This window comes from Triticum dicoccoides, chromosome 6B (assembly GCF_002162155.2).
Source record: "Triticum dicoccoides isolate Atlit2015 ecotype Zavitan chromosome 6B, WEW_v2.0, whole genome shotgun sequence".
NCBI lineage: Eukaryota > Viridiplantae > Streptophyta > Magnoliopsida > Poales > Poaceae > Triticum > Triticum dicoccoides.
The window spans coordinates 187845984-187917716 of record NC_041391.1 but is presented as its reverse complement, the minus strand read 5'-3'; the positions used below and the strand labels follow the sequence as shown (position 1 = coordinate 187917716).

Here is a 71733-nt window from a genome sequence, read left to right as displayed (position 1 = left end):
ACTTGACATTGGCAAAGCTCTAGCAAACGAACTACACGATCTTTGTGCTATGCTTAGGATTGGGTCTTGTCCATCACATCATTCTCCTAATGATGTGATCCCGTTATCAACGACATCCAATGTCCATAGCCAGGAAACCATGACTATCTGTTGATCACAACGAGCTAGTCAACTAGAGGCTCACTAGGGACATATTGTGGTCTATGTATTCACACGTGTATTACGATTTCCGGATAATACAGTTATAGCATGAATAAAAGACAATTATCATGAACAATGAAATATAATAATAATACTTTTATTATTGCCTCTAGGGCATATTTCCAACAGTCTCCCACTTGCACTAGAGTCAATAATCTAGTTCACATCGCCATGTGATTAACACTCACAGGTCACATCGCCATGTGACTAATACCCAAGAGTTTACTAGAGTCAGTAGTCTAGTTCACATCACTATGTGATTAACACTCAATGAGTTTTATGTTTGATCATGTTGCTTGTGAGAGAGGTTTTAGTCAACGGGTCTGAACCTTTCAGATCCGTGTGTGCTTTACAAATCTCTATGTCATCTCCTAGATGCAGCTACCACGCTCTATTTGGAGCTATTCCAAACAATTGTTCTACTTGGAGCTATTCTAAATTATTGCTCCATTATATGTATCCGGTCTCTCTACTCAGAGCTATCCGGATAGGTGTCAAGCTTGCATCGACATAACCCTTTACGACGAACTCTTTTACCACCTCCATAATCGAGAAAATTCCTTAGTCCACTAGTTACTAAGGATAACTTTGACCGCTGTCCTGTGAGCCATTCTTGGATCACTCTTGTACCCCTTGACTGACTCATGGCAAGGCACACTTCAGGTGCGGTACACAGCATAGCATACTGAAGAGCCTACGTCTTAAGCATAGGGGACGACCTTCGTCCTTTCTCTCTATTCTGCCGTGGTCGAGCTTTAAGTCTTAACTTCGTACCTTACAACTCAGGTAAGAACTCCTTCTTTGACTGGTCCATCTTGAACACCTTCAAGATCATGTCAAGGTATGTGCTCATTTGAAAGTACCATTAAGTGTTTTGATCCATCCTCATAGATCTTGATGCTCAATGTTCAAGTAGCTTAATCCAGGTTTTCTATTGAAAAACTCCTTTCAAATAACCCTATATGCTTTCTAGAAATTCTACATCATTTCTGATCATCAATATGTCAACAACATATACTCATCAGAAATTCTATAGTGCTCCCACTCACTTCTTTGGAAATACAAGTTTCTCATAAACTTTGTATATACCAAAATCTTTGATCATCATCAAAGCATACATTCCAACTCCAAGATGCTCACTCCAGTCCTTAGAAGGTTTGCTGGAGTTTTGCATACTTATTAGCATCTTTCGGGATTGACAAAACCTTCCGGTTGTATCACATACAACCTTTCCTCAAGAAAATCGTCGAGGAAACAATGTTTTGACATCCTATCTGCAAGATTTCATAAATAATGCAGTAATCACTAATATAATTCCAACAGACTCTTAGCCTCGCTACGAGTGAGAAAGTCTCACCATAGTCAACTCCTTGAACTTGTCAGAAAACATCTTAACGACAAGTTGAGCTTTCTTAATGGTGACATTTACCATTATCGTCCGCCTTCCTTTTAAAATCCATATGTACCTAACAGCCTTACGACCATCAAGTAGTTCTTCCAAAGTCTACACTTCGTTTTCGTACATGGATCCTCTCTCGGATTTTATAGCCTTGAGCCATTTATCGGAATCCAGGCCCACCATCGCTTCTCCATAGCTCGTAGGTTCATTGTTGTCTAGCAACATGACTTCCAAGACAGGATTACGTACCACTCTGAAGTAGTACGCATCCTTGTCATCCCACGAGGTTTGGGAGTGACTTGATCCGAAGTCTCATGATCAATATCATAAGCTTCCACTTCAATTGGTGTAGGTGACACATGAACAATTTCATGTGCCCTGAAACACACTGGTTGAAGTGATGGTTCAATAACCATATCAAGTCTCCACCATCCTCCCACTCAATTCTTTCGAGAGAAACTTTTCCTCGAGAAAGGACCTGATTCTAGAAACAATCCCTTATTGCTTTCGGATCTGAGACAGGAGGTATACCCAACTGTTTTGGGTGTCCTATGAAGATGCATTTTATCCGCTTTGGGTTCGAGCTTATCAATCCTGAAACTTTTTCACATAAGCGTCGCAGCCCCAAACCTTTAAGAAACGACAACTTAGGTTTCTCTAAACCATAATTCACACGGTGTCATCTCAACGGAATTACGTGGTGCCCTATTTAAAGTGAATGTGGTTGTCTCTAATGCCTAACCCATGGACAATAGTGGTAATTCGATAAGAGACATCATGGTACGCACCATATCCAATAGGGTGCAATTATGATGTTCGGACACACCATCACACTATGGTGTTCCAGGCGGTATTAATTGCGAAACAATTTCCACAATGTCTTAATTGTGTGCCAAAACTCGTAACTCAGATATTCATCTCTATGATCATATCATAGACATTTTATCCTCTTGTCACAATGATCTTCTACTTCACTCTGAAATTACTTGAACCATTCAATAATTCAGACTTGTGTTTCATCAAGTAAATATTCTCAACATCTACTCGAATCATCTGTGAAGTAAGATCATAACGATATTCACTGCATGCCTCAGCACTCATTGGATTGGACACATCAAAACGTGTTACTTCCAACAAGTTGCTATCTTGTTCCATCTTACTGAAAACGAGGCTTTTCAGTCATCTTGCCCATGTGGTATGATTTGCATATCTCAAGTGATTCAAAATCAAGTGAGTCCAAACGGTCCATTTGCATGGAGTTTCTTCATGCATATACACCAATAGACATGGTTCGCATGTCTCAAACTTTTCAAAACGAGTGAGTCCAAAGATCCATCAACATGGAGCTTCTTCATGCGTTTTATACCATTATGACTTACATGGCAGTGCCACAAGTAAGTGGTACTATCATTACTATCTTATATCTTTTGGCATGAAAATGTGTATCACTACGATCGAGATTCAATAAACCATTCAGGTTTAATACTAATCTTGATGGTAGAGGGAGCGTGCGATGTTTGATCACATCAAACTTGGAAACACTTCCAACACATATCGTCAGCTCTCCTTTAGCTAGTCTCCGTTTATTCCGTAGCCTTTTATTTCGAGTTACTAACACTTAGCAACCGAACCGGTATCTAATACCCTGGTGCTACTAGGAGTACTAGTAAAGTACACATTAACATAATGTATATCCAATATACTTCTATCGACTTTGCCAGCCTTCTCATCTACCAAGTATCTAGGGTAATTGTGCTCCAGTGGTTGTTCCCTTATTACAGAAGCACTTAGTCTCGGGTTTGGGTTCAACCTTGGGTTTCTTCACTAGAGCAGCAGCTGATTTGCCATTTCATGAAGCATCCCTTCTTGCCCTTGCCCTTCTTGAAACTAGTGGTTTCACCAACCATCAACAATTGATGCTCCTTCTTGATTTCTACTTTCGCGGTGTCAAACATCGTGAATACCTCAAGGATCATCATATCTATCCCTGATGAGTTATAGTTCATCACGAAGCTCTAGCAGCTTGGTGGCAATGACTTTGGAGAAACATCACTATCTCATCTGGAAGATCAACTCCCACTCGATTCAAATGATTGTTGTACTCAGACAATCTGAGCACAAGCTCAACAATTGAGCTTTTCTCCCTTAGTTTGCAGGCTAAGAAAATCGTCGGAGGTCTTATACCTCTTGACATGGGCACGAGCCTGAAATCCCAATTTCAGCCCTCGAAGCATCTCATATGTTTCGCGATGTTTCGAAAACGTCTTTAGTGCCTCAACTCTAAACCGTTTAACTGAACTATCATGTAGTTATCAAAACGTGTATGTCCGATGTTCGCAACATCCACAAACGACGTTTGGGGTTCAGCACACTGAGCAGTGCATTAAGGACATAAGCTTTCTACTGTCCGCATAAACGCTACTTACAACTTTCAACTATATTTTCTCTAGGAACATATCTAAAACAGTAGAACTAAAGCGCGAGCTACGACATAATTTGCAAAATCTTTTTGACTATGTTCAAGATAATTAAGTTCATCTTATGAACTCCCACTCAGATAGACATCCCTCTGGTCATCTAAGTGATCACATGATCCAAGTCAACTAGGCCGTGTCCGATCATCACGTGAGACGGACTAGTCATCATCGGTGAACATCTTCATGTTGATCGTATCTACTATACGACTCATGCTCGACCTTTCGGTCTCCGTGTTCCGAGGCCATGTCTGCACATGCTAGGCTCGTCAAGTTAACCCTAAGTGTTTTCGCTGTGTAAAACTGTCTTACACCCGTTGTATGTGAACGTAAGAATCCATCACACCCGATCATCACGTGGTGCTTAGAAGCGACGAACTGTAGCAACGGTGCACGGTTAGGGGAGAACACTTCTTGAAATTTTGTAAGGGATCATCTTATTTACTACCGTCGTCCTAAGTAAACAAGATGCATAAACATGATAAACATCACATGCAATCAAATAGAGTAGTGACATGATATGGCCAATATCATATAGCTCCTTTGATCTTCATCTTCGGGGCTCCATGATCATCTTGTCACCGGCATGACACCATGATCTCCATCATCATGATCTCCATCATCGTGTCTTCATGAAGTTGTCACGCCAACGACTACTTCTACTTCTATGGCTAACGCGTTTAGCAATAAAGTAAAGTAAGTTACATGGCGTTCTTCAATGACACGCAGGTCATACAATAAATAAAGACAACTCCTATGGCTCCTGCCGGTTGTCATACTCATCGACATGCAAGTCGTGATTCCTATTACAAGAACATGATCAATCTCATACATCACATATATCATTCATCACATCCTTTTGGCCATATCACATCACATAGCATACCCTGCAAAAACAAGTTAGACGTCCTCTAATTGTTGTTTGCATGTTTTACGTGGCTGCTATGGGTTTCTAGCAAGAACGTTTCTTACCTACGCAAGACCACAACGTGATATGCCAATTGCTATTTACCCTTCATAAGGACCCTTTTCATCGAATCCGTTCCGACTAAAGTGGGAGAGACTGGCACCCGCTAGCCACCTTATGCACCAAGTGCATGTCAATCGGTGGAACATGTCTCACGTAAGAGTACGTGTAAGGTCGGTCCGGGCCGCTTCATCCCACAATACCGTCGAAACAAGATTGGACTAGTAACGGTAAGCATATTGAACAACATCAACGCCCACAACTACTTTGTGTTCTACTCGTGCAAAGAATCTACGCAATAGACCTAGCTCTGATACCACTGTTGGGGAACGTAGCAGAAATTCAAAATTTTCCTACGCGTCACCAAGATCTATCTATGGAGAAACCAGCTACGAGTAGAAGGAGAGTGCATCTACATACCCTTGTAGATCGCTAAGCGGAAGCGTTCAAGTGAACGGGGTTGATGGAGTCGTACTCGTCGTGATTCAGATCACCGATGATCTTAGTGCCGAACGGACGGCACCTCCGCGTTCAACACACGTACAGCCCGGTGACGTCTCCCACGCCTTGATCCAGCAAGGAGAGAGGGAGAGGTTGAGGAAGACTCCATCCAGCAGCAGCACAACGGCGTGGTGGTGATGGAGGAGCGTGGCAATCCTGCAGGGCTTCGCCAAGCACCTACGGGAGAGGAGGAGGTGTCACGGGAGGGAGGGAGGCGCCAAGGGCTCAGGTATGGATGCCCTCCCTCCCCTCCACTATATATAGGGGCAAGGGAGAGGGGGGAGGCGCAGCCTTGCCCCTTACTCCAAGAAAGGGGTGCGGCCAAGAGGGGGGGAGGAGTCCATCCTCCCCAAGGCACCTCGGAGGTGCCTTCCCCCTTGAGGACTCTTCCCTCTAGGGTTCCCTAGGCGCATGGGCCTCTTGGGGCTGGTGCCCTTGGCCCATGTAGGCCAAGGCGCACCCCCTACAGCCCATGTGGCCCCCCGGGGCAGGTGGCCCCACCCGGTGGGCCCCCGGGACCCTTCCGATGGTCCCGGTACAATACCGATGACCCCGAAACTTGTCCCGATGGCCGAAACAGGACTTCCTATATATAAATCTTTACCTCTGGACCATTCCGGAACTCCCCGTGACGTCCGGGATCTCATCCGGGACTCCGAACAACATTCGGTAACCACATACAAGCTTCCTTTATAACCCTAGCGTCATCGAACCTTAAGTGTGTAGACCCTACGGGTTCGGGAGACATGCAGACATGACCGAGACGTTCTCCGGTCAATAACCAACAGCGGGATCTGGATACCCATGTTGGCTCCCACATGTTCCACGATGATCTCATCGGATGAACCACGATGTCAAGGACTCAATCGATCCCGTATACAATTCCCTTTGTCTAGCGGTATTTTACTTGCCCGAGATTCGATCGTCGGTATACCGATACCTTGTTCAATCTCGTTACCGGCAAGTCACTTTACTCGTTCCGTAACACATCATCCCGTGATCAACTCCTTGGTCACATTGCGCATATGATGATGTCCTACTGAGTGGGCCCAGAGATACCTCTCCGTTTACACGGAGTGACAAATCCCAGTCTCGATCCGCATAAAACAATAGATACTTTCGGAGATACCTGTAGTGCACCTTTATAGTCACCCAGTTACGTTGTGACGTTTGATACACCCAAAGCACTCCTACGGTATCCAGGAGTTACACGCTCTCATGGTCAAAGGAAGAGATACTTGACATTGGCAAAGCTCTAGCAAACGAACTACACGATCTTTGTGCTATGCTTAGGATTGGGTCTTGTCCATCACATCATTCTCCTAATGATGTGATCCTGTTATCAACGACATCCAATGTCCATAGCCAGGAAACCATGACTATCTGTTGATCACAACGAGCTAGTCAACTAGAGGCTCACTAGGGACATATTGTGGTCTATGTATTCACACGTGTATTACGATTTCCGGATAATACAGTTATAGCATGAATAAAAGACAATTATCATGAACAAGGAAACATAATAATAATACTTTTATTATTGCCTCTAGGGCATATTTCCAACATCTCTCTCCCTCTCTCTGTTCCCACACTGCAGGACACCATGGCCATCGGAGGCCGGGGCACACGGCCGCGATGGCCCCTAGCTCGGTTGCGTAGAAGCCATTGGAGGCGCCGGCGAGGCCGAGGTTGAAGTCGATGAGCCTGGCGGCGGCGGTCGGGTGCGCGTCGAGCACCAACATGGCATCTTCCGACGAGCAGTACACTTGGAGAGGTCGAGCGCGGTGAGTGCGAGGCAGGCCTGGAGCAGTGCCTCGAGATCCGCTCCGCTGGGGAGATTGACACTTCGGAGGTTGGCACGCCAGCAGGGCGCGAGGCTGGCGAGCGTGGAGGGGTCGCGCCAGTAGATGGCGAGGTCGGACACGACGGGGAAATAGGCGGCGAGGTCGGACACATCGGGAAAGTAGGCGACGAGGCGCACCAAAAAGAAGGCGTTGCGCTCGGTGATCTCTTCCCGGTGGAGCGGGAGGTGGTTGGAGGAGGAGGAGGTGGGCGCCCCTGTGATTCATGAGGCCGAGGAGAGTAGCGGGTGGCCCCACAGCGAGGCCAGCGAGAATTCGAGTCGCTCGAGCGGCAGAGCAGCATGAAATCGGGCGTCATCAGGTCCCAGTGCATTGCCATCGCACCCCACGTCGCCCGCTCCGCCACCAGCAGCCTGCTGCATGTCATCGAGGCCCAGTGCCACGATCGAGGGTCGCCCAGGAAGCCCAGGATGATCCATAAACTAAACAGCAAGGAGTGGACAACCAGGAGGCGACGTGACGGCGAAGGCGAAGAGAACTGTGTCGCGGGTGAGTTCCACCACTATTGAAACTTTCTTTCTCAATGTTCAGTTGCATATCTTATATCTGCATGTACACCCACCTGCAGCAACTCCTCTCATTTTTTCATGTTCAGTTGCACATCTTATCTCTGTCCTTCCTTTTTTTGTATGTCTACTACGTACAGTCCATGTACTGTTTTTTTCTACCATTCACTGTTGTATAATCTTTGTTAGTAAATACCCCAACTTTTGTTATGCAACATGTGTAGAATGGAGAAAAGGATACTCAAGCATGGATGAGGAGGCTAAGTAGCAATTTTGCATTCCGTGCAGAATTACAGAACAACAGAGGATCCTCACCCATGGTGCTTTTATTGGTTAACTATTGACCATTGTGAATGCAGAGTGTTAATTTTTTTAGAATTTGTTTTACGAAATTACTATGCACACGACCCTTTGCAGGAAAATTTTCACACGACCTTGTGATTGATGGCTGCAGCCCACGTGACCTGAGGTGATCGATGGCTGCTATATATTGCCGTGTAGAAATTAGGCACAAGCCATCATTTGTGTAACCGTTTTCTTTGTTTAATCCATTTTTTAGCAGATGAGTTGTTATGCTTTTGTACTATTTAACTTCCATCCCCAAAATATTTGGTAGATGACTATTGTATTGACCATGTTAGTCAGGGTAATGTGCATAAGACCTTGCTGAAGTCAATATGATCTATGCCCATACAGTAGGTTATAACTTGTACCCTAGCCTTGTTTGCTGAATCTGATTATTTTAGTAGTTCTGCATTACAAGTTATGCGTTGTTGATGCAATCTACACTTCATGACTATTCAACGGACTCTGCTTTGCAAACTAAACATTGTTGTTTGATTCGGTAGTGTTTTGTTTCATGAGTTACTTGTGGTAGTACTGCGGTAGGTTGATGTGAAATCCTCCAATCTTGTTATCTAGGCAGATGTATTTGCTACTATATATTATGAGTTGATGTGAAATCCCACAATTTTTGTTATGTATGTAGTCAAAATATTTTCAGTCTGCATACTTGTACAAGCATTTTTTTACCTGAAACTTGTATAAGCATCAGATCTAGGATATTTTGATTCTCCTCTGCTTAAAAACAGTACATATGGCAATAGTTAGTTTGATGTTGCTGATGTACCAATTTGAGTATCAGGTGATACAAGCGGCACTATGAAGTGTAAATACTAAAGTAACCGTCCCTCCTCTTTTTTAGTATTCTGTTAGCTTAAGCTTACACTTTGTGACTGAGCTCAATTACATTTCTTCTGATTTTTTGTATTTTCTTTTCTCCAATGAGGACCTTTTGGGAAATCCCCAAGGATTCTGAATTCAGATACGCGGGCACGGACTGGCTACAAATGCTGCTGCTCTCTCAGTCTGAAAATTTCAGAAACAATATGTTGTTCAGTCTATGGCAGGCGTGGAGCTTGAGGAACAATACTGTCCACGGTGATGGAAAAGACACTATCACTAGATTAGTGCAGTTTCTGCTCAGACTCCATGATGAGCTTCTGCTGGCTGCACGAGACCCTTTGCAAGAAGGGTGTAAGAATAAACAATCTCTTGTTTTCAGCCAAGGCATGCATACCGGCGACCCCAGTGCCCAACCATTGGACTGCTCCACCTCCAGGCAAGGCAAAATTAAATACCGATGCCTCATACTTGGAGGAATCGGGAGATACATGGGGAGGTGATAACCCACAAGTATAGGGGATCGCAACAGTTTTCGAGGATAGAGTATTCAACCCAAATTTATTGATTCGACACAAGGGGAGCCAAAGAATATTCTCAAGTATTAGCAGCTGAGTTGTTAATTCACACACCTGGAAACTTAGTATCTGCAGCAAAGTATTTAGTAGCAAAGTAATATGATGGTGGTGGTAACGGTAACAAAAGTAAAGACAGTAAAAGTAATGTTTTTGGTATTTTGTAGTAATTGTAACAGTAGCAACGGAAAAGTAAATAAGTGTAAACCAGTATATGGAAAACTCCTAGGCACCAGATTAGCGATGGATAATTATGCCGGATGTGGTTCATCATGTAGCAGTCATAACATAGGATGACACAGAACTAGCTCCAGTTCATCAATGTAATGTAGGCATGTATTCCGTATATAGTCATACGTGCTTATGGAAAAGAACTTGCATGACATCTTTTGTCGTACCCTCCCGTGGCAGCAGGGTCCTATTGGAAACTAAGGGATATTAAGGCCTACTTTTAATAGAGAACCGGGACAAAGCATTAGCACATAGTGAATACATGAACTCCTCAAACTATGGTCATCACCGGGAGTGGTCCCGATTATTGTCACTTCGGGGTTGCCGGATCATAACACATAGTAGGTGACTATAGACTTGCAAGATAGGATCTAGAACACACATATATTCATGAAAACATAATAGATTCAGATCTGAAATCATGGCACTCGGGCCCTAGTGACAAGCATTAAGCATAGCAAAGTTATAGCAACATCAATCTCAGAACATAATGGATACTAGGGATCAAACCCTAACAAAACTAACTCGATTACATGATAAATCTCATCCAACCCATCACCGTCCAGCAAGCCTACGATGCAATTACTCACGCACGGCGGTGAGCATCATGAAATTGGTGATGGAGGATGGTTGATGTTGACGACGGCGACGAATCCCCCTCTCCGGAGCCCCGAACGGACTCCAGATCAGCCCTCCCGAGAGAGATTAGGACTTGGCGGCGGCTCCGTATCGTAAAACGCGATGATTTCTTCTCCCTGATTTTTTCTCCCCGAAAGCCAATATATGGAGTTGGAGTTCGCGTCGGAGGGCCACCAGGGGGGCCATGAGGTAGGGGGCGCGCCCAGGGGGGGCCACCCTCGTGACCAGGGTGTGGGCCCCCTGGTCTTCATCTTTTGCGAGGATTTTTCTTTCTTTTTTCTAAGGTGTTTCGTGAAGTTTCAGGACATTCCGAGAATCTTTATTTTCTGCACAAAAAACAACACCATGACAGTTCTGCTGAAAACAGCGTCAGCCCGGGTTAGTTCCATTCAAATCATACAAGTTAGAGTCCAAAACAAGGGCAAAAATGTTTGAAAAAGTAGATACGACGGAGACGTATCAGGAGGCGCTGTAGCTCGTGACTACAAGGGGCATGTCCGCGTGTCTGTCGTTTGTCAACTTGGCCGCTGTAGTTCGACAGAAGAAGCAGAGGGTGCGACTGCTGTGATGATGGGAGTGACTGAATTTGCCAAGGTTTTCAATGGCCAGTTGATTCTGGAGACAGACTACTCGGGCTTGGGACGTGGTCTGCAGTCCAAGGAGATGTGCAGATCAGCCTATCATGCGGTGCTGACTGACACAAAGAAGCTCCTCTCAGCCTTCTCTTCTGCGGAGATCAGTGTTGTTACTAGGGACAAAAACAAGCTGGCCCATGAGCTCGCAGCCCTGGCAAGAAGAGAAGGCGTTTTTGTAGTGATAACTGATGTCCCATCTGATACCAGATGTGTAATGAGGAACGATTTTGTATTTACCATGGTTTAAGTATTTCCGTTGTCCTAAAAAAGGAGGGTCTGATGCATGACCAATTCATTTCTCCCTTCTATCTGATTGCCAGTTTGGTGATGACTTTCTGGTAATTTGTATGTCTTTTTGAACTGGTCATTTGTTTCTAAAATTAAGACAGTGTGATTTGGGAGGAATAGATGTGTACGCACTGTTGTTACATTCCAGGAGATAATTGCGATCATTTTCCTATTGTGTATTACTCTGTTCTAGGTAATCAGATTCTGAAAAGTGTGTTGCCATCAAAGGTGAAGACTAGATGTCCTACTCTTGTGTCTGAACTGTAGTTGGCAGCAAGTTTTTTCCTACAATTTCCATTGCTTCAATGTTTTTTTGTTATAAAAATATATTGGCTCATGGTCACTAAATAAACTCATGTTGGTTACTGTCGGCGGAGGTGAAGATGTCGTGATATCGAGGTACATAAAAATGGGATTGAAGAACAAAAGAAGAGTTTGTGCTGGTGTTGATGCTTGTGTGAATTGTATTATGGTGCGCGCATTCTGTCCAACATGATTTGATTGTAAATCTTTGCTCATTACTTCAGGTGTGCATTGAGCGTACTCGGCAAGTTTGGATTATATCTAATTAGAACATGACATGGATACTCCTCCATTGACGAGTTTTGATTTTTATTTCTAGCTAGAAAATGATACCTACACGAGCGCTCAAGATGATAAATGTGTTCATCTACATTTTGGGTGCAAGTCACACCGATTATTTTTTGGGTACATTAGTAGACCTTCCAGACTATCGCATAGATTTTATCCTGCAAAGTTGTGTGAGCCGTTTCATAGATTTTTTCCTATGTATGTGTGTGTCAGTTAGGTGCCAATCTGTGGGGCCAAATTAACTAAGGTATGTAATGTGTTTTTGTTAAGTCTGTATGGTTGAGAAGTCCATTGAGACATGGTGCGCATGAAAAAACTATATTTGCAAAACCTATATGTAGACAAATTATTATTTGAAATAACTGTGTCCTAACTAGGATGATGGAGGAAATCCCTTTCTATGATCATGTGCATACTTACTCGTAAGGCCTCGTTTGTTTCGCGTGGAATGGGGGGGGGGGTTTCGAGCAGGTATTCCTCGCGTGGCCCATAATCCTTGCAGATACTCGTTGGCCCATTTGGTACCCGGGGTTTCGACGGCCCAACCCTCTCGATTCCCCGTTGATCCATCAGTTTTCACGCGCTTCAGAACCCTCAAGGCCCCCCTCGAGGATTTGCTAGCCCCGACTCGCGCCGCCACCCGACCTGAGACGCCGTCGCCGACTCCTCCAAGACGCCGCCGCCGACTCCTCCCCAAGACGCCGCGCCGCCTCGACGCCGGTGATCTCCTCCGGCATACTGGACTTCTCCCAGGTGGTTAATAACCGCAGTCCCTCCCCTCCCCTCCCCATCCTCTCCATGGCTGCCACCTCCCGCACGCCCTCCGTCCGCCTCGTCCTCACTGGCAAGCGCGCCAAGAACGGTGTCTCCTACCCAGCTAGCTTGCCAAGAACGCCGTCCTCTTCTAGCTCCTCTTCTACCCTAACCCTAGAGGTCGAGATTTGTCTCAATCTGCCGGGGTGCGAGTCGCAGGGCTTGGAGCGATTGCCGTTGTGCTGCTGTTGCTGCTGCTGCTGCTGCGACGAGTGCTGGTGAGATTGGCCGTGGACGCCGTGCTGCTGGCCCTTGTCGTGTGGCGGGTGCTTGTGGACCTGCCTCATCTCCAGGTTGTGGATCTCCTTGTTAGGCCCGTCTGCTTTGCCGCTTACCTGATTCCTTGTTAGGCCCGTCTGCTTTGCTGCTTACCTGATTCCTTGTTAGGCCCGTCTGCTTGGCCAGCATTTGCTTGTTAGTAAATGATTCTTACTCTTAGATGTACCATGATAACAACTACACTAGTACAAAATAGGATGCGGATAGACAAAAGATGGTTTACAGTATTTGTTCTTATGAATCTATGTAGAATAATTAGGATTCAACAAGCGTAAACCTGTTACTTCCCTTGCCAGTGAATTGACCTGATGAAATGAATGTAGTTTATACCTGATTGCTGTTGTTTATTCAAGGGAAAACTCTTTGATTTTGGTCTTGATTCTAATTGTCCATCTTCTGCATGTATTGGAACAAACCATCCTATGATGTTTCTATTCAAATGTGTGTGTCGTCAGATTAGAAATAATGATGAAATTCCGCTACTTATAATACTTATGATGAAATGTGTTTGACTCTTATTTTCACAGCCTGCCGCTTGGATCCTTGTTGGGGTGGACGAGTTACCTCCTTCTTGGGAACCTGTTGCCACGCCAAACTTTGGTAAGCTACATAAGCCCTCTTGAGCTTGTTTCTTTGCCGAAGTAGTATATCATACTTGATAGCTCTTGGTCATTGCACATCTTGGCACACTGATGATATAATATTCTAGATCATTATGTATGTCTTAGTGAATATAGTTCTTATTTGTTGCTTCTTGATTTTAGTTTTAGTGTCAACATGAACTCCGAGATTATCGATGCGAGGATGATGAAGATATGATGTCCTTTATTCTACCAGTATTGCATCGAATGCGTAATAGAGGACCAGTCGAGAGAAAGCAGCGACATAGCTCCATCCTATATGGCAAGAAGCGTGTTGACGATATACTTAGAGGCCATGTTAAGAATTGCCTCGTAGCTTATAGGATGGAGCCACGTATCTTTCGGGCTTTGGCATCTTATCTTAGAAGAGAAAATCTGATATCCGATACAAGAATTAAGGTGGAGGAGAAGTTGGCATTTTTCCTGTACATGGTGTCTCACAATGCATCTTATGAAGATCTCCAGCTAGAATTTCAGCATAGTGGACAAACATTTCATGAGTACATCAATGAGTTCTTCAACATCATCCCCATCTTAGCTAGTCGATTTCTAAATCCTCCGAACATTGATGAGCCACATCCAAAAATCTCCACCGACACAAGATTTTATCCTTACTTCCAGGTTTCCATTTTTAGCGCTTCCACAATTCCTTTTCTTATCTAACTTAATAGTTCTTTATTGACCTGCAATCTTTGCTTCCAGAACTGTTTAGGAGCCATTGATGGGTCACATGTTCCTATAACCGCAACACCTGGGATTGCTGCTCCATTTCGTAATAGGAAGGGTACCTTGAATCATAATATTATGGTTGCATGCGACTTCGATTTAAAATTCACTTTCATATCATGTGGCTGGGAGGGTTCAGCTACGGATGCGAGGGTTCTTCATTCTGCAATGAGCAAGGGATTTAAAGTACCTGAGGGAAAGTTTTACCTAGTTGACGGGGGTTATGCAAACACTCAGTCATTTCTCGCAGCTTATCGGGGTGTCGGTATCATTTGAAGGAATTTGGTCATGGACATCCTCGGCCACAAAACCACAAGGAATTGTTCAATCATCGGCATGCTGTTCTACGGAACCATGTGGAAAGGTCCCTAGGAGTTCTTAAAAAGCGCTTCCCTATTCTTCATGTCGGCACACCGCATTCAATCGAGAACCAAGTGAAACTTCCCGCAGCTGCCGCAGTTCTTCACAATATCATCAAAATGGAGAATGGTGATGAGACTTGGCTTGACAACCAGCCCGATAACATAGTGCCAAATGCTTTTGTTGATCTCCCGAATGGCGACGAGAATAACTATGGGAACAATGACTTAGGGAACACTCTAAGGGATGAAATCGCAATGCAAATGTGGGAAGCATACCATCCTGAATAGCCAACATGGTGGTGTGTGTTTTTATGATATATATACATATAGTAATTAATTAACTTCTCTTGTCTTCATCATCTAATAATGTAGTGTGTATTGAAATGCAGGTATGTATCCAAAGGGGTCCCCAAAGTACAATCTCATGAAAGCAAGTGGGAAAAAAGCTTCACACGGTGCCAAGAAGCCATCACCCAAAATTAAAAAGACACCTCCAAGAGGTATTTGGTCTACTTAATCTCCATTTCTCAGATCTTGCCAATTAAGTTCTGTGCTTGCTGTTATGTTTGGTGAATGATATCTTTCAATACTACATGTAGTGGTGCATTATAGCAGAAACAAGTCTATAACAGGAGTATATAGACTAGTAGAGTATTATTTAGCTGACAGTTTTTCCAAAAGAAGTACTGCTCACTTATTATGTTTCGTCAATGGTATGACATAATCACTAGTAGAGTATAAATTAGAGAATAAAGTAGCAGATGTAGGTCACACAACTCACTCTACCATAGATAATGAATAACTCACTCTTATCATGTTGTTGGAAGTTTTCACTAGTCCTCCTAAAGTTTATCACTATTTGTTTTCAAATTGAATGGTAGTAACTCCTCTTATCATGTTGAGCATTAAGTTTGAACAATGTAAATTTGTGTTGGTGTAGTTAAAAAGCCAAGAGCTCAATGGAACCCAGCTTTGGAAAAGGGTTTAGTAGAGATACTTCAGGAGCACAACACTCCGTACCATAGGGGACAGAATGGTTGGTCAACTGAAGCATGGAATAGGATGGAAGATTTATTTCATGAAAGATATGGACACACTAATTTTACAAAGCTACAGATTCAAGAAAAACAGAAAGACTTGAAAGCTCAATACAGACTTCTTAAGGATGCCCGCAAACAGAGAGGTGTCAGCTGGAACTATCATACACACATGATAGATGCTGACGCACATCTTTGGCAAAGCTTGATGACTGTAAGTTCTAGTGTAGTGCATTTTGTCTTTGCAAAACTTGATGACTTGTATTCCATGCTTTTGTAATCAATCTTATTTTTGAGCAGTCTAAGTTCGATAAATCATTTCTTTTATATATACAGTCGTGGCCAGAAATAGCTAAGTTCCAGAATAAGCCCTTTCCCCTCTACGATAAGCTTGGTGATCTGTATGATGGTGAGTTACTGAGTTGAATGGATTTTCATTTCCTCTCTTTTTGTTGACCTTTATAATGAATTTTCATCTCATTGTTGTGTGGCCTTTAATGATAACTTGGGTGTTTGTGCAGGGCATATAGCAGAAGGTAACTTCAATTTCACATCAACTGAGGTTACAGAAGTGAGTGATGGTGATCTCGAAGTTGAAAGAGAGAAGACTGCTTTCTCTTTTGACCTGAATCAATACGGTGATGATTTACACATGTATGATGATCCAAGAGATGCCGCCCCAAGTGATGGTCCAAGTGATGCTGCCCCAAGTGATGGTCCCAGAGATGCTGTCCCAAGTGATGGTCCAAGAGGTGCTGCCCCAAGTGATGGTTCAAGAGATGCCACACAAAGAGGTGGTGTTGCTACTTCAAATAACAAGCATGTGAAGGAATCAAAGAAGGGTAAGAAGCGTGATGATCCTATGGTGGAAGTGATGTCACAATATGTGGAGATCAAACGGAAGCAAGCGGAGGAGGAGTCTGCTCTATTGGCCGGGGCAAAAAATGCCCAAGAATTCTCCATCAGCAAGTGCATTGCTGTTTTGCACAAGATGGAAAGTATCCACCGCGATGAAAGAGCCACTGCCTACAAAGTGTTCAAAAGTGTTGAGAACCGTGAGATCTTTCTTAATTCTGCCGCTGAAGATGAAGAAAGTGCTGCAGTGTTTCTTCGGAGCGAAATGGCAGAGTTGACTCAACGTATCTAAGGTAAGCTACCTTGTTCCTATTAGCATCAGTATATTCTGGTCACTTCAGTTTTAGACTAGTTCTACCCAAAAAAAGAGGATACAATTGATGTGGATCCGAGAAAACTACCCTTGACCGTTTGATTCAAGGATCCCTTGATCTTGCTCCTTGCTTGCTTGCTGTTAGAACAAATCAGGAGTAGTATTGAACTTCAATAAAATTGTTGATCTTGTGTACAAATGCCATTAAATCAGGAGTAGGATTTTCTGTAGCTCCAATATAAATTCAGTATTGCTGTAGCTTGTATTTGGCTATGCAGTGTTATTTGTATTGCTTGTATCAGTAGTACCATCTGTATTGTTTGGAGTACTCCCGTTTGCTTGCTGCGCACCTACAAAAAGAAAATGAAGAAAAAATCAAATTAATGTTGCTTGCCGGAAACTTTGCTTTAATATATACAGCTTGTTTCTTGCTAGTAGTACAATGCTCCTACTACAAGTACAATACTCCTTGCTTGTTCTATTCCTGAAACTTGCTGTACTACATGCCTACTTATGTTCCAGAAGGCACTCTAATGTTCATCTAGCAAAACTTATAGTTATAAGTTATTTTGAAGGCACTCTAATATTCTTCTCCTTTTGTTTCATCAGGTTCTCAAGCACCAAAAGAAGCAACAATAAACAAGTTGGAGGGATAACTTTCTCTCAGATTCTCAAAGATAGATGATCATCACACCAAAAGATTGATATATCTTTGCTGCAAAATTATGTTGGGGCTATGATGAATTGTTGTTGCTACGAAAGATCATATTGTCATGATAAATTATGATTCCTGGGATTTGGGATTCGAAGTCATGTTGTTATGATAAATTATGATGTTGTTGTGATGATATATTGATTTTGAGTCATGCAAAATTATGTTGCTGCTGGAAAAAACTACTGCTAAATTATTCCCCTCTAGCAGTTTTTCTCATTTTTATTAGGTGGCCTTTACAATTCCGTAGCAAGGATATAAGGGAGTTAGTTACATTGTAAAAATTGAATTTTTAGATGTTCTACACCATGTTATGTCAATTTGACAAACCCTGCCTACCAAACAGAAACTTTAAACGAAGAGAATTGGGGATGAAGGGGTTTTGGGAATTCAAGGGGTTTTGAGGGGATTGGATGGAAGGGAGGGATTCATCAAGTCCTCCCAAATCCCCGCCTCTGAAATCCTCCCAAATCCCTTTGTGCCAAACGAGGCCTAATGGAAAAAACGGCAAAAACCGGGCACTCTATCTCTTTCTACCCTCCATCGCGCACGCCGCGACTACCGCTGCCCTCTCTTTCCTGGCTCCCCCTGCATCGCCGGCGCTGCCGCGGGGGCTGGCCGACAAGGCATCGCCATGCGAGTTTCGACCGTTTTTCTCAAGAATCTCGTCGTCTCTTTCTTATTTCATTCATCCGATGGAAAACGAATACGTATACAACACAAAGAGGTCAATCGATAGTCGATGCACACACAGATCACTCGTCTTAGTTAGTACAGTAGTTACTGTAGTTGTAGTAGTCACCCTTCTCCGGTCACGCTTCACAGAGCGAGCATGGCGTAGCCGACGATGCAGGCCGCGGCCGATCCGGCGAGACCTGTGGCGCCGGTAACCGTGAGCGTGGCGCCGTTCCGCTCGTTGGAGCCGGCTGGAGGCGGGGACGATGACGTGCCCGTTGAGTTCGTGCTTCCTCCGTCTGCGCCGGCCGGAGCGTTCGCCGAGGGCGCCATCGGCGGGGCGCCGGTCGGGGCCGACGGAGTGGGCAGAGGCGGGGACGCCGGAGCAGTGGGCGACGAGGTCGGAGGAGCAGATGCAGGGGAAGAGGCCGGTGGCGGGGCGGAAGCGGAGGCGGGAGGAGGAGCCGAGGTGGGACTGGGCGCCGCGGGGGTTGGTGAGGTGGGCGTCGCAGGCGGCGGGCTGGAAGCGGCCGGAGGTGGAGATGACGTTGCTGGTGCCGGAGCGGCGGGCGTCGAAGGCGGCGGCGCGGCGGCCGTGCCTGTGCCGTTGCGGCCGGCGAGGACCATGACGATGAGCTTCTCGTTGGCGCGGCAGTTGGCCTCGACGCCGCTGACGAAGAAGAAGGCGCCGGCGTGGTCCAGGGTGAAGACGGTGTTGCCGTCGGCGAACTTCTTGTCGTACGACGACGTGTTGCAGGCGTTGTAGTCGGACGGCTGCACCACCAGCACCGAGTCCTTGTCCTTGGGGTACACGAACACTGCACAAGCACAATACCACCATTAACAACACATCAAGAAGAAGAAGAGGTCGAAGGTCTGATCATGGCCATGGCAGACGAAATCTTGATCCTTGCCGAAGCCCGAAGGTGATCGATCGTGTCTGGATTACCTAGAGTGTCTCCGACCTGGAACCTGTTCTTCATCGCCCAAGTGTTGTACGACTCCTTGCTGGCGCCGGCCACGCTCCACCCGCTGTCGCCGCCGACCTTGAACTGCACCGCGCCGGCCATCGCCGCCACAAGAGCGAAGCAGACGAACCCAAGCCCGTAACCAGCACCCTTCGCCATCACTGCAAAACCAAATTAACTCCCTAGCTAGACAGTCACACGACCGATCAAGATTGCGCAGGTGCTTCTTCCTCCGCTCGATGAGATGCAAGAGCTTGAGGCCGCCGGCTATTTGTAGTCCTCGATCGACGCCCGGCCCTCATGAGCTGTAGTGCCCACGGGGTGCCTTGCTTTCCATGGACACCTTGAGCTAGCCGAACTATCTCTCCGCCAAGTTTTCGAGCTGTCTTTGTGCTTGCCCTGGCTGTAATGGCGTCCTCTCTGCTGTGCTCTGCACTGCTCTGCTGCAGCTGAGCTGACGGAGCCTTTGCGGAGTGCCACAGGCATATATTCATGGCTTGTGACGTCGTTCTCCATGGGGGGTTTGTGCTTTGGCACGAGGGTCGCGACACGTTATGGTGGTCGGTCAATCACCGAACCGTGCAACGACGACGAGGAGGAATAGGATGCATGCGCTTTGCATTGCCGTTGGGGTCCCGTTAAGTTGGTCGACGAGATGCCTGATGCTGATTAATTAGCTGAGGCCCCTCTTTGAACTTTGAAACATTCGATCTGATTTTTCCTTACCTGACTTGATAAAATGCAGGTGTCTGGCTATTATTTTAGGTTCCAGCCACTTTTTCTCCAAATGGCGTTTCAGTTACTTGTATGGAGTTTCCACTTATTCTGTTATTTCTAGTACTATTTTATAGTATGTTTTTTTAGTTTTGTATGTGACGGTGAGGACAAAAACTGGCTGAAACTTTCCAAAAATTTCAGCCCCTAGCTAAACGTGCCAGAACATGGTTATAAAGACTAGTAGATGGCTCAAACCGCGATGCGAGCTACAACGGTAAAATGGAGCGTGAAGCCAGCTTCAGCCTGAAACCCCATGCTTCTCCCAAATATGACTGAAAAAAGAATCCTTCAGAAAGTCTTCTTTTGATCTCCTTGTAAGGCTCTTCTTTTCGGTAAGTGCCGCATAGCACACGATTCTTGTTGTCTACTCCTACTTGATAGTTGATGCTGATGCTATTATTCATATAATATATTCCTAGCCCTCAAAAAAATATAATATATTCCTTGCCTCACTTTACCTTATGGTCACAATAAGATTCTCGCAATGTTTTGGCGAGGATCTTCGTCTATCTGCTTGACCTTATAAACCTTTCAGTAATACATCCAAAAAATATGCTTCATACTGTTCAAGGAAGACATGCTGCAGCTGCATAATCACATCAGGTAGATTGTTACTGACCTAATTGCAAAATGCTGATCAAAGTTAGCTGACCAATGTGGCAGCCCATAATATCAGCCATGATGTTCTCTGAAGAACATACATGGCTCTTGAACAAAGTGATGGGCATGATGAACCATCTCTGCATCTCATCATGCCGGTCAGTAGCACGTTGTCCTGGTGGCGTGGAAAACAAACAGTTCACAGTGCCTGGTCTCATGCTTCTTAGTCCACAACATGTCATGATCATTGACATTACTCTGGCAGGCATGCCTTTGATTAGCACTTCTTTACAGTTACGCGTCTTTGAAAAACAATGTGAAACAAGATCTGTGATTGTGTGATACCAAAGCTTTATGGACAAAACATGGATCAACTTCCAACTTACTTTTGCATTTCCAACTATGGCTCCAACTGTTAAACTGGACAAAGAATAAAGCAATTCACAAATCACCTCCCCTCCCTAAACCCGAAACATGTATTATATGCAAGGTGGTCACACATGGTTTTTTACACGACCCGAAGCCCTCTTTGCGACTCGTTGAAATCGTCGAACGCCGTCGCGAAGGAGGCCCTCGACCTCGAGGAAGATGATCTTGCAGAGGTGGGTGACGATGTCCTGGTCTTCTTCCTCCTTGCCTTCCTGGGGCCTCTTGGGGGGCAGGAGGAGGACTCCTGTGCAGGTCTGTCTGGGAAATTAATCTCAGTTGGCAGCATAGATCTTGCTGGCTCAAAGTCTGCAGACATAAAATACTACTGGTCAGCACCTAGTAAACATGGAGGCAACCAATGGGGAAAACTGTGTAGTGCTACGCCACTACTACTGATCATTAGAAAACAGCTCAGGAAGATTCTCATGCTTATGCACATTAATGATTAGTCATGCAGATTTGCAATAACAGAGGCATGGTCTTATATAGGTATATGTTTTAATTTATATACAAATCCGTCATCGTGACACTGACAAGGTGGATCCGGTCCAGGCCCACATGTGAGTCACATACAAAGGATGTGAAACTTTTATGGTGGAAAATCAGGGATCACCCCTGAATGAAACTTTATCCTTTTTTGAATATATTTATGTCTTTTTTGGATGTTGAATATATTTAACTCTTGACAGAGATAAATGAGAGGATGCTAATTACCTGTAGAGGTCCAAGAAGTCTGTCTTGACTGCTCAGCTGTGCTCAGAGAGCCTGCAGATAAATCTTCTGATGACTTGAACTCATTCATCTAAAATGAACATTGCACACTACCCATCAGTGACAATACTAGAAGACAATAGACTCAAAATATGGTGGCATAATAAAGTCTGGTGATCTACAAGAAGATAATTTGAAAAGGCCTTCAAGTTATTTGTATGTTTACCCAGCTTGGAGATGTGTCACTGGTGCCCAACCCTATGTGAGCCACATGTTTTACATCTGTAGGGAACCCAATTTCCATCTCATGCTCCTTTTGAGCTGCAGTAGAACAACAGTTACATGTGTAAGTAGAAATTACATTCATTAATTTATGTGATGAATCATAGCCATAAACACAATACTTTGAGTAGAATTATGTATCAAATAATACACAAATGGGTCCATAGCTCAGTGGTAGAGCAATTGACTGCAGATCAATAGGTCACCGGTTCGAACCCGGTTGGGCCCTAATTGTATTTTTCTATTTTTTTTGAAGTTGTTCTTGAAATGGGAGGACCGAGGAACAAGAAAGAAAGATGGGATTATTATTACCAAACATGTGCGAGAATATCCTCAGCCCTTTGAAGATTCCTTTCATCTTTACCGCCATTTGTGAGGGCCTACACAAAGAAAAGCTCCTACAAGAATGGAGATGTCCAATAAGATCACAGATGCATCAGAACAAATGTATGCTAGGATTTAAGCTGTTCTCGCCTTCTCGGGAAATTCAGCTCTCATGTCGTGTTAAACAAAAGCTTCTCAGAGGCCCGGAACCATATACATATCCACACGACGTGTACAGAAGAACAGAAGGCAGCTTACCTCAAGATCAAAGTACTCTTAAGCTGCCCGAAGACTCTGAAAAGCCGACTTTATTTCTGAATCTTCAGAACTAGTCTCACTCTGTAGAGGAATCAAGAAAGCAAACTAGAGCCTGATGATGGTGATGAAGAACAAGGAGTTTGGTTTGGAGGGAGAAGGGAGGAAGAGGGAGCTAAATCTTCTGAGAGGGTAGCATGACGACTGCTTAAATATGGTGGCAAGTTAGTTGGATGCACTTCTTCTTTTTTTCCTTTTTTATTCTCTAGGGGCCAATTCATGCCTGCTGACAAACACCAACTTATTGCTGTTTTAGCTGTACTTGGATTGTGTTCCTCTGCTAATCATTTCCTTGTACTTTGATGTTCTACTATAAAAAAATAGGAAGCTCAAACTGTTAGTATCAGAATATTCTTAACAAGAAGTTGAATTTTATTTTCCTGCATTAGTTTCGCAGAGCTTGTTCTGGAAAAAGGCTGGCCGTTTACTACACACAACTTCGATGTTATATGATAAAAAATAGGAAACTCAAACTGTTAGTATCAAAATATTCTTAACAAGAAGTTGAATTTTATTTTCCTACATTATTTTCTTAGTAAACTGAATGCTTTGCAGAGCTTGTTCTGGAAATAGGCTAGCTGTTTTAGTACACACAACTTCAACTGTCCACTGTTAAATTCATCAAAGCTTCAGGCCCAATTAATGGTTGCCCATGTCTGTCAGATTAAGATCAGGCATGTGGCTCATGGTCCTTAATCCTAGTGCCTTGAAAGGACATTATGTAGTCTTGCTGGTATTAGGTAGCATTGAGGTATGCAGTTAAGAGCACAACCGCAACTTTGGACCATCTGAAATGGCACCCACAGCTCGTTTTGTTCTTGGTATTTCATATTGCTGAACTAGAGGTTCTAAGAGAAAGAGGATAGTGGACCTTCGGCTATGAAGTGACCTCCTTTCTTGCGAAGCAAACATCTGACCCGTTTCTTTTGCGCGTGGTGATGTGTCCCATTCCATCGATCCGAGATATGTGTCTGAAGATGATTTTCTACAAATATTTGTTCTTGATAGCTTACTTTTATGCCAATAAAACTTATATTATCTTCTTTGCTTATGTGAGTGTGCCATGACAATTTCTAACCATGCAGCATCAGAAACCAATCTCCAGAGGTTGCTTGTCTTACCAGTTCTGCAACAAATAATACCATCATTTGCAGGCTCAGCCGGAAAAAGACATCACTACTACTCTGCAAACCAGAACCTGATGTCAATGTCCACTTACAATATTTCATAACTCTCACCATTTTCTTAACTCCACGGAAGACATTTCATCAATGCAGAAATACCAGGTGTCCTTTTAGCCTAAAAGAGAAAAAAATGTAGAAATACCAGGTGTCCACCACCACCTGTCATTATGGATTGAACCTAGTGACGAAGAGCCACCGTATTTTCCCGAGTTTTTGCGGCACACAAACCCTCAATTATGACGCATATAAAATGCCGCAATGAGCTACGAACTCATCGGTGCAAGCTGAACAAGTTAACTGTTTCTATAAGGACAGAAATGGGCACAGCTAAGCACTTCCTTTTCTTATCTGATAAACTCTTTTTCGGGAGTGTTGCAGACATGTCGTGTGGATAAGCTGTTGCCTGTTGGATCGGGGGATCGGCGCAGAAACATATGTCTATGTGCATTGGTTGGCCCAGATCGGACAGGATCTGGTCATGCCTCGCACCTACCCCAATCGACACCGTTGCGGTCTGGGAGCTGTTGAGATCGTGGCATGATCGTCATGTGATCGGCGAGGAGCTGTTGCGGTCTTGGAGTTCTTCTATCCGGTCAAAAACAAAGATCCTCATGGGAGTTGAGGCTAAGCTGTTGGAGATCTTCTCGTTATCACTTATCACTTTCAAATGTTCAGGATCCGTTTTTGGGGAAATTTTTGATATGGATCTCGAGAGAAGGGTAAAGTGAAGGCTGACGAATCACGATAAGATTCCGATGGAGACCATGCGCTCCATGCGATGCTTCCTTTTTCATGTGGCAAAGGACCTGTTTTTGTTTTTGGTTGCAAAAAGACCTGTTTTGAAATAAGAATGAGGACTGTCGTGATTTGGTTTTTGTGAGGCTACCTAGCCAAGCCACACTCCGGGTCAAACCATCTTCATTTCCCCCTAGTTATCTGCCCTGTATTTTTTTTAAAAGAAGGAAACAAAAATGCCACATCCATCTCTCAATTAGTACCGTCTAAGCATAACTTCCATTCCTAAACTCTAAAACACCACCTAAATTGCTCCCTCAACGGACAAAATTATGTTATTCCCATTTCCACCCCTCAGAATGGCATTGCATATCTCCAGGTGGATTTCAAGCTACACCATCGCCAGATATTTTTTTCGCGGGAAAAACTTTCGATCTATTCATCAACTATCAAGGCAGTACAAAGAACACCAAAAGTAACAAAAATTACATCCAGGTTCGTAGACCACCTAGCGGGGACTGCAAGCATTGGAGCAAGCCGAAGGCGTGCTGCTGCCATCACCCATCCCTCACCGTAGTCGGGAAAATCTTAACTCTCCGGAGAACAAGGAGGACGCCACAAGAGTCAAGATATGATACATTAATTCCGAAGCCATAAGGAGGACACAACGTCGGGCCACAACCTTCACTGGGCGCTTATAGATTTTGCTGGTGTTCACTCCACCGGCAACGATGCAGGGGAAGGGGGGTCTAGAGGTTGTTGGTGACGCGTCAACATCGGGGCTCTCTTTGTGTCCAATGCATATATAAGGTAGGGTTCAGGGATAATAAAAGTCCACATAAATTTGAAATTTGTTTGAACTGAAATAATTGAATTCCCCTCTTCTAGAGGAACACAAAAGAAAGGTTCCCATCAGTCTGAAAAAGGCCAGTATAGATTGCTTAGATGTTCAAACTCTCAATGCATCTTCTGATACACGTGTGACACGCAAGGCGCAAGGGAGCATGGGTTTCTATTTGCAATGTACGTAGTTGCTAAGTTTTTTATTTTTGAGAATCTGTAATGTAGTTGCCAAGTAACAAAGAGCGAATTTGATGGGCCGACCCGACTCCGGCGTTGAGCGGTAATTGGCTCTCGGCGATTTTCCTCTGATGTTTTTCTTTTTTGTTTCTATACCGATTTTCTTCTTCGTAGGTTTTTATTTTCTTTCTTTTCTTTTAGTATTAATTTTCTGGTTTCCTCTTTTCTTTTTTTCATATACACGAACATTTTTTATATTACATGGATTTTTTAAATATGAATATATATTTAAAAAAATGGTTTTGCAACAACACATCTATGAATCTTCCAGAAAAATCTAGCCAACACCTTTTTTACGGATATATCCGATCCAACAGCCTTTTTTTTAGGGATAACATCCTCTGCTTTATTGATCAATAACTCGAAGTACAGGATTAACAGAAATGTCATGAGTGTGGAGCAGCCACAAATGCCATCCCTCATCTAGGTGTAGAGCATATTTAGCTAGCCTATGTGCTTCCATATTCGGAAGCCTACCTTCAAAAATGAAATTACAAGAAATAAAATCCCTAGAAGTTTCGTCGGGTCCTCCTATACAGCGCTGCAGGCGCCGGTTGCTGCAACTGGCGCTCGCAGCAGCGTCTCGGTGGGCCGGCCCACGAGCGCGCAGCGCCAAGAAAAACCCCGCAAAAAATGCGTACGCAACAGGATTCGAACTCGCGCCATCGCCCCTTTCGTACAGCAGGCTAACCAATCTACCTACTGAAATGCAAGTGAATAATTGCAGCGCGAAACCTTTAAGAACAGAAAGGTAGACGCACTATTTATTGCATGGTACACTGTAATGTTTAGAGTTTCCAATTATTTGAAAACATGTTCACATATTTCAAAAATGACGTTCACGAACATGGGAAAAAAAAGTTCACCAAAATTAAAAAATGTTCATGTGATAAAAAAATGTTCATGAATTCAAAAGAAGTCCATTACTCACAAAAACGTTCAATATATTTTGACAAAATTTGCAAACTCGAAAAGAGTTTATGAATTTCAAAAAAAGACAACATAGGTAAAAGATTGTGAGCTTGAAAAAAATTTCATCAACTTTGAAAAAAAGTTCATCGAATATGAAAAAAGTTCATGAAATTTGAAAAAGTTCGTCGAATTGGAAACAAGTGCAACGATTTAAAAAGTTCATCAAATTTGGGAAAAGCTCATCCAAATTGAAAACAAAATCATCAATTTTGAAAAAAAGTTCATCAAATTAGAAAAAAGTTCACGATTTTCAAAACCAGTTCATCAAAAATGAAAACAGTTCATCAATTTGAAGAAAAACGTTCATCAATTTGGAAAAAAATGTTAATACAAATTAAAAAAAGTTAATAGATTTTCAAAAACGTTCATCAAACTTTGAAAAAAAAGTTCATCGAATTTGAAAAAAAGTTAATGAATATTAAAACAAAGTTCATTGGGTTTGAAAAAAGTTCATCAAATTAAGAAAAAGTTCATTGAATTTGGAAAAAAGTTCATCGATTTTCAAGAAAAAAGTTCATGAATTTGAAACAAAAACATCAAACCAGGAAGAAGAAGGAAAAAATCAAAAAAAAACAGAAACGAAAAAGGAAAAAAGGAAAAAGGGAAAAGAGAAAAGGAAAAAAGGAAAAGGAAAGAAGTCATAAACAAAACCGAAAAAGTATGTAATATGACAGATCAGTGAAGTAGGCGTAGTGCTTACTGCAGCTTTGCCCGATGCGGAGGTGATGCTGGAGGTGCTCTAGTGGAGTCTAAAGGGAAGGGGAGAGGCCACGGAGCGCGAATTTAGGCGGAGGCCGGCGGCATTGCTCCAGCCATGGAGATGCAAGGAGGGCACGAGGAGGGAAGTGGGTTGGTCCAGGGGGTGCACGGGAGGGAGAGAGAGGCAAAGGAGTAGAGAGGAGGCTCGGGGGTAGCCTTAAATAGAAGGGGGCGAGGTGCACCGTGGCTCGTGCGCCGGCGAGCTTCTAGCCGTTGCTGGAGGCCACGGGGGCGCGCGTGGGAGTGTCTGGGGCGCTCGTGGGGTTGGTCTAGGGCGAGGGGAGAGAATAGAGATAGCGGGGAAGGGCCAGAGCATCGCGCGTGTGAGGCTGCCCATTGGAGCGCTCGGGCGGCCGGTGCGCGTGCGAGAGTAGGCAGGAGGAGGGAGAAGGAGGAGGGGGACAGGGGTGTAGCGTGTCGCAGACGTCGAGGCGCATCGTCTGGCGCGCTGGGGAGGCCTGAGGTGGCCGGAGGCGGTTGGAAGGGGGCGGCTACAGTACGGGTGTGCACGTAGCGCGCTCTGGAGCACGCCAATTGCATGCCAGGGCATGCCTTTGGCTTGTAGGGCGCGACCACTTGTGTCTGGGTTGTTCAGGGAGGAGTAAACAAAGGGAAGAGGGCCTTGGATGCCCTGGAAAGCCAGTAGGAGAGGAGAGAGGTTGAGGGAGAGAGGGAAAGGGGTTGTCCAGAGAGAGAAAGTGGGGTTTTACCCCTCCAATAATTGAGCTGTGGATTTGCCATTGCTACTGGAGGTGCAAGGGGACTAGTAAGGGCTGTGGTAAAAAGTTGAGGCCATGGAGAAGAGTGGAAGAGATCAAAAATGGCATTTTGGTAAAGTGTCAGAAGGTGTTTGATAATGGTTTGGGCAAAGTTGCCAATGCAACTTTTGTAAACCCTAGAAATTAGCAGAATGAACTTTCCAAGATTTAGTCATGCACATCTGTTCTCCTTGATGCACCACTTGGTGTAGTGTCATCATTTGAGGATATAAACATGTCCACAAAAGTTGAGATCAAAAGGAGAAAGTTGCCAATGTAGAGTTGCTCAAACTTGGTTCTGGACACGAATGGTTTTGGGGCACTTTGATCAAGTTAACTTGTTCTCCAACTTGTTCCATTTGGTCTAGATAAATTATTAGACCATTTGAGCATGTTCACAAGATTTGATAGCATTTGGATATGTTTGGCAATGTAAAGTCGCTCAAACTTCAAAATGGACAGAAATGGTTTTGAGGGGATTTCATGGGGTTATACTATTCTCCATGACATGATACTTACCAAGATCATCCAAAATGTCATATGTGACATGCTAGAATTTTCTTGGAATTTTTGGAGAATATTGCCTTTGTAAATATTTCAAAAGCTTGAAATATCCAGAAAGGGTTTTTGAGGGGTTTGACCAATATTTTGAACATGGCCATGTGTTGAAACTCTTATATATGGATAATATATGTCCACTGAGTTTCCCTAAATTTTCAAAAAATATTTTTAAAGCATTAAAAAATAATATTTTTTTCCCTATTAAAGACCATTTCTGGCCTTAAGAAAAAGCTTTTAAATAAAATAGGAAAATAACTTTTAAAATTATATTTTTGTGTTTTAGGGGAATCCTATATATAATAGGTTTCAAATATACCTTTTGAAATATTTTTCATACCCCAAATCAAGTACTTGCAGTGCAAACCTCAATTCAGGGGGTTTGGAAAACTAATTTTTGAAAATACTTTTTGGCCAAATTATTTTTGTAAGAAAATACTATGTTGCTCTATACACATGGCATGATCATTGGGAAAGGTTTTTGGATCAAGGGGAAGGGAGTATAAGAGTTGGAGGATTTATTTTATTTTTAGAACACTTGCAAACAACAGACAAAAACCAATCAAGGCAAGGTCCAAAACACTCAAAAGTTTTTGTCAAACCACATTTTATCATGATTGTTAGCTTAAGTGTAGTGGCATGAAAATCAGGGTGTGACAAACCTACCCCCCTTACAAGAATCTCGTCCCCGAGATTCCCAAACTAGGCGTGGAAAGTGATACAGAAACTTGGATCTGGGGTAGTCTTCAAGTCCTCATGTTGCTTCTGCTTCCGTGTAGTGCTCCATTGAGCTTGAAGTACTTGATGGTGTGGCTTCGTGTATGACGCTCTTCTTGATCCAGGTTGCTAATGTGTAGCTCGCGGTAGGTTAGATTGGGCTAGGGGTCGATGGCTCGGTGATCAATGTCCTTATTAGTGCTCGGGCTAGCTAGGAAGTTGGAAACACTTCCGGGGTTGTGATGCATGGAAAGCGTTGTGCACATCAGGTAACTCAGGTGGCAACTCCAGCTGGTAACTCTCTTCTCTTCGTCTCGTAGTGATCTCAGAGGGGGTTGTTAAATCTTGGAGTGATCTCGAAGGGGTCGATGAATCTTGGTGTGGGTCTCCTTGTCATGGAAATGCTTGGTTCCTTAGAGAGGAGTGACTTGCAGATACACCTGGTCTTCGACGCGGATGTTTACTTCTTGATGATGGTGGTAGATCTTCCTCCTTGGCATGGCGGTCTTCAAATATTCCTGGACTAGCTGAACGGCTCTTCTTCCGTCTTCAGGTGGACAAGTAGGTCACCAAATGATGATGAAAACTATCTTGTCTAAGCACTCCATGAAGACTTTGTTCACGGGGTACATAAAGTAGGCTGGGGAATTAGTGGTGGTCTTGTTGAGTGTGGGCCAAGGTGGTTCTAGATCTAGTGTCAAGGCCCTAAGGTCCTGATCTGACCATGTTGTAGCTTGGTAGGGCTTAAGGGTTTCAAGGATTCTAGTGTGCGAGTGAACATTTATCATCTTATCTTTAAGCACGGTTTCCGAGATGCCAATAGTCTATCTAGTCCTTTAAACAAATCACATCATATCACCGATAGCATCATTTTGCATAGGTCAACTCCAATCATCACTCATGTGATTCATATCCTCATGGCTCCCGAGAGGATGTCTAACAAAATCATATATGTCTACAATCCCCAAACTCATATGTATGTCTACCCCTAAAAATCCATAGGCAGAACAAATAAGCTGCTAAGCTAGAACGTGACAATCCAAGTGCTCAGCCTGTTCTTCCAAGGTCTAAGATAAAGCATCTCTATCCTAAGGAAACACGTCGTATGCCACTCCAAAGTCTTGTTTCCTTTTCTATGAATCAACTCCAACAACCTGTTAACTTCCATTAATCACTACATAATCCATTAATTCTACAAATCCAACGCCTATGCTAGTGTTCCACATGATCTCCTAAAGTCCCTATAATCCCCAATACTTGAAAGGGCTGCCTTACTATAGTCAGTCCACCAATTTCCGTTATTGTGATCTAGTAATACTCCAAGGTCAAGCTCATAAAGATCCCTAAATCAACTCCAACAATTAACCCAATCTCCTAGTTTATTGTCCTCCAAGAAACATGGTATCATGATCGAGATCATCAATCTAAATCCAATTTACTCCGAACCATGTAGACTCACTCATCATCTATACTCAACTAGAATTACCTATTTAAATCCAAATCTCATGTCCAACGAGAATTCCTACATGCTTCCCAAAGTCATTATCATAATGTCAACTATCTCCTATCAATATCCCCTGGCTAAGTCAAATCCTCATACTTCCAAGAATTCAGCTTGCGATCTTAATTGTCCCACTAAATCGGGCGCCATTTTTGCTGTTTGAAACAGCATAGATGGGCCGGCCCAGCGCAGGAGCGCTTCAGGAGCCCGTTTGCGGAATGCACGTTAACGGGCGCCTGAAGCGCCGAATAGGAAATGCCAGTTTCGTCTATCTCCTTCACAATCGATGCAATAGGGGCCCATGGTGCCGTTGTGGATGTCCATTACTACTGTTTTACTTGAGTGGCCGCTATCTGGGCTGGCCCATGAACAGGATTCTCCCGGAGGAGGAGCAATCTAATGGGCCCACCTCGCCCGTTGAATGGGTCGCATCTCACATGCACTACTATTTAGGCCCATATAAGCCGTGCTGCTCTCGTCCTTTTCTCCCGTCTCGCTCCCTACCCCAGTTCCTCCACCATTCCATTCCCCAAACCGTGGCCAGGATCGTCGTCGTCCTTCTCCTCCTCGCCAAGGTGCGCGCTCTCCTCCTCCCCCTCCACCCGCCTCGCCACGTTCTCGATCGGATGTTTGACGATCTGCTCGTGTGACTCGAAACCGCGGCGACGTGATGCGATGCGCATGCATGCCGTCCGCGCGCGCGGTTTGTACCTTGTTGGTTCATAGGCGAGGCGTGACCTAACCTATCGCGTGATACGTGGATCGCCGCCTGCGTCTGGGATCTAATCGACATTGGTTCGACGACCCCCGGCGCCGGCCTGTAGGAGCTTAGCCGCTGGGCCGCTGGTACGTTTCGTCCGTGCGTGATTTCTGACCGTCTGGACACGCATGGGATTAGAGGTGCCATGCATCCGTGGTGCGATCTCAGCTCCTTGGAGATTAGAACGGGCCGACACATTTTGATTTGGAATGGCGTTGTCAGTCTGTTATTGGTTACATGACGACACGCTGACAGAGCAAATGGTGGATGCGGGGTGTGCAATTGTTTGTGTCCAAGTCGCAGAAGCGTAATCTTTGAATATATGTTGGCATTTTGCTGGACTGAATTTCATTTTGTAATGTGTGACTGGTTCATTTCATACTTAGCACTCCTTTTTCTTTCCGATCTGACGATATAAGGTTCAGTCATGACACCAGCCCTTGATATCATGGATTATACTCCAATTTCCTGTTATATGCTTATTACTTATTAGTTCTATCTCAATATTTGCATAAGACATTATCGTTTGAAACATTTTGCTACAAGATGTCATAGCTCCGTTTCGTGTGATGCACTGATGCAGATGACGGAACCACCATTTTTGCCACGTGAGAGGCTTTTTAAGCAGCAGCAGTATTTCCAGAGCTTGAGCAAGCACACTCACCTGAAAGGGCGTTACGATGCGATCACCTCCGTCGGCATCCCCCTTGCGCTTGCTGCATCGAGCCTATTCATGATTGTAAGAGTTTTGTCTGTTCATGATTGCAATCTCTGTTCTTGTTTCCGTCTGGCCAGTGATCTGTATCTTGTGCAAACAGGGCCGTGGTGTCTACAACATGTCTCACGGAATTGGGAAAAAGGAGTGACCGTCAGTGGCTTCGCTGCTGGGTCAGTACTTTGACATGGGAGCGGTTCTTAATTTGAAAGGATTTTGCTGTTCGAAGGTTATGAGCCCGTGACGTCTTTTTTAGTTGCACAAATAATGCCATCAAAGCTCCATCTGTGGGCACATTTCTAGTTCTCCTTTCGTTGGTTCTTGTGGGCACCTGGTGTCAGCGAACCGATACTGAATTGACAGCAACAAGGTCCAATTATCGGCAATGTTGCTATGTGTTCTCTTTTAACCTGTGGTATACTCGTACAAGTCTTTCAGGCGATCATGGTGTACTTTATGTTTTTCAAGTCGGGAGTGCGCATGCCCGGTGATAACCAGCCCTGGGCCCTGACCTCGGCCTTGTAGATGGGCCAACTGGGCCTACCCCCATACCCCTTCGGAAAAAAAAAAGTAATATGAAGATATACAGATAGAAAAACGCAGGATTTTCGCTAAAAAACGCAGGATTTTTTTGAACATGGTATAGACGCAGGCGCTCATACATACGTACATATAAGCACCCCATGAATGCACGCATGCACACCCTACCTCTATGAGCACACCTGAAAGACTAAGCCATGACATCATCTTGAGATCGACGAAGTCGCCACAGACGTTGTCGTAGTCGACAGGAAGGTCTCCTTCCACATAAAATTCCGTGGGATGCCAAAACGCAGAATCGTACAATGATTATCAATGGATGGTGCACGGGAAAAAACACAGGAGCTTTAGAGGATCGAGAAGAGAGAATAGGGAGATAGTGTGTGAAGATGCATTGGGCTTCTCCAAAGAAAAATTAAAAAGGGGTTTGAGCTCATGTTGATATACCTATGGAATGAGGGGCATGCAAATGGATTCCATAGGAATTTAAGAACTACAATCCTATGATTCAAAGGTCTTCCTTAGGATTCAAATCCAAAATTCCACAAAAATTCTTCAATCCAAAGGGACCTTAACTGGTTATACTTTAAGTGGTAGTGTACACCAGTAAAATTTGTCACTCATTCCCACTAAATGTTGCCATCGGACCAACGGAATGTTGGTCAGCCAGTCAACCCGACAAAATGTTTTCCTGGTTTATATAGGTTCTAGAAGGTCCTAAACAGGTCATTTGTTTTCCTTTCTTTAATGTTTCTTATCTACTGGTTTACTTCTTATATTATGGGTTTTTTTGTTTTACTATTTACATTTTGCTCATTATTATTTTTCTGATTTTCTTTTTCATATTTTTTTCTTTCGGGGTTTTCTTTTATTTTAAAAAAGTTTATGTTCTTCACTAAAAAATGTCCACTAAGTTTCGCCATTTCAAATATAATTCAAGATTTTTTTCCTAAAAAATGGCTATGGTTTTCTATATATGTGCAAGCAAGAAAAACCTGAAAGAAAAGAAAACCACACCGGAGACCGAGGACGCTCCCTAAGGAACGCATGCGCTGAAATGCTGAAAGTACTCTGATGTCACCTAAAGGGGGTGAATAGGCGTTTTATAAAATTTTACGGATTTGGCTTTATCCTAATCCGAAAATTAAACTAGGCGGATACTTTTCAAGCACAAATCCTAAATAGACTAGCTCAACTAAGTACATCAACAACTTATTCTAAAAAAGATATATGCAGTTATGGAAACTAGGAATCAGAAGTAGGCAATACAAGTTTATAGTGATATGGAAATTAATGATAAAAGCAAGCACAAGTAAGCAATACAAGCTTACACAAGTTATATCAAAAGATATGATAATGAATGATACAAGCTAGCAATCTATATCAATAGTAGAAAGTATGAATTAAGAAAAGTAAAGGGACAAGACACAATGGATATGTTCGCGAAGTTCAAGTATCCACCGATACAATAGTCTCCGTTGGTCGGGTGGTTGCTACCACGAAGGCACACCAACACCACACAGTCTCACTTTCATCTCCTTGAGATATCACCACAACGTGTGATATGGCTAGCTTCTTCCTCCACTCTAAAGATGGCAAGCTCCAAAACCACTTCACAAACCCAACAAAATTAACTCGGGCCTCTTCACAATCTCCACAAATGGGTCACCGACAACAATCCACCAAATTGTCTAGGAGCGGTGGCTCCAAGAGTAACAAGCTCACGAGCTCACACTCGAACAAATTGACACGATGAGCTAAAACCAATTCAACAAATACAAAGCAAGAAATACATGCATCCACCAAGATGATGATACCTTCTCAGTCAAGCTTGGAGACGGCACCGTGGGCTGCGACAGTCGCTTCATGCTTGGAACCGACAAGAGGGCCTCCATCACGATGAACTATTCATGGTTTCGCAACCAAATGAACATCCACGAAGGTGCCATCCACGCCTTCCATTTTAAGGCAAGGCGCCGCCTCTCTTTCATTGTCCATCGTCTGTAGACGCGACACCGCTAGTCGCAGCTACCGCCTATACATATGATCCATCATGATCCGACGGACTCTGCCTCTCTTTTGGAGATCACACGCCTTTTTGAGAATGTTAGACTTTGATTTCAATCTATGGTTGTGCTCTGTGATTCAGCTTGTAAGACTACCATCTCTCTGTTAATATAGACCCATTACCCTGTTTTGCTTGCTCTACTTTATGTAGGTCGCATGTTTACTGTCTCGGTGATACTTTTGCAATAAGTTACTTCATTCAAGGGCACACTGTTGATGCCATACAAATTATCAAATTTGATCCACCTGGAGATGATGCGCTTATGTGCCAAAAGTGGACATTTGAACAAGATTAGCAACATTCAAAAAATGTTGGGGTGTGGTTGTGGGGAGGTGGTGAGGTAGGGTAGTGTTTCTATTGTGTGCCAAGTAGAGCGGTTAGGAACTAATAGAAGGTTTTTTAAAACTTCAAAGTTAAGTTTGTAGAGCAATTTATGGCCAGAGGCCAACAGTGCTAATTCCTGATTACATTTCTTATGTTTACACCTTACAGCCCGCCCTTCATATCAATGATTATATATAACCCGTTACACTTCTCAGTTCTTTCCGAAGATTTGCTACTCTTTTTTTTCCACCTTGCCACATGTAGTCTTAGTTTCTTTTCTTGTGATGCACTAATGTAGATCACAGAATAGCCGTTTTTGCCACGTGAGAGGCTTTTTAAGCAGCAGTAGTATTTCCAGAGCTTGAGCAAGCACACTCACCTGAAAGGGCACTACGATGCGATCACCTCCGTCGGCATCCCCCTTGCACTCGCTGCATCGAGCCTATTCATGATTGTAAGTTTGGAGCTTTGTCTGTTCATGATCATGATTGTAACTCCCCCGCAAAAAAAATCATGATTGTAACTGTTTTTCCTGTTCTTGTCTTCGTTTAGCCAGTGACCTGTATCTTGTTGTGTGAACATGGTCATGGTGTCTACAACATGTCTCACGGAATCGGGAAAAAGCAGCGACCGTCAGTGGCTTTGTTGTTGGCTCCGTACTTTGACATGAGCGGTTCTTTGAAGGATTTTGTTGTTCCAAGGTTGTATGAGCCCATGACGTCTTTTTTAGTTGCACAAATAATGCTATCAAAGCTCCATCCGTGGGCACATTTCTAGTTCTCTTTTCGTTGGTTCTTGTGGGCACCTGATGTCAGCGAACCGGTGTTGAATTGACAACAGCAATCAATGTTCAACTATCGGCAATGTTACTACTTTGTAAAGTCTTTATAAATAATTAATAAGGTGAGCACATGCATCGCCCAGATGCGGGGTAGGTCCTCCTTTTCTAAAAAACAAACTATCGGCAATGTTGCTATATGTGTTCTCTTTTAACCTGTGGTATACTCGCAACAAGTCTTTGAGGCGATCATGGTGTATTTTATGTTCGATCTGTATGCAAGCTAGTTCATGCACATTTCAAGCTTAAGCGCTGTTGGGCCCAGTTCAGTCTTGCACGAGCCTGTGGACACCAAATATATGACGTTTAAGCAGTTCAAAATATATTTCATAATCTTTTTTAAACAACTACAACAGAGTCCCATCAACAACTACAGCAGGTAACGATAACATCAGTAACTAGATCTAGAGCTCCTCGTCATCGCCATCGTCGTCATACTCGACAAAGGCCTGTCCCGCGGCTATATCGTCGTCGTCGTCATCGTCATACTCAACAAAGGCCTGTCCCGTGGCTTCATACTGCCGAAGGATGTCCTCCTCGCAGTCCCGCGCCGCCTGCAGGGACTTGAAGAGGGAGACAGCAGAACGGCGATAAGCCTCGCGGAACTCAGGGTCGAGTGTGGTCAAGCTGTCGTTAAGCTCGTGGTCAACCGGGCGGATGGGCTTGCGGGGCGGGAGCGTCAGGAGCGAGTCGATGCACTCCTGGCTGACCAGCTCCATCTTCCTCCCGTTCTTGAAGACGAACACTCTCCCCTTGTCGCTCGCTCCAGCCTCCGGCGCCTTCTCGGCTCCCGTCACCGCAGCCTTCGATTCCGCGAGATCCGACTTGCTGAAGTCCATCGCCTCCTTGAGATGGATGTGTGGCCGCGGCTGTTGGATTGTGGTGAACATAGAGCGGGTGCGGGGTTATTTATAGCCTCTCATCCTGGTACGGAGTCGGCCGGGATCGCATGTCTTTGAATTCCGCTACGTTCTCTGTCTCCGATCCGGCTCGGGAGTCCGGAGTGCGCACGCCCCTGGACCCTGACCTCGGCCGTTGTAGATGGGCCAACTGGACCTACCGCCATACCCCTCCAAAAAAAAATTGTAATTTTTTTAGGTGAAAAAAACCGGATGATTGAGATGTCACATATCGTGAAATCCTGTGGGATGCCGAAACACACAATGAGTGTCAATGGATAGTGCACGAGAAAAAAACACAGGAGCTTTAGAGGATTGAGAAGAGAGAATAAAGAGGTAGTGCGTGAAGATGCATTAGGCTTCTCCAAAGAAAAATTAAAAGAGGTTTGAGCTCATGTTGATATACCTATGGAATGAGAGGCATAGGAATGGATTCCATAGGAATTTAGGAACTCCAATATAGGATTCAAAGGTCTTCCTTAGGATACAAATCCGAAATTCCACAAAAATCCTCCAATCCAGAGTAAAATTGGTCACTCATTCCCGCTAAATGTGGCAATCGCAACAAGGGGAGCGTTGGTCAGCCAGTCAAACCGACAAATGTTTTCCTGGTTTCGATAGGTTCTTGAAGGTCCTAAATAGGTCATTTGTTTTCCTTTCTTTCATGTTGCTTATCTACTGCTTTACTTCTTATATTGTGCTTTTTGTGTTTTATCATTTATATTTTGCTCATTATCATTTTTCTGGTTTTTTCATATTTTTTCTTTTATTTTGAAAAATTGTATGTTCTTAACTCAAAAAATGTTCACTAAGTTTTAAAAATGTTCATGAAAGTTTTAGAAAAATGTTTGCCATTTTCAAATATAATTCAAGATTTTTTTTTCCTAAAAATGGCCATGTTTTTTTATATATGTGCAAGCAAGAAAAACCTGAAAGAAAAGAAAACCACACTGGAGACCGAGGACGCTCCGTAACGAACGCATGTTATATTTTTTTTTGAAACGGAGGCAAAAGATTTGCCTCATCCATTAACGGAAAACCGGTCGAAAATCGTCACAATCCGCTGAGCGGCACACATAGAATACCCCATACACCCCTCTCTGAAGAGGGCCTCGTCGAGCTAGCACACACGTGTCATCGTCATCACTTCTCCTCTAGCGGCGTCATCGCCATCCCTAATCCCCGAGCAAACGACTCCGACTTCACCGTAGACGAGCATCAACACAACCCACACCATAGAGGTCATGTGAAGACAAATGAAGCTCCGCACCAAAACTCAGCCACCCGCGTCGAGGACAGCGCAACTCCGACTCTGACAGAGAGCTACGAAGAAGAAATATGCAAGGTTGGCGCCATGAAAGACCGCCGAACAGACCACCTGCTACTCGTCATCATTGCCACAGGGGCCCCGCCTCCTCAGTTCTGACTTCACAGTAACAAACGGGCTAAGGCAATCCCACGAACACGCCGAAGAAGAGCCGACTAACACAACCATTGCCGTGCCTCCGACCTCGCTCACCACCGCCATCGTTGCCACAGAAGCCTCGCCACAAACTCACCACTCTGGCACACCCGCCACTAGTCCCTCCAACTGATCCCCACCTCCAAAGACGAAGCCCTCAAGAGGGGCACGACGCATGACGCCGCCATCGTCCGATCCATGAATGCACGGATCTGAGGTTTCCCTCGGAGTAAGGGTCGGTAGGGAGATTGATGCGAACGTCGACAGAAAAACGACGGTGAGAACAATTTCTCAATCTTTCACAGTACAAATCAGTTTATATATAGCAGCCAGACAACAATCTAGAATTAGGTTTTACCAAGATGCAAACCCAACCAAACAACAAGCGAACCCCACGAAGGCCGGAATCATCTGGACGATCTTTAGTAGATCACGTGTAGCAATTGGAGCAACTCTCCAATCCACACGCACAAGAACAAACCACGATGGGTTCTCAACAGAAGCAATACCACAGAATTGGCCGCCGCCACATCTCGGCGATTTTATGGTTTAATTAACTCCAAAAACCTCCTCCTGATACACGGCCAGCTGGCCCTTTTAATAGTGCACGCAGGCACAAGGTACAACCGACCTGAACTCCTTTTATACGGGCCGAATACTAATTGGACTCCAACCTAACCATGGCCACGGTCTGCTAGTAGTACTAATCCAACTCTCCTAAATAATCACTAATTAAATAATTTAAAAATACGGCACACTGATCACAAAAGGCCAAAACAACTAGTACTACTCCCTTACACGCTCACGTAGATGGGTTTGCATGCATGGAGTTCTAAATTGTGGATCGGCGTCCTCTGCTCCATCAAGCTCAACATGCCCATTAGAAATACGTGTTGTCATCTTGCCACAACGTACAAAGTTGTCTCTCAATTCAATTTGTTGATTGCCTTCATGCCCAACAGTAGCTTCTTTCGGTTTCTTTTTCTCATTGCGCTTGGCAGGAATTACATACTTTTCTGTCCTTCTCTGGTTGGTGTTATTGACCATACTTTTGGCGATAACACATGAGGTCACATCATCCTCCCTTCCTTGAAAGAAAACTATCCTCGGTTTGGACCTATACTTTGCTGATTTTTTCTTGAACACTTCAACAGTACACTTTATATTGTTTGCATCCTTGGGAAGAATAGCATAGAACTCACCCTTATGCATAAAAGTATACTTGTTTGTTCGCCCATGATGAAGAGCGTTAACATCATGCTGCCATGGACGCCCCAAAATAAGGTGACAAACATGTAGTGGCATAACGTCGCATTCCACCTTATCAACATAGCCATCAACAGAAAAAGGCACCTTCACCCTATGTGTTACCTTCACTTTGCCCACATCATTTATCCACTTCATATAGTATGGTTTTGGGTGCTCCCATGTTGACAAAGAAAGAGACTCCACCACACCCTTGCTAATCATGTGGCTAGCACTGCCGCCATCAATTATCAGTTTGCAAACCTCACCCTTGATGATACATGCAGTTTGAAAAATACTCCGCCGTTGTCCTTGTTCAACAATGGTCTTGTCATCTCGCTGGACCTTATGTGCTAGCAAACTCTCCATATCAGGATCATCTTGAGGATAACATAGTATGGTATCACCATGACCTCTTTCAATTCCATCCTCTAACTTAGGCGTCTCATCTTCAGATTCTGAAATATATTCCGCATCAACAAGTAGAACCCTTCGTTGATTGGAACATTCATGCTTCATGTGTCCACGTCCTCCACACTTGTGGCAAATAATATTACGATGATGAGATGATGACGCATTAGATGAAACCTGAGAAACCTCCTTTGGCGCAGCCGCCACTTTGCTCTGTTCAATGCCTCCCGACTTATAAGAAGGAGTCGGTTTAGCACTAAACCCACCATCAATAGGAGAAGAACCACGTCGCCCACTGTAAGTTGGACGAGTCTCTGAAGCTTGCTTCTCCAATACCCAACGTTCAGCACGCTCCGCTTGATGAAGCAACTCATGAATATCATTATATTGCATTAAATCAACACGGTCGCGAATCTTTTCTTCTAACCCCTCAAAGAAACGTACCATGGTCGCCTCCGCAGACTCACGCACAGCTGTACGGATCATCAAAACTTGCATCTCCTTATAGTACTCATCAACTGTTTTCGTACCTTGCACTAGACGATGCAGTCTACTATGAAGCTGGCGAGTGTAGTAAGCAGGCACAAAACGTTCCCTCATGATTCGCTTCATGTCAACCCATGTCGCTGGTCGCTCATTAGTACGATTCTTATTATCCCACCATACAAGAGCATACTCTGTAAATTCCATAGATGCAACACGAACCTTCTTCTCTTCGGAGTAGTTTGACCGTCAAAAATCTGATTTACGCGCATCTCCCACTCCAAATATTTCTCCGGGTCAGCACAACGTCCCGAGAATTCAGGTATGGTTATCTTGATTCGACCCAAACCATCATCCTCGTGGGCACCATTGCGGCCATAGTCACGGCCCCGCCCAGCATGGCGATGAGCCCCAGCATCATGCCGTGGTCGGTGAGGTAAGCCTCCACGGGCATCGAAATCCTCAGAAAAATCACCATCATCGTCATTGTTGCGGTCACGACGTCGTCGTCGTGAGCGGGACTGTCGGGGTGCCACATCTCTCGCCCGAAGGCGCTGAACTGCTGCGGTGAGCCGATTAAGACTCGCAGTCACCACCTGTAGACTATCAGTGCGTTGTCGGTCGCTGGCAGTCAAACGCTCGTTCAACCTGTCCTCGACGCCAACAATATTTGCAGACAATTCCTCAACCCTTGTCCCAAGCTTCTTGTTCGCTCCCTTGATCGACATCAGATGGATACGTAAATCATCACTTATATTCAGATCCTCCGGAAGTTCATCGCCCTCCTCATGATCAGATTTCTCATGCTGCGAGTTCACCATCTTTCAAACAATTGAATCAAATAGCCGAGAAAAAAAATTGTACTGTGATCAACCTTGCTCTGATACCACTTGATGCGAACGTCGACAGAAAAACGACGGTGCGAACAATTTCTCAATCTTTCACAGTACAAATCAGTTTATATATAGCAGCCAGACAACGATCTAGAATTAGGTTTACTAAGATGCAAACCCAACCAAACAACAAGCGAACCCCACGAAGGCCGGAATCACCTGGACGATCTTTAGCAGATCACGTGTAGCAATTGGAGCAGCTCTCCAATCCACACGCACAAGAACAAACCACGATGGGTTCTCAACAGAAGCAATACCACAGAATTGGCCGCCGCCACATCTCGGCGATTTTCTGGTTTAATTAACTCCAAAAACCTCCTCCTGATACACGGCCGGCTGGCCCTTTTAATAGTGCACGCATGCACAAGGTACAACCGACCTGGACTCCTTTTATACGGGCCGAATACTAATTGGACTCCAACCTAACCATGGCCACGGTCTGCTAGTAGTACTAATCCAACTCTCCTAAATAATCACTAATTAAATAATTTAAAAATACGGCACACTGATCACAAAAGGCCAAAACAACTAGTACTACTCCCTTACACGCACACGTAGATGGGTTTGCATGCATGGAGTTCTAAATTGTGGATCGACGTCCTCTGCTGCAACAAGCTCAACATGCCCAATAGAAATACGTGTTGCCATCTTGCCACATCGTACAAAGTTGTCTCTCAATTCAATTTCTTGATTGCCTTCATGCCCAACAGTAGCTTCTTTCGGTTTCTTTTTTTCATTGCGCTTGGCAGGAATTACATACTTTTTTGTCCTTCTCTGGTTGGTGTTATTGACCATACTTTTGGCGATAACACATGAGGTCACATCAAAGATGAGCACTGCATCACGACAACGTCTTCAAGAAGGTCACGACGCCCACGAGCGCCGCCGTCTGCCGGCTCCGGCCAAAACCAGAGTCAAAGCTTTCGCTCGGTGTAGTAGCACAATGCCCTGACCAAACCAGCTGAACCTCCAGCAATGCATCACCACCCACAGATCAGCTTGTCGATGAAGAACGGCTAGGAGCCGCCGCAGCAAGCGTCCAGCCATCAAATCCAGCCGCCAAGCCTGATCCGACCACAGCTGGCCGGATCCAAGGCCTCCCATCGCAGACTGAGCCACCGCGGCCTGCCAGCACCATGCGGATGTAAGCTATAGTGGAGCGCCGCCCGAAGATCCAGCCGCGCCGTAGCCCACACCTGCGCCAATGCGCGCCCAGCGATGCACCTCCAAGCGCCAGACGTGAAAACGCGGCCCTCGCGTCCGCGCCCAGCCACCCCTCTGCTGCCGTGCAGCTCCACATGGCGGACGCCTCGTCGCGTCGCCCAACGGCCAGATCCGAGCCGCCCCGGGCCGCCTCGCACCTCGCCCGCGGCGCACCACCCCTGGGCCTCTACGCCGCGCGCCGCCCAGAGCCTTCACACCGCACGCCCATGCCTTGCCCATACCCACCGCCGGCAGCAGCCGCCGACGCCAACCCACATCCGCCTCGGGGAAGAATCACAGCCGAGCTCACGGAATCCGACGCGACCATGCCGCTGAAACAGCCGCGCCGCCGCCGCGCCGCCCGGGCTTTGCCCGGGGATGCCCTCCGGCGGCGGCGAAGGGAGGTGGGGAGGTAGGGAAGGTCTGCCGGCGATTGGATCTGGGCGCCCTGGTGCGGCCGCAGGAGCCGCACGGGAGCGATGTCCGTCTCTTCTAGTAACTACTCTTCGCTCTACGTGGAGTTCAAGTGTTATCACGAAGGCACACCAACACCACAAAGGCTCGCTTTCTTTTTCTTGAGATATCACCACAACGTGTGATTGCCAACCAATATGGCTAGCTTCTTCCTCTACACTAAAGATGGGCAACCTCCACGACCATTTCACAAATCCAACGAAATTAACTCGGGCCACTAGTATATATCATATGAACAGAATTTGCAGTGGATCCCATTGCTTGCTCTCTTAGTTTGTAGTAAACAACAGCTGAAATATACATATTTATAAATCGAGCTGGTTAAGAGGCCGACATTGTTCAAAAAATAGGGTGACACTCTCCATTGATCTTATCCAAGAGGTTTCTAAAAACGAACAGATAGTGAAGGACAATTGAACCCAGTTTTCACCCACTTATAGGTTTTCGGCACATGAATTTGTTTTCGTTCCATGCAAATTAAGAGTGTGTGGGGCCAAAAAAAAAGTAAATTAAGAGGTGGAGGCAAGTGAGAGTTTATGGGTGTGTTCCCGCAAAAAATAAAAAAGTGTATGCGTGTGAATTAGACGTTTTCCGTTGGAGTGTATAGCTCAATTGAACCAAACATACCATTGGTCTAGCTTAGCATTGAATATAGTTTTCTAGAACGGTCCTAGTTCTTCCCTTGGTTAAAATTTGGGATGATAGAGAGAAGGGTGCTAGTTCATCTCTGATACGAGCAGAGTACTTAACTTTGAAGCGAGCTAGTGAACCGAGCACACAATAAAGTACTTACTCCGTACTTACGAGATAAGGCTTGTATGACGCAACAATTAGAACACATACTCCATGCAAATAACAACAGCGCATACCAAACCATAGCCAGCAAGCAAAGGCAATCATATCCACGAACGGAAGTAACATAATCCACTTTTTTGTTGAAAATAACCATGCTGATAAATCTACAGAACATATCTTCTAATCAGTTCCACATTCACACGAAGACTTTAACTCATGAGCCACAAAGCGCTTGAGATTGACAGCATGCTCCTGCACTCTATCCTGCAGTATGAACATATGATACACTCATTAAGCTCAGTTAAGCAAAAAAAAACATCATAAATGCAACTTCTTTGCACAAGTGTCAGTTCTTAAGTTAATAAATCTAGTTTTGTACGATTGTAGGCCTTCAAATTTGAAGGAAGCTGCCATTCGCCATCAACATATATAGGTTGGCAGATTGCATCCCCTTTACCAAACCTTGGCACCACATCAGGAAAAATGAAACTCGGGGAAGAGTGAATAGTGTTGCTTTTATCTTAGGAATACGAGAAAAAGGAAAAATTACACTGTGTACTACATGCGCTGGCATCCACAGGAGCATGTCAGATTCACACCTTGGCTACTACATGTGTGAAAAAAATAAGATTGTGAATCCAGTGTGTGGAACTTTCCAATGGAAAACCATACAGTTATGAGCAGCATCAACACCTCAACAGTCATATCACATAATAATGGAAGGATTGCCCTGATGCACATCTATAAAAATATTTAAAATGGACCGTGGCACAAATCAATTGAAAATGAAGATGTCATGATATTTGCTCGCCTATGTGTTACAGAAAATGGAACTATATTTCGACGAATACCAACAACAGAAAATCTGGATGTCTCATCGGTAACTGAACTTAGAAACTGTACAACGTTATCATACACAATGATCTGATCAGATACCCTAGCAGAACTCTGACAGATAAATTAATTAATAGGACTAGCACGTATGATGGAAGCTTCCAATTGTTAAAGGAAACACAACAACATTAATCGTAGCACATCCACATAAAACAAGCATGTATATACTACATATTCATAAAACCTCTATTTTCACCAAGTTGTGCATATATATAAGATGGTATTTGATATATTGGTACAAATTAATATCCAGATTCAGTCAAGCATACACACATAGCCATTGGCTAGCAAGAAGAAATAGAGTTGAAGGCAAAGACAGCATCACATACATGGAGGCAATTGAGTGCCAAGTTTAGCCACTTCCTTCTTCAACCACAAACCACGGAGTCTTGATTCATAGCATAGAAAAAACTCTCGACTTGATGCATCCTTCAAAACATCGGAGGCAAGGACCTTGATCTCGTCGGATACATCATCCATGCCATGCAACACCTCCATGCACCTTGAGATTGAGTATTGTTGTCCTTTATTTGACGCTTTCTGTTCCATGGTTTCTTCAGTGCTTGGTATCGATGTGGTTCCCTTATATTTCTTATTGGGTCTTCCACATTGTGATCCACCATTTCCACTCCCTGATTTGGCATGATCTTCACTTTTTTGCTCGAAGGAAAGTACTGGGGCCTCGTCATCATCATTGTCAATAACAGGATTTGTAACCGAGGGCGTGTTCTTCACAGAGGTAGTTGCCCTCCTGAACGATAATGGGGCCTTGACATCATCATTGTCAAACAAAGTAGGATTCGCAACCGAGGGCCGGTCCTGCACAGAGATAGTTGCCCTCTCGAAGGATAACAAGGGCCCATGTTCTTCACCAGCACTCCTGAAGGATAAAGGGGCACAAATATCAGGATTCACAAATGAGTGCCTGTTCTTGACAGAGGTAATTGCCCTCTTGAAGGATAACCGGGGCCCGTGTTCTTCACCATCCCTCCTAAAGGATAATGGGGCATTGTCACCAATGTTGCCGAAAATATCAGGATTCACAAATGAGCGCTTGTTCTTCAGTACAGAGGTACTTGCCCTCTTGAAGGATAACCAGGGCCCATGTTCTTCGCCAGCCCTCCTGACGGATAATGGGGCATTGTCACCAATGTTGCTGAAAGTATCAGGATTCACAAATGAGCACCTGTTCTTCAGTACGGAGATACTTGCCCTCTTGAAGGATAACTGGGGCCCATGTTCTTCACCAGCCCTCCTAAAGGATAATGGGGCATCGTCACCAATGTTGCCGAAAATATCAGGATTCGCAATGGAAGGTATGTCTTTCATAGTACTGACAGTCGTATTTGCCCTCTTGAAGGATAATGGGGCCTTGCCCTCATCATCATCACTGTCCAAAAAAGCAATTGCCACCTGGGAGGTTTCTTCTGCAGATCGGGAAGTAGACATACCTGCGAGTTCAGCTCAGCCGTGTGAGCAAACAGCAGGTGAAACACTCTACCAATTCGGAACAAACGTACTACTCCCTCCCTCCGTCCCAAAATTTGTGTCTTACGTTTGTCTAGATAAGGATGTATCTAACACTAAAATGTACTCCCTCCGTCCGAAAATACTTGTCATCAAAATGGACAAAAAAGGATGTATCTAGAACTAAAATACATCTAGATACATCCCCTTTTATTTATTTTGATGACAAGTATTTCCGGACGAAGGGAGTAACTAGATACATCCGTATTTAGATAAATCTAAGACAAGAATTTTGGGACAGAGAAAGGGAATAATTGATGATAACATCAAATCCCCCTGACGGCTAAACCGTGACCAAATTAGGGTTTGCGTCGTCTTGGTGGATCAAAACAGCGGCTACGCATAGGGCTAATCCTTTCCGCCGCAATCATAGCCCATTTTGCTAGAGAGAGAGGGAGAGAGAGAGAGACGCACCTAGGTGCCGGGACGCGTCCGCTGTCAGCCCCGGAGCCGGGCAGGGCTGGGCGTCGCTTATCACGTGTCACGCTCGCCCTTCGGCAAGTCGGCGGCGGGTAGGGGTGGAGGGGGGAGCTAGGGCTCACCGCTGATCTGTCTGGTCTGCTTCTGGAGTCTGGACCGAGACGGTTCATATTTCGGTGGGCGCAGGAGCGCTACTCTGCGCCGGTCGACCGGCCAGAGCGCTGGAACGGTCCCCTCCCGAACCGTAGGATTAGGTCACTATCAGCGCGTCTTCGTTAAAAGTGATCTAAACGCTTTTATATTATTTTACAAAGGGAGTATTAGGACTGTGTGTCTCTCATTTTAAAAAATGTGTCTCTGGAAGAATGATTAGCGACAATAATTGTTTAAAGTCCGACAATGATTTAGTGTCTTATGAGTGTTTACAACGTATCGACTTCGTCAATCTCAAGATGATGTGCCGGCTCAGTCTCGGAGGTGCTTATAGGGATAGGATATGCATGTGTTCGTTTATAAAGGTGAGTGTATTGTACTATGTTAAAAAAAGAGGAAAGGGAGGGTTTGTGCGCTATCAACCTCGATATGCATAAAGCTTATGATAGGGTTGAGTGACCTTTTTCTGAAGGATATTATGCTAAACTGAGTTTCCTGATAAATGGGTAAATTATGCAATGTGTATCCACTATTGAATATTGGACTTGGTTTAATATGAAAGAAAGCGAGAGTTTCAAGCCTACGAGGTTTATGACAGGGAGATCCCTATCTATTTTTTTTGTTTCTATTATGTACAAAGCATCTGACTACTCTATTGATGCACGCAGAGGAGAATGATTTTTTTTTCGTGTGTGCAAATGCCCCACAATCACCAATCTTCTCTTCGCTAATGATTCATGAGGGCTAATAAGCACAATGCTAACACTTTGATGTCAACTTTGGATTTATATTATGTCGCTTTGGGGCAAATGGCTCAGGGTGTGTTTGGTTGCAAAGTATTCTCAAAGTATTTCAAGAATACTATATTTTATTAAAAAATATGGTTTTAAATACTTTCAGATGTTTGGCTCTAATAAAAATTGTAGTATTATAAACTATAGTACCCACGGAACTGTAGTTCTTTTGCAGTACTAAATAAAGAGGTTGGGACCTCTTTTCTAAAAACTGAGAAATGCAACAAAGGCCTTGTGTAGTGTTGGCCTATTGCGACACTGTATACTTTTGATTGCCAAACATACCACTGTTTCTGCAATACTTAAAAAGATTGTTGGTTTCATAAACTACCACATTCATTATCATTGGTATAAAAGATAGTAGTATCAAAATACTGAGGTTTGAATAAGACATTGCTTCCAAACAGAGCCTTAGTATCTCTTTTAGTCCAATACAAGCGCTGAGGTTAGAGAACAAATTTGTACCACTCCGAATATCTTGACCCTGGTCCTTGGTGACAGATACTTAATATTGGGTTGGATAAAACTAATTGTTTTCTAGTATTTTATTGATCATATTATTACGAAAATCAATGGTAGGACGGAAAAATTATTATTTGTTGGAGGGAAGGAAATTCTTCTTAAGTATGTTGTTCAAGCTATCTCTACCTATGTTGTGTCGTCTTTAAAATTTATAAAAATGATTTGCAAAGGAATTATTGATGTGATGTCACATTTTTGGTGGGGGGCGAGGACAACCAGAGGAGGATAGATTGGGTGGCTTGGTGGAAAATGAATGTCCAACGAATCAAGGAGGGATGGGCTTTCACTATTTCAATGTGGCAATGCTAGCAAACAGGCTTGGTGTCTCCTCGAGAATCCAGACTCTCTATGTGCCACTATATTGAGAGTTAAGTGCTTTTCTAACGATGATTTACTGAACAGAAAGTACTCTTAAGCACCATGAATACAAATCACAAAGCATGATGTAGGGTATTACCTCATCACGGGGGTTCGAACCTGGGTAGCCACCTTGTGCGAACTCCTCTCTAGTACTTTTGGCTGCGTTCGCCACCCTATCGAGGGTACTGGCATTTTTCCAAATTGTCACTCCCCATGATCACCATCGGCAAGCTAGTGGATGCGCCCCGCCCCGCACTAGTGCCTAGTGGCAGAGAGGGGAATCATGGTGCCTCATCTTCGACTAGTAGATAGGTTGGGGTTTAAGTCCTCACTGGGGCAACGCTTATTCTTTGTACCAGTCTTTCGGGCTGCGATCCTCCTCAAGTTCGGCGGTAGAGGGACGAATTATATGAATTAGACGAAGCCCGACATATATTAATGACAGTTCCTTGGGGCACCGAGGTTAGGATTTCTCATTGTGCGTACGCGACGACGAGATTTAGTGTTAGGTTCTTCAGATTGATTCAAGAGTTCAATGGCAACAATTGTGGTTCTGTGGCACTAGTCTTTAGGGACAACACACAAAAACTTCTCGGCTGTCATCGACAAGGTTAGACCGACTTCAGTATGGGGGAGGGGGGACAACAGTGCATTGTTGTCTTGTTCTGTCGGCGGTAGTGGTTGTTTGGTTGTCCAGGGACCCCCCCCCCCATGTAATTTCTATTATGTTTGGGGTGCTTTGTAATTCTGGTGAACTTTTATAATAGATTTGAATCCTATCCATAAAGGTGAAACTTCTAAAAATTAAAAAGGCACTCATTTTAAAGGCTGGAATTTTGAGGGAATATGGTAGAGTTGCTTCAATGAGGAATAGTTGAGTTTTCTAGCGTAGTGCTTGAGATAAGCTTTGTAACATCAAATTAACGTCAATGATGCCTCTACTCCCAAACTGTTTCTCTCCAAACCCTAGAAGATGCGACCTCTAAGCACACCGCGCTGCCACTGAAGGAAATATGCCCTAGAGGCAATAATAAAGTTGTTATTTATATTTCCTTATATCATGATAAATGTTTATTATTCATGCTTGTATTAACCGGAAACTTAGTATATGTGTGAATACATAGACAAATAGAGTGTCCCTAGTATGACTCTACTTGACTAGCTCGTTAATCAAAGATGGTTAAGTTTCCTAACCATAGACATGTGCTGTCATTTGATAAACGCGATCACATCATTAGAGAATGATGTGATGGACAAGACCCATCCGTTAGCTTAGCATAATGATCGTATAGTTTTATTGCTATTGCTTTCTTCATGACTTATACATATTCCTGTGACTATGAGATTATGCAACTCCCTAATACCAGAGGAACACTTTGTGTGCTATCAAATGTCACAACATAACTGGGTGATTATAAATATGCTCTACAGGTGTCTCCGATGGTGTTTGTTGAGTTGGCATAGATCAAGATTAGGATTTGTCACTCCATATATCGGAGAGGTATCTCTGGGCTCTCTCGGTAATGCTCATCACTATAAGCCTTGCAAGCAATGTGACTAATGTGTTAGTTGCGGGATGATGCATTACGGAACGAGTAAAGAGACTTGCCGGTAACGAGATTAAACTAGGTATGGTGATACCGATGATCGAATCTCAGGAAAGTAACATACCGATGACAAAGGGAATGACGTATGTTGTTATGCGGTTTGATCGATAAAGATCTTCGTAGAATATGTAGGAGCCAATATGAGCATCCAGGTTCCGCTATTGGTTATTGACCGAAGATGTGTCCCGGTCATGTCTACATAGTTCTCGAACCCGTAGGGTCCGCACGCTTAACGTTCGATGACAATTTGTATTATGAGTTACGTGATTTGATGATCAAAGTTTGTTCAGAGTCCCGGATGAGATCATGGACATGACGTGGAGTCTCGAAATGGTCGAGAGGTAAAGATTCATATATAGGACGATGGTATTTGGATACCGGAAGTATTCTGGGTGATACCGGGTCACCGGAAGGGATTCTGGGCAACCCCCGTCAAAGATATGGGCTTAATGGGCCAAGTAAGGGAACACAGCAGCCCACAAGGGGCTAGTGCGCCCCCTATAGGGCCAACCACGTGGGGAGAAAGGGAAAGGAGAGGAGGAAAAGGAAAGTATGAAGTAGGACTCCTACTTCCTTCCCCTCCCCCGTCCTTCCTTTCCCCCTTGTCCAAATATGGTAAGGGGTCCCGAATTGGACTAGGGGCCCAAGTAGGATTCCTCCTACTTGGGCGCACCCTAGGCTGCCTCCCTCCCACTCCCTCCTTTATATACGTGGGGAGGGCTGATACTTCTCCAATGTATCTATAATTTTTGATTGTTCCATGCTATTATATTACCTGTTTTGGATGTTTATGGGCTTTACTTTACACTTTTATATCATTTTTGGGACTAACCTACTAACCGGAGGCCCAGCCCAAATTGTTATTTTTTTGCCTATGTCAGTGTTTCAAAAAAAAAGGAATATCAAACGGAGTCCAACCGGAATGAAACCTTCAGGAGTGATCTTTTTGGTACAAAAGCAATCCCGGAGACTTGGAGTGGACGTCAAGAAGCAGCCGAGGCGGGTAGGTGCGCCCCCACCCTTGTGGGCCCCTTGTGGCTCCCCTGACCGACCTCCTTCGCCTATATATATCTACGTACCCCGAAAACATCCATGAGCACCACGAAACCCTATTTCCACCGTCGCAACCTTCTGTATCCGCGAGATCCCATCTTGGAGCTTTGTCGGTGCTCCGCCGGAGGGGGAATCAACCACGGAGGGCTTCTACATCAACACCATAGCCCCTCTGATGAGTTGTGATTAGTTTACCACAGACCTTCGGGTCCATAGTTATTAGCTAGATGGCTTCTTCTCTCTCTTTGAATCTCAATAAAATGTTCTCCTCGACCTTCTTGGAGATCTATTCGATGTAGCTCTTTTTGCGGTGTGTTTGTCGAGATCTGATGAATTGTGGGTTTATGATCAAGTTTATCTATGAGAAATATTTGAATCTCCTCTGAATTCTTTTATGTATGATTGGTTATCTTTGCAAGTCTCTTCGAATTATTAGTTTGGTTTGGCCTACTAGATTGATCTTTCTTGCAATGGGAGAAGTGCTTAGCTTTGGGTTCAATCTTGCGGTATCCTTTCCCAGTGACAGCAGGGGCAGCAAGGCACGTATTGTATTGTTGCCATCGAGGATAAAAAGATGGGGTTTATATCATATTGCTTGAGTTTATCCCTCTACATCATGTCATCTTTCTTAATGCGTTACTCTATTCTTATGAACTTAATACTCTAGATGCATGCTGGATAGCGGTCAATGTGTGGAGTAATAGTAGTAGATGCAGTCAGGAGTCGGTCTACTTGTTGCGGGCGTGATGCCTATATAAATGATCATGCCTAGATATTCTCATAACTGTGCACTTTTCTATCAATTGCTCGACAGTAATTTGTTCACCCACCGTAATACTTATGCTATCTTGAGAGAAGCCACTAGTGAAACCTATGCCCCCCTGGTCTATCTTTTATCATATAAGTTTCCGATCTATCTTCATTTGCAATCTTTACTTTTCAATCTATATCATAAAAATACCCGCAATATTTATCTTATCTTATTATCTCTATCAGATCTCACTTTTGCAAGTTACCGTGAAGGGATTGGCAACCCCTTTATCGCGTTGGTTGCGAGGTTCTTGATTGTTTGTGTAGGTACGAGGGACTTGTGTGGAGCCTCCTACTGGATTGATACCTTGGTTCTTATAAAACCGAGGGAAATACTTACGCTAATTTGCTGCATCACCCTTTCCTCTTCAAGAGAAAACCAACGCAGTGCTCAAGAGGTAGCAAGAAGGATTTCTGGCGCCGTTGCCGGGGAGGTGTGCACCAAGTCAAGTCAAGATTTGATCTCCCGACAACGAGCCATTTCTGGCGCCGTTGCCGGGGAGGTATTATCACAAGTCAAGACATACCAAGTACCCATCACAAACTCATCTCCCTCGCATTATATTATTTACCATTTTCCTCTCGCTTTCCTCTCCCCCACTTCACCCTTGTCGTTTTATTCGCCTTCTCTTTTCCGTTCGCCTCTCTTTTTTTCTCTTACCTCCTGTGCGCCTATTTTCCCTTATGGCCTTGCCTAAAAGCGCCGATCTTCACCTTAGAAAGTTGGAAGAGATCAAAATCAACGTTAGAAGCTTTATGGCTTTACAATTTGAGCATAATAATTTCTTTAGAAACGAGCTTAAGGAACAAAAAAGCTTTATGGAATACATGAATAAAGAGCTTGATGATATGTCTAAGGAATTTTATGGTTTGAATTCTCAGTTTGCTCGTCTTGAAAAATCAATTGCCCAACTTTCTGATAAGCAAGCCACCTTAGTTAATAAGATGGCCGCCAAACCAGAAGGGTTAGAAAAAAATAATGATGAAGATCTAAAAGTTATTGATGTGTCTCCTATTAAATCTTTGTTTTGCAATATGAATCTTGATAATGATGGGACTGAAGATGAGTCAACTTTAGTTAAAAGGCATCCCAATGATTCGAAGTTTTTAGATCTTGATGCTAAAATTGGTAAAAGTGGGATTATAGAGGTCAAAACTTTACATAGCAATGAACCCACTATTTTGGAGTTTAAGGGATTTAATTATGACAATTGTTCTTTAATAGATTGTATTTCTTTATTGCAATCCGTGTTTAATTCTCCTCATGCTTATAGTCAAAATAAAGCTTTTACTAAATATATCGTTGATGTTTTGATGCAATCTTATGAGGAAATACTTGAATTGTAAGTTTCTATCCCTAGAAAACTTTATGATGAGTGGGAACCTACTATTAAAATTAAAATTAAAGATCATGAATGCTATGCTTTGTGTGATTTGGGTGCTAGTGTTTCCACGATTCCAAAAACTTTGTGCGATGTGCTAGGTTTCCGTGAATTTGATAATTGCTCTTTAAACTTGCACCTCATGGATTCCACCATTAAAAAACCTATGGGAAGGATTAATGTTGTTCTTATTGTTGAAAATAGGAATTATGTGCCCATAGATTTTATCGTTCTTGATATAGATTGCAATCTTTCATGTCCCATTATTCTTGGTAGACCTTTCCTTAGAACGATTGATGCAATTATTGATATGAAGGAAGGAAATATTAGATTCCAATTTCCATCAAGGAAAGGCATGGAACACTTTCCTATATAGAAGATCAAATTACCTTATGAATCTATTATGAGAGCCACTTATGAATTGAATACTAAAGAGGGCAATACTTAGATCTATTCTCGCTTTTATGCCTAGCTAGGGGCGTCAAACGATAGCGCTTGTTGGGAGGCAACCCAATTTTATTTTTGTTTATTGATTTTTGTTTCTGTTTAGTAATAAATAATCCATCTAGCTTGTTTTTAGATTTGGTTTTATATTTTAATTAGTGTTTGTGCAAAGTAGAACCTTTGGGAAGACTTGGGTGAAATCTTTTTGATCTTGCTGTAAAAAACAGAAACTTTAGCGCTCACGCGATTAGCTACAACTTTTTTTAATGGAGAGTGATATTTAGTTGATTCTTTTTGCATATGATTAATAGATAAATTCCTCACGTACAGAAATTTATTTTATAATTTTTGGAGTTCCAGAAGTATTCGAAAGTTACAGATTGCTACAGACTGTTCTGTTTTTGACAGATTCTGTTTTTCGTGTGTTGTTTGCTTATTTTGATGAATCTATGGCTAGTATCGGGGGGTATGAACCATAGAGAAGTTGGAATACAGTAGGTTTAACACCAATACAAATAAAGAATGAGTTAATTACAGTACCTTAAGTGGTGGTTTTTCTTTCTTGCACTAACGGAGCTCATGAGATTTTCTGTTAAGTTTTGTGTTGTGAAGTTTTCAAGTTTTGGGTAAAGATTTAATGGATTATGGAATAAGGAGTGGCAAGGGCCTAAGCTTGGGGATGTTCATGGCACCCCAAGGTAAAATCCAAGGACAAACAAAAGCCTAAGCTTGGGGATGCCCCGGAAGGCATCCCCTCTTTCGTCTTCGTCCATCGGTAACTTTACTTGGAGCTATATTTTTATTCACCACATGAAATGCGTTTTGCTTGGAGCGTCTTGTATGATATGAGTCTTTGCTTTTTAGTTTACCACAATCATCCTTTCCGTGCACACCTTTTGGGAGAGACACACAATAATCGGAATTTATTAGAATACTCTATGTGCTTCACTTATATCTTTCGAGCTAGATAGTTTTGCTCTAGTGCTTCACTTATACTTTTTAGAGCACGGTGGTGGTTTTATGTTGTAGAAATTATTGATCTCTCATGCTTCACTTATATTATTTTGAGAGTCTTTTAGAACAGCATGGTATTTTCTATGGTTATAAAATTGGTCCTGATATGATGGGCATCCAAGTTGGGTGTAATAAAAACTATCATAGGAAGTGAATTGGATGCTATGATCAATTTGATGCTTGATAATTGTTTTGAGATATAAAGGTGGTAATATTAGAGTCATGCTAGTTGGGTAATTATGAATTTGATAAATACTTGTGTTGAAGTTTGCAAGTCCCGTAGCATGCACGTATGGTAACCGTTGTATAACAAATTTGAAACATGAGGTGTTCTTAGATTGTCATCCTTATGAGTGGCGGTCGGGGACGAGCGATGGTCTTTTCCTACCAATCTATCCCCCTAGGAGCATGCGAGTAGTGCTTGGTTTTTGATTACTTGTAGATTTTTGCAATAAGTATGTGAGTTCTTTATGACTAATGTTGAGTCCATGGATTATACGCACTCTTACCCTTCCATCATTGCTAGCCTCTTCGGTACCGTGCATTGCCCTTTCTCACCTCGAGAGTTGGTGAAAACTTTGCCGGTGCATCCAAACTCCGTGATATGATACACTCTATCACATATAAACCTCCTTATATCTTCCTCAAAACTGCCACCATACCTACCTATTATGACATTTCCATATCCATTCCGAGATATATTGCCATGCAACTTTCCACTGTTCCGTTTATCATGACACGCATCATCATTGTCATATTGCTTTTACATGATCATGTAGTTGACATCGTATTTGTGGCAAAGCCACCATGCATATTATTTCATACATGTCACTCTTGATTCATTGCCCATCCCGGTACACCGACGGAGGCATTCATATAGAGTCATATTTTGTTCTAGTATCAAGTTGTAATCATTGAGTTGTAAATAAATAGAAGTGTGATGATTGTCATTAATAGAGCATTGTCCCCAAAAAAGGCCAAAATAAGAGAATAAAAAGGGACAATGCTACTATCCTTTTTCCACACTTGTGCTTCAAAGTAGCACCATGATCTTTATGATAGAGAGTCTCCAGTTTTGTCATTTTCATATACTAGTGGGAATTTTTCATTATAGAACTTGGCTTGTGTATTCCAACAATGGGCTTCCTCAAATGCCCTAGGTCTTCGTGAGCAAGAAAGTTGGATGCATACCCACTTAGTTTCTTTTGTTGAGCTTTCATACATTTATAGCTCTAGTGCATCTGTTGCATGGCAATCCCTACTCCTTGCATTGACATAAATTGATGCGAATTTCCCTAGCTCATTGATTAGCCGCGTCAATGTGAGACTTTCACCTTTTTTGTCTTCTCCACTCAACTCCCATCATCATATTCCATTCCACCCATAGTGCTATATCCATGGCTCATGATCATGTATTGCGTGAAAGTTGAAAAAAGTTTGAGATTACTAAAGTATGAAACAATTGCTTGGCTTGTCATCGGGGTTGTGCAAGATGAGAGCATTCTTGTGTGACGAAAATGGAGCATGACCAAACTATATGATTTTGTAGGGATGAACTTTCTTTAGCCATGCTATTTTGAGAAGACATGATTGCTTTGTTAGTATGCTTAAAGTATTACTATTTCTTATGTCAATATGAAGTTTTATTTTGAATCATTTGGATCTGAACATTCAAGCCACAATAAAGAAAATTACATTGAGAAATATGCTAGGTAGCATTCCACATCAAAATTCTATTTTTTATCATTTACCTACTCGAGGACGAGCAGGAATTAAGCTTGGGGATGCTTGATACGTCTCCAACGTATCTATAATTTTTGATTGTTCCATGCTATTATATTACCTGTTTTGGATGTTTATGGGCTTTACTTTACACTTTTATATCATTTTTGGGACTAACCTACTAACTGGAGGCCCAACCCGAATTGCTTTTTTTTTGTGTGCCTATTTTTGTGTTTCGAAAAAAAGGAATATCAAACGGAGTCCAACCGGAATGAAATCTTCGGGAGCGATCTTTTTGGAACAAATGCAATCCAGGAGACTTGGAGTGGACGTCAAGAAGCAGCCGAGGCGACCATGAGGTAGGAGGGCGCGCCCTAGGGGGGTAGGTGCGCCCCTACCCTCGTGGGCCCCTTGTGGCTCCCCTGAACGACCTCCTTCGCCTATATATATCTACGTACCCCGAAAACATCCATGAGCACCACGAAACCCTATTTCCACCGTCGCAACCTTCTGTATCCGCGAGATCCCATCTTGGAGCTTCGCCAGTGCTCCGCCGGAGGGGGAATCAACCATGGAGGGCTTCTACATCAACACCATAGCCCCTCCGATGAGTTTTGATTAGTTTACCACAGACCTTCGGGTCCATAGTTATTAGCTAGATGGCTTCTTCTCTCTCTTTGAATCTCAATACAATGTTTCCTCGATCTTCTTGGAGATCTATTCGATGTAGCTCTTTTTGCGGTGTGTTTGTCAAGATCCGATGAATTGTGGGTTTATGATCAAGTTTATCTATGAGAAATATTTGAATCTCCTCTGAATTCTTTTATGCATGATTGGTTATCTTTGCAAGTCTCTTCGAATTATCGGTTTGGTTTGGCCTACTAGATTGATATTTCTTGCAATGGGAGAAGTGCTTAGCTTTGGGTTCAATCTTGTGGTGTCCTTTCCCAGTGACAGCAGGGGCAGCAAGGCATGTATTGTATTGTTGCCATCGAGGATAAAAATATGGGGTTTATATCATATTGCTTGAGTTTATCCCTCTACATCATGTCATCTTTCTCAATGCGTTACTATGTTCTTATGAACTTAATACTCTAGATGCATGCTGGATAGCAGTCGATGTGTCGAGTAATAGTAGTAGATGCAGGCAGGAGTCAGTCTACTTGTCGCGGACGTGATGCCTATATACATGATCATGCCTAGATATTCTCATAACTATGCACTTTTCTATCAATTGCTCGACAGTAATTTGTTCACCCACTGTAATACTTATGCTATCTTGAGAGAAGCCACTAGTGAAACCTATGTCCTCCTGGTCTATCTTTTATCATATAAGTTTCCGATCTATCTTTATTTGCAATCTTTAATTTTCAATCTATATCATAAAAATACCAAAAATATTTACCTTATCTTATTATCTCTATCAGATCTCACTTTTGCAAGTTACCGTGAAGGGATTGACAACCCCTTTATCGCATTGGTTGCGAGGTTCTTGATTGTTTGTGTACGTACAAGGGACTTGCATGGAGCGTCTTACTGGATTGATACCTTGCTTCTCAAAAAACCGAGGGAAATACTTACGCTACTTTGTTGCATCACCCTTTCCTCTTCAAGGGAAAACCAACGCAGTGCTCAAGAGGTAGCAAGGGCACCGTAGAACACATATCAATTGTTCCTAGCCGTGTGCGGCGCCCCCCTCCACAGTTAACACCTCGGTCATATCGTCGTAGTGCTTAGGCGAAGCCCTACGCCGGTAACTTCATCATCACCGTCGCCACGCTGTCGTGCTGATGGAACTCTCCCTCATCCTCAACTAGATCAAGAGCTCAAGGGACGTCATCAAGCTGAATGTGTGTTGAACGCGAAGGTCCCATATGTTCGGTGCTTGGATCGGTTGGATTGCGAAGGCGTTCGACTACATCAACCGCGTTACTAAACGCTTCTGCTTTTGGTCTACGAGGGTACGTAGACACACTCTCCCCACTCGTTGCTATGCATCTCCTAGATAGATCTTGCGTGATCATAGGTAAATTTTTTGAAATATTGCGTTACCCAACAGTGGTATCAGAGCCAGGTCTATGCGTAGATGTTATTTTCACGAGTAGAACACAATGAGCTATGGGCGATAATAGTCATGCTACTTACGAGCAACGTCTTACTTTGATTCAACGGTATTGTTGGATGAAGCGGCTCGGACCGACATTACATGACCGCGTTCACGAGACTGGTTCTACCGACGTGCTTCGCACACAGGTGGCTAGCGGGTGTCTGTTTCTCCAACTTTTGTTGAATCGAGTTTGACTACGCCCGGTCCTTGTTGAAGGTTAAAACAGCACACTTGACGAAAAATCGTTGTGGTTTTGATGCGTAGGCAAGAACGGTTCTTGATAGAAGCCTGTAGCAGCCACGTAAAACTTGCAACAACCAAGTAGAGGACGTCTAACTTGTTTTTGCAGAGCATGTTGTGATGTGATATGGTCTAGATGTGATGAGATATAAATTGTTGTATGAGATGATCATGTTTTGTAATAGTTATCGGCAATTGGCAGGAGCCATATGGTTGTCGCTTTATTGTATGAAATGCAATCGCCATGTAATTGCTTTACTTTATCACTAAGTGGTAGCGATAGTCATAGAAGCAATAGTTGGCGAGACGACAAAGATGCTACAATGGAGATCAAGGTGTCAAGCCAGTGATGATGGTGATCATGACGGTGCTTTGGAGATGGAGATCAAAGGCACAAGATGATGATGGCCATATCATATCACTTATTTTGATTGCATGTGATGTTTATCCTTTATGCATCTTATTTTGCTTAGTACGGCAGTAGCATTATAAGATGATCCCTCACTAAATTTCAAGGTACAAGTGTTCTCCCTGAGTATGCACCTTTGCTACAGTTCGTCGTGCCGAGACACCATGTGATGATCGGGTGTGATAAGCTCTACGTTCACATACAATGGGTGCAAGCCAGTTTTGCACACGCAGAATACTCGGGTTAAACTTGACGAGCCTAGCATATGCAGATATGGGCTCGGAACACTAAGACCGAAAGGTCGAACGTGAATCATATAGTAGATATGATCAACATAGTGATGTTCACCATTGAAAACTACTCCATCTCACGTGATGATCGGACATGGTTTAGTTTATATGGATCATGTGATCATTTAGATGACTAGAGGGATGTGTATCTAAGTGGGAGTACTTAAGTAATATGATTAATTAAACTTTAATTTATCATGAACTTAGTCCTGATAGTATTTGCATATCTATGTTGTAGATCAATAGCTTGCGATGTAGCTCCCCGTTTATTTTTTGATATGTTCCTAGAGAAAAATAAGTTGAAAGATGATAGTAGCAATGATGCGGACTGGATATGTGATCTGAGGATTATCCTCATTGCTGCACAGAAGAAGTATGTCCTTGATGCACCGCTAGGTGACATACCTAATGCAGGAGGAGATGCAGATATTATGAACATTTGACAAGCTCGGTATGATGACTAGTTGATAGTTTAGTGCACCATGCTTTACGGCTTAGAACCGGGACTTTAAAAATGTTTTGAATGCCATGGAGCATATGAGATGTTCCAAGAGCTGAAAATGATATTTCAGACTGATGCTCGTGTTAAGAGGCACGAGACCTATGACAAGTATTTTGCCTACAAGATGGAGGAGAATAGATCAACCGGTGAGCATGTGCTCAGAATGTCTGAGTACTACAATCGCTTGAATCAAGTGGGAGTTAATCTTCTAGATAAGATAGTGATTGACAGAGTTCTCTAGTCACTATCACCAAGTTACTAGAACTCCGTGATGAACTATAATATGTAAGGGATGACGAAAACGATTCCCCGAGCTCTTCGCGATGCTGAAATCGGCGAAGGTAGAAATCAAGAAAATCATCAAGTGTTGATGGTTGACAAGATCACTAGTTTCAAGTAAAATGGCAAGGGAAATAAAGGGAACTTCAAGAAGAATGGCAAGCAAGTTGCTACTCCCATGAAGAAGCCCAAAGCTAGACCCAAGCCTGAAACTGAGTGCTTCTACTGCAAAGGAAATGTTCACTGGAAGCAGAACTGCCCCAAATACTTGGAGGATAAGAAGGATGGCAAAGTGAACAAAAGTATATATGATATACATGTTATTTATGTGTGGTTTACTATTGTTCATAGTAGCCCCTGGGTATTTGATACTGGTTCAGTTGCTATGATTAGTAACTTGTAACAGGAGTTACAAAATGAACAGAGACTAGTTGAGGGCGAGGTGACAATGTGTGTTGGAAGTGATTCCAAGGTTGATAAGATCACCATCGCACACTCCCTTTACCTTCGGCATTAGTGTTGAACCTAAAATAAATGTTATTTGGTGTTTGCGTTGAGCATAATATGATTGGATCATGTTTATTGCAATACGTTTATTCATTTAAGTCAAAGAATAATTGTTATTCTGTTTACATGCATAAAACCTTCTGTGGTCATACACCCAAGGTGAATGGTTTATTGAATCTCGATCGTAGTGATACACATATTCATAATATTGATGCCAAAAGATGAAAAGTTGATAATGATAGTGCAACATACTAGTGGCACTGCCGTTTAGGTCATATTGATGTAAAGCGCATGAAGAAACTCCATGCGGATGGACTTTTGGAATCACTTGATTATGAATCATTTGATGCTTGCGAACCATGCCTCATGGGCAAGATGACTAAGACTTCGTTCTCCAGAACAATGGAACGAGCCATTGACTTATTGGAAATAATACATACCGATGTATGCGGTCCGATGAGTGTTGATGCTCGCGGCGGGTATCATTACTTTCTGACCTTCATAGATGATTTGAGCAGATATGGGTATATCTACTTAATGAAACACAAGTCTGAAACATTTGAAAAGTTCAAAGAATTTCAGAGTGAAGTGGAAATCATTGTAACAAGAGAATAAAATTTTCTATGATCTGATCATGGAGGTGAATATTTGAGTTATGAGTTTGTCCTTCATCTAAAACAATGTGGAATAAATTTCACAACTCACGCCACCTAGAACACCACATCACAATGGTGTGTCTGAACGTTGTAACCATACTTTATTGGATATGGTGCGATCTATGATGTCTCTTAACGATTTACCACTATCATTATGGGGTTATGCATTAGAGACAGCTGCATTCACGTTAAATAGGGCACCATCTAAATCCATTGAGATGACACCATATGAACTGTGGTTTAGCAAGAAACCTAAACTGTCGTTTCTTAAAGTTTGGGGCTGTGATGCTTATGTGGAAAAGCTTCAACCTGATTAGCTCGAACCCAAATCGGAGAAATGCATCTTCACATGACACCCATAGGAAACTGTTGGGTACACCTTCTATCACAGATCTGAAGGCAAGATATTCGTTGCTAAGAATGGATCCTTTCTAGAGAAGAAGTTTCTCTCGAAAGAAGTGAGTGGGAGGAATGTAGAACTTGATGAGGTAATTGTACCTTCTCCCAAATTGGAAAGTAGTTCATCATAGAAATCAGTTCCAGTGATTCCTACACCAATTAGCTAGTGAGGAAGCTAATGATGATGATCATGAAACTTCAGATCAAGTTACTACCGAACCTCGTAGGTCAACTAGAGTATGATCCACACCAGAGTGGTATGGTAATCTTGTTCTGGAAGTCATGTTACTAGACCATGACGAACCTTCAAACTATGATGAAGCGATGATGAGCCCAGATGCCGCAAAATGGCTTAAGGCCATGAAATCTGAGATGGGATCCATTTATCAGAACAAAGTATGGACTTTGATTGACTTGCCCGATGATCGGCAATCCAATGAGAATAAATGGATCTACAAGAGGAATACGGACGCTGATAGTAGTGTTACTATCTACAAAGCTCGAATTGTCAAAAAAAAAAACAGTTTTTGACAAGTTCAAGGTGTTGACTACGATGAGATTTTCCCACTCGTAGCGATGCTTAAGTCTGTCCGAATCATGTTAGCAATTGCCACATTTTATGAAATTTGGCAAATGGATGTCAAAACTACATTCCATAATGGATTTCTTAAAGAAGACTTGTATGTGATGCAACCAGAAGGTTTTGTCAATCCGAAAGGTGCTAACAAAGTGTGTAAGCTCCAGTGATCCATTTATGGACTGGTACAAGCATCTCGGAGTTGGAATGTACGCTTTGATAGTGTGATCAAAGCATTTGGTTTTATACAAACTTTTGGAGAAGCCTGTATTTACAAGAAAGTGAGTGGGAGCACTACAAACTTTTCTGATAAGTATATGTGAATGACATATTGTTCATCGGAAATGATGTAGAATTTTCTGGAAAGCATAAAGGAGTATTTGAAAGGAGTTCTTTTAAAGGCCTCGCTGAAGCTACTTATAGATTGGGCATCAAGATCTATAGAGATAGATCAAGACACTTGATAAGACTTTTGATAAGTACATACCTTGATAATATTTTGAAGGAGTTCAAAATGGATCAGTCAAAGAAGGAGTTCTTGCCTGAGTTGTAAGGTGTGAAGTTGAGTAAAGACTCAAAACTCGACCACGGCATAAAATAGAAAGAGAATGAAATGTCATTCCCTATGCCTCAGTCATAGGTTCTATAAAGTATGCTATGCTGTGTACCAGACCTATTGTGTACCTCACCATGAGTTTAGCAAGAGGGTAGAATAGTGATCCAGGAGTGGATCACTGGACAACGGTCAAAACTATCCTTAGTGGAATAAGGACATGTTTCTTGGTTATGGAGGTGACAAAAAGTTCGTCGTAAAGGGTTATGTCGATGCAAGCTTTGACACTGATCTGGATGACTCTAAGTCTCAATCTGGATACATATTGAAAGTGGGAGAAATTAGCTAGAGTAGCTCCGTCCAGAGCTTTGTAGACATAGAAAAAATTGCAAAATACATACGACTCTGAATGTGGCAGACCCGTTGACTAAACATCTCTCACAAGCAAACACATGATCACACCTTAGTACTCTTTGGGTGTTAATCACATAGCAATCTGAACTAGATTATTGACTCTAGTAAACCCTTTGGGTGTTAGTCACATGGAGATGTGAACTAATCACATAAAGATGTGAACTATTGGTGTTAAATCACATGACGATGTGGACTAGATTATTGACTCTAGTGCAAGTGGGAGACTGAAGGAAATATGCCCTAGAGGCAATAATATAGTTGTTATTTATATTTCCTTATATCATGATAAAGTTTATTATTCATGCTAGAATTGTATTAACCAGAAACTTAGTACATGTGTGAATACATAGACAAACAGAGTGTCCCTAGTATGCCTCTACTTGACTAGCTCGTTAATCAAAGATGGTTAAGTTTCCTAACCATAGACATGTGTTGTCATTTGATAAACGGGATCACATCATTAGAGAATGATGTGATGGACAAGACCCATCCGTTAGCTTACCGTAATGATCGTATAGTTTTATTGCTATTGCTTTCTTCATGACTTATACATATTCCTCTGACTATGAGATTATGCAACTCCCGAATACCGGAGGAACGCTTTGTGTGCTATCAAACGTCACAATATAACTGGGTGATTATAAAGATGCTCCACAGGTGTCTCCGATGGTGTTTGTTGAGTTGGCATAGATCAAGATTAGGATTTGTCACTCCGTGTATCGGAGAGGTATCTCTGGGCCCTCTCGGTAGTGCTCATCACTATAAGCCTTACAAGCAATGTGAATAATGAGTTAGTTGCGGGATGATGCATTACAGAACGAGTAAAGAGACCTGCCGGTAATGAGATTGAACTAGGTATGATGATGCCGACGATCGAACCTCGGGAAAGTAACATACCATGACAAAGGGAATGACGTATGTTGTTATGCGGTTTGACCGATAAAGATCTTCATAGAATATGTAGGAGACAATATGAGCATCCAAGTTCCGTTGTTGGTTATTGACCGAAGATGTGTCTCGGTCATGTCTACATAGTTCTCGAACCCGTAGGGTCCGCACGCTTAACGTTCGATGACAATTTGTATTATGAGTTATGTGATTTGATGACCGAAGTTTGTTCAGAGTCCCGGATGAGATCACGGACATGATGAGGAGTCTCGAAATGGTCGAGAGGTAAAGATTCATATATAGGATGATGGTATTTGGACACCAGAAGTGTTCTGGGTGATACCGGGTCACCGGAAGGGGTTCCGGGCAACCCCCGGGCAAAGATATGGGCTTAATGGGCCAATAAGGGAACACACCAGCCCATAAGGGGCTGGTGCACCCCCTATAGGGCCAGCCACATGGGGAGAAAGGGAAAGGAGAGGAGGAAAAGGAAAGTATGAAGTAGGACTCCTACTTCCTTCCCCTCCCCCTCCTTCCTTTTCCCCTTGTCCAAATATGGTAAGGGGGGCCCTGAATTGGACTAGGGGCCCAAGTAGCATTCCTCCTACTTGGGCGCGCCCTAGGCTGCCTTCCTCCCTCTCCCTCCTTTATATACGTTGGGAGGGCACCCCTCGAACACACATCAATTGTTCCTAGCTGTGTGTGGTGCCCCCCTCCACAGTTAACACCTCGGTCATATCGTCGTAGTGCTTAGGTGAAGCCTTGCACCGGTAACTTCATCATCACCGTCGCCACGCCGTCATGCTGATGGAACTCTCCCTCGTCCTCAACTGGATCAAGAGCTCGAGGGACATCATTGAGCTGAACGTGTGCTGAACGTGGAGGTGTTGTATGTTCGGTGCTGGGATCGGTTGCATCGCGAAGATGTTCGAGTACATCAACCGCGTTTCTAAATGCTTCCGCTTTCGGTCTACCAGGGTATGTAGACACACTCTCCCCAATCGTTGCTTTGCATCTCCTAGATAGATCTTGCGTCATCGTAGGTAATTTTTTTGAAATACTGCATTACCCAACAACCACTTCTCCTTAGATAGGTCACCGGCCCTCCTTATTAGCTGGTTTTGCCAATGTGGGAGTACGAGGAGACGATCATCGACTAGGTGGAGTTGTAGCTTTTGAGATTTGGTTTGGTAGATTTTTGTTTAACGTAGCTTCAGCTTTCTGCAGGTGATACTAGTGGTGCTCAATAAAGTTTTCTTTGATGACGCGTCATTGGTGGTGGAGGCAGTGCCAGTCTGATGAATAAGGTCCCCTTGAGTCTCTCCATCTTGATGGTGTCATTTTTTGCAACGTCGATGACTCATCGCGTATTTTGTCATCATTCGTTTTAGCCGGTAAGATTGTTGTTTGCACGGTTTGTTGGCATGACATCATCAGTAGCTTTCCTCTACCTTTTGGTCCTTCGACTTGTCTCCTTCACATTGATGTGGCCTCTGATGTTTTTTATACATATGAGAAATAATGAAGGTCCGTCTCTTTGGATCCGTGGTCATATATGCAAGTGGTGATGGTTTCTTCTCTAAGGCGTTGGCTCAGTGGAACTGTGGCATTGATGACTTTAAGATATGTGATCAACAACGACTAGTTGGTTCCTATGATGAAGTGGCATGCGGCGGCGCGTCATCGGTCTGTTCGAGCGGATGAAGTTGATCAACCTAGAGACTATGATGTAACCTTTTTGTTTTATGGGGTGAGGGGGTTGTAGTATTGCGCTCTAGTGATACGTCTCCAACGTATCTATAATATTTATTGTTCCATGCTATTATATTATCTGTTTTGGATGTTTTATATGCATTAATATGATATTTTATATTATTTTTGGGACAAATTTATTAACCCAGAGCCCGGTGCCAGTTTCTGTTTTTCGTTGTTTTTGAGCTTTACAAAAAAGGAATATCAAACGGAGTCCAAACGGAATGAAACTTTATGGTGATTTTTCTTGGACCAGAAGAAACCCAAGAGACTTGGAGAGGAGGCCCGAAGACCTAGGGGGAGGCAAAAAGCCCTAGGGATGCGCCCAGGGGGGGGGGCTCCTAGGCTTGTGGGCCCCCCTAAGACCTCCTAACCCTAATCTTTGCTCCATAAATACCCAAATATTCCCCCAACATCAGAAGCATCCACGAAAATACTTTTCCGCTGACACAAGCCTCTATTCCCCTGAGATCCCATCTTGGGGCCTTTTCCGGCACCCTACCGGCGGGGGATTCGATCACGGATGGCATCTACATCAACTCTATTGCCCTTCCGATGAAGCATGAGTAGTTTAACACAGACCTACGGGTCCATAGCTAGTAGCTAGATGGCTTTCTTCTCTCTCTATGATCTTCAATACCATGTTCTCCTCGATGTTCTTGGAGTTCTATTCGATGTAATATTCTTTTGCAGTGTGTTTGTCGAGATTTGATGAATTGTGGATTTATGATCAGATTGTCTATGAATATTATTTGAGTCTTTCCTGATTTCTTATATGCATGATCAAATATCTTTGTATTTCTCTTTGAATTATTGGTTTGGTTTGGCCAACTAGATTGGTTCTTCTTGCAATGAGAGAGGTGATTAGTTTTGGGTTCAATCTTGCGGTGTCCTCACCCGGTGACATAGTAGGGGTAGCGAGGCATGTATTGTATTGTTGCTATCAAGGGTAAAAAGATGGGGTTTTCATCATATTGCTTGAGTTTATCCCTCTACATCATGTCATCTTGCTTAAGACGTTACTTAATACTCTAGATGCATGCTGGATAGCGGTTGATGTGTGGAGTAATAGTAGTAGATGCAGGCAGGAGTCGGTCTACTTGACATGGACGTGATGCCTATATTCATAATCATTGCCTTGGATATCGTGATAACTTTGCGCTTTTCTATCAATTGCTCGACAGTAATTTTTTCACCCATCATATTATTTTGTTTCAAGAGAGAAGCCTCTAGTGAAACCTATGGCCCCCGGTTCTATTTTCTATCATATATTTTCAGATCTATAAACCAAAAAAATCCATAAATACTTTCCTGTAATATTTACTTTTACTTTGTTTTACATTTTAGTAATCTTTTATATCTATCTCTATCAGATCTCACCTTTGCAAGTGACCGTGAAGGGATTGACAAGCCCTTTATTGCGTTGGGTGCAAGTGTTTGATTGTTCGTGTAGGTGCATAGATTGGAGACTTGCGTGTACCTCCTACTGGATTGATACCTTGGTTCTCAAACTGAGGGAAATACTTAACTCTACTTTGCTACATTACCCTTTCCTCTGCAAGTGTTTGATTGTTTGTGTAGGTGCATAGATTGGAGACTTGTGTGTACCTCCTACTAGATTGATACATTGGTTCTCAAACTAAGGGAAATACTTATCTCTATCACATGTCACCTTTGCAAGTGACCATGAAGGGATTGACAACCCCTTTATCGCGTTGGGTGCAAGTGTTTGATTGTTTGTGTAGGTGCATAGATTGTAGAGTTGCGTGTACCTCCTACTGAATTGATACATTGGTTCTCAAACTGAGGAAAATACTTATCTTTAGTTTGCTGCATCACCCTTTCCTCTTCAAGGGAAAAACCAACGCAAGCTCAAGAAGTAGCAGGAAGAATATCTAGCACCATTACCGAGGAGGTTCTACATCAAGGCTACCAAGTACCCATCATAAACTCTCATCTCTTGCATTACATTATTTGCCAATTGCCTCTCGTTTTCCTCTTCCCCACTTCTAAAATGTTTTCATAAAAATACAAATAGATTTGCCTTTTTATTCGCCCTTCTTCCATTTGCTTTTTTCGTTTGCTTTTCGTTTGCTTGTGTGCTAGATCGCTTATTTTGATATCATGGCTAGTCCTTCCACTATTGTTAGTATCCATGAAAGTGAGGTTCTCAATTTTAAGCAAAGAGAAGGAGAAAATTAAAAAATGCTTGGTATAGAATTTGCAATGCACAAAATAGATCTACTCATAAGCAATCTACTACTATTCTCCTTCGCAATTTTTATGTGGTTGTTACCACTTGGTATAAATATGTGCTACATAGCATCACTGGAGGAAATTTCTTGGGGAGCCATACTTTGGATGCTTATAATGCTATGATAGATTTGGTAGGCTCACCACCACTCATGGTTAATGAAACAGTTTTAACTTTGGAACATGTGATGCGGAGGCTTGATATTATTGAAAATAAAATTTTCACCAGAGAACTTATTGAAAATTTGGATAAGAAGATCCACAATCATATTAACCAACTTGGATCAAAGGTGGGAATGACTTTAAAGAATCTAAATGAAAAAGAACACATAGTTAATGTGAAAATAGACCTAGGGTCTACTAGAATTGATAAGTTAGAAGATATTATTACCAACTTGGGTTCCGCTTTTGCCTCCGTTAAAACTACTCCAAGTTTCCCTTCTACTAAGGCTACTAAGTTTATTTATGTTCCTGAAAGTAAAGGTGAATCATCTAGTAAAGGGAACGAAGATCTCAAAATGATGAGTGTTTACCCTAGCTTTATCAATATTGTTAAGGAACCAATTGCTACGAGTGAATTTCTAGATTTCCTACCTAGGAGTGTGATTATTAATAAACCAAAAGAATCTCCTATGGATTATAAGTGCACAATTGAAGCGTTTAATACCAAAGATGACAATACCTAGATCTATATTTTATGCCTAGCTAGGGGCGTTAAACAATAGCGCTTGTTGGGAGGCAACTCAATTTTTATTTTTGTGTTTTTTGTTTTTGGTTCTGTTTTTCAATAATTACACATTATTACCTCTGTAATAATTGTATTTTGGTGTTTTAGTTAGTGTTTGAGCCAAGCAGGACCTTTGGGAGGGTTTATGGTGATAGTTGCTTTGATCTTGCAGAAAAACAGAAACTTTTGCGCCTAGTAAAACAATTTTAAAAAATCACAAGCGTGATTTTGATCGGAATTTTTTACACAAGATTTATATACAAATTGCCTAGATTGTCCTAATTTTTCAGAATGTTTGGAAGTATACAAAGTTTCTGTTTTCGACAGTGTCAGCGTTCTGGGAACGGGGGTCCCCAGACTTGCCTGCCTGCGGCCTGTGGCGTGGCTCAAAGGGGGGCCCAGCACGGCCCATCTTCATCAACACAAGCTCAAGACCCTCGCGAGGGGCCAAGCCTCATGGGGCAGACGACAAGGAGCTTCCTCAGGCACGACCTCATCAGGCTGGCTCACGAGGAGGCGGAGATTTCAAGGCGGGGTACCTCGCGAGGTGCCCATGACACAAGCCATGATGACCAAGGGCGCCAGACGGGCGCCAGCCGGCGCAGTGTCCTCCTTTCCTCTTTGGTGCAAAGGGGGCAAGCGCAAGCGAGAGCATCAAGCAAAGGCATCCATTTCGGTGCAACAAGACCAAGACCAGTCCAACGGCAGGATGGAGGTCACCGTGGAGCCCAAGCCGGCGTCACCACTAGAGCCTTTGACAAGCGAGGACCAACTTTAGTCAGGATAAGTGTACCCGTTGTTCCCCTTCAAAATGGCCAATTGTTGGCGCCCTTCCCGCTCAATATTTGGGAAGAGGCCCAGGGACTTTGCCTATAAATAGGACTAGCCACCCCCAGGGTAGAAGGGGGAGTATTTGGCATACATCTAGAATAGAAAGAGAGAGAGAGAGAGAGAGATAGGGCGACTGAACTCCTCCCAGCAGTTCATCGCACCAGTCAAGAACAGACCCTCGCGAGGCTGTTCTCCCTTGTATTGTCCATCATCATCCCAAGAGGCAATCCACCACACCACACACTGGAGTAGGGTATTACACCACAATGGTGGCCTGAACCAGTATAAACTCTGTGTCTCTTGTGTTGATCTTTTCGTAGTTTAGGTCCTAGCGTTCGGTGAGGAACAGGTAGACAGAGGGCGTAATCTCCGCGTGCACCCCAGTTTTCGAACCTCAAGGGTCTACCGGAACCCGAAATCCGACATTTGGCGCGCCAGGTAGGGGTGCGCCAGAATTCATCTTCCGTCGCCCTGCTCTTCTCCGACCGTCGCATCCATGTCTGACGCTCGTCGGGCTGCTCTCGCCGCTCGAGTCGCCCAGACGTCTCCTGTCGGCGGACGCCCTCGTCGTTCCCCATCGCCTGCCGTCAACACCGCCACCGGCTCGGCGGGGAACGAGCAGCTGGTATCGCCCCTGCGTCCCTCCGTGGCCTGTTGGGAAAAGCCGCGCGACCTCTTCCTCGCCCACCACGCCGTGCCGGCCTTCCCGGTCGTCGCGGCCCGCCTGGGCGGCTCGCAGGCGCCACCCTCCAATCACCATGTCAAGCCGTTCATCCGCCGGGCCGGCGCCGCCTCCACGTGGCAGGGGACTCCCCGGGACCGGTCAGAGCCGTAGGCCCGGCTAGCCTTCAGCTCGGAGGACCACCCCTCCAACTCGGCCTGCTCGGGTGCGCTCCCCATGCTGTGCACCCCCACCATCTGCCAGGTGGCTGTCACCAGGACCCTCATCGACGGTGGCGCAGGCCTCAACGTGCTCTCAATCGAGACCTTCAACCTCCTCCGCATACCCCGGGAGCGGCTGTAGCCCAACTGGCCCTTCATGGGCGTCGGGGGAGGGTCTTCCAACTCCTTGGGACAGATCCAGCTCCCAGTAACTTGCGGCACCTACGACAAATTCCACACGGAGCTGGTCGATTTCGATATCGCCCTCATCGGCCTCCCCGACTACGCCATCCTCGGCTACCCAGCACTGGCCCAATTGATGGCCGCGACTCACCCGACATACAACCTTATGAAGATGCCCGGGAGTAGCGGAGTCCTCACCGTGCCTGGGGACGTCGGGGATGCGCTACGAGCGCTCAAGCTCACCTTCAAGATGGCAGCGTCGGCACAGCCCGCCGACGCGGGGGCCCCCAAGCCCAAGGGGGCTACGCCAGCCAAGAAGAAACAGTTATTCACCCAAG

At 43.6% G+C, this 71733-nt stretch overlaps 4 protein-coding genes, 1 non-coding gene and 1 pseudogene across 8 annotated transcripts; 3 read left to right on the top strand and 3 right to left on the bottom strand.

Annotated features, from left to right (window-relative positions):
• Positions 1-18441: 18441 nt before the first annotated feature.
• Positions 18442-19902, bottom strand: LOC119325415 (early nodulin-like protein 2). The gene is made up of 2 exons (XM_037599169.1): positions 19414-19902; positions 18442-19282 (listed from the first exon to the last, which is right to left on the bottom strand). Exons 1-2 carry the CDS (start codon positions 19589-19591, stop codon positions 18609-18611), a joined length of 852 nt encoding a protein of 283 aa, XP_037455066.1. The 5' UTR covers positions 19592-19902; the 3' UTR covers positions 18442-18608.
• A 1142-nt stretch (positions 19903-21044) lies between these two features.
• Positions 21045-22961, bottom strand: LOC119320229 (CRIB domain-containing protein RIC10-like). 2 transcript variants are annotated; one of them, XM_037594333.1, is made up of 5 exons: positions 22814-22961; positions 22544-22629; positions 22176-22270; positions 21953-22040; positions 21045-21544 (listed from the first exon to the last, which is right to left on the bottom strand). In XM_037594333.1, exons 2-5 carry the CDS (start codon positions 22599-22601, stop codon positions 21318-21320), a joined length of 468 nt encoding a protein of 155 aa, XP_037450230.1. In that variant the 5' UTR covers positions 22602-22629; positions 22814-22961; the 3' UTR covers positions 21045-21317. The 2 variants fall into 2 exon arrangements, with proteins under 2 accessions (XP_037450230.1, XP_037450231.1); XM_037594334.1 differs by having other exon boundaries at positions 22544-22961.
• On the top strand, positions 22389-22460 carry TRNAC-GCA. The gene has a single exon. It is a non-coding gene; the product is annotated as a tRNA-Cys (tRNA).
• An 8643-nt stretch (positions 22962-31604) lies between the features above and the next one.
• LOC119325741 lies at positions 31605-33031 on the top strand. The gene is made up of 3 exons (XM_037599467.1): positions 31605-31709; positions 32478-32633; positions 32713-33031. The coding sequence occupies exons 2-3, from the start codon at positions 32478-32480 to the stop codon at positions 32758-32760; spliced, it is 204 nt and encodes a 67-aa protein (XP_037455364.1). The 5' UTR covers positions 31605-31709; the 3' UTR covers positions 32761-33031.
• A 2802-nt stretch (positions 33032-35833) lies between these two features.
• Positions 35834-36318, top strand: LOC119321031 (annotated as a pseudogene).
• An 8032-nt stretch (positions 36319-44350) lies between these two features.
• On the bottom strand, positions 44351-47232 carry LOC119326611. Of its 3 annotated transcripts, none has more exons than XM_037600237.1 (3): positions 47080-47232; positions 45468-46589; positions 44351-44508 (listed from the first exon to the last, which is right to left on the bottom strand). In XM_037600237.1, coding segments are annotated over exons 2-3 (1122 nt in total). In that variant the 5' UTR covers positions 46588-46589; positions 47080-47232; the 3' UTR covers positions 44351-44506. The 3 variants fall into 3 exon arrangements, with proteins under 3 accessions (XP_037456134.1, XP_037456135.1, XP_037456133.1); XM_037600238.1 differs by lacking the exon at positions 44351-44508 and having other exon boundaries at positions 45317-46393; positions 46477-46589; XM_037600236.1 differs by lacking the exon at positions 44351-44508 and having other exon boundaries at positions 45317-46589.
• Between the last annotated feature and the right edge of the window lie 24501 nt (positions 47233-71733).

Coding starts and splice junctions, on each gene's coding strand:
- LOC119325415 (XM_037599169.1), bottom strand. CDS start 19,591: ATGGCGAAGGGTGCTGGTTACGGGCTTGGGTTCGTCTGCTTCGCTCTT. Junction 19,283..19,413: donor CCAGGTCGGAGACACTCTAG/GTAATCCAGACA, acceptor GTGCTTGTGCAG/TGTTCGTGTACCCCAAGGAC.
- LOC119320229 (XM_037594334.1), bottom strand. CDS start 22,601: ATGGCGGTAAAGATGAAAGGAATCTTCAAAGGGCTGAGGATATTCTCG. Junction 22,041..22,175: donor GTGACACATCTCCAAGCTGG/GTAAACATACAA, acceptor TGTTCATTTTAG/ATGAATGAGTTCAAGTCATC. Junction 21,545..21,952: donor GACTTCTTGGACCTCTACAG/GTAATTAGCATC, acceptor TTATGTCTGCAG/ACTTTGAGCCAGCAAGATCT.
- LOC119325741 (XM_037599467.1), top strand. CDS start 32,478: ATGACGGAACCACCATTTTTGCCACGTGAGAGGCTTTTTAAGCAGCAG. Junction 32,634..32,712: donor CATCGAGCCTATTCATGATT/GTAAGAGTTTTG, acceptor TTGTGCAAACAG/GGCCGTGGTGTCTACAACAT.
- LOC119326611 (XM_037600236.1), bottom strand. CDS start 46,587: ATGTCTACTTCCCGATCTGCAGAAGAAACCTCCCAGGTGGCAATTGCT.